Consider the following 72,089-nt stretch of genomic DNA (forward strand, 5'->3'; position numbering starts at 1 on the left):
AGCTCTACTTTGACAATTCTCTAGTCACAAGGTTCATTACGCTCTTACCATAAATGGAATCATGCCAAGAAAAGAAGGAACATCCTTAACATACCTCGTTTCTTACTTAACCAATCAACATCTATCCTTCCGAGCTTGCAAATATACATTCAAGATGATTCACACTAAGGTTAAGTCGTTGAAATGCTTATAAGATCAAACTAAACTATTAGGTGAGCTAACGAAATTTGGGCAACACTTCCCCTATATAATCTACTTCCTCAAAATTCCAAAACAACTCCCAAACATCATTGATAACATTAACAATACCATAATCAGGAGATTACATTCAAACTAGACTCAAATCCATTCAAGACTTCCTTTCAAGTTCCATTCATAATCAACAACTACAACCCAATACTTTATGATCTGTCCTCCACGACTTTTTTCACTTATAAGACTTGTTTAACCTTCAAATTATCTCAACATAAGTATTAGAGTGAAGAACATACCTTATTCTTGAAAAACTCTAGCCACACACAACTTATTCAAAAGCTTATTCACCACCACTCCAACTGGAAGCAAGAACACACACTTCTATGAACTAGTTGCGGCTTTAGAGCTTGATCTTCTCTTAAAATAAAATAGTTTAGAAGTGTTTAGGGTGTTTGAGAGAGCTCATAGGGTTACTAGGGATCTGATTTTGTGAACATATGAGCCCCAAGTCGTGCACCTCTTATTTATAACCAAGAAACAAGTCTCCACCGCCTCAATTCGACGGCAAAGATCGATGCACCGTCAACATGTCGACGGTTCGTCAATGTGTAACCATCGAATTACAAGAGAAATCGTATATTTTGTACAGGCCATATTTTTCACTATACATCTCGAATTTGCGATCTGTCAGTTGCATTGGAAAGAAAACTCTCTGAACTTCAATTTCATAGGTTATGGATTCCATAACTCCTCATATTCTAGGAGATATGCCTCTCTCAAGTTGGACCCAAATTTCCATCCAAAATTACCGCAAGTTTTTCCAAAATTTCAACAAACTTAATTTCTTCGATTCGCTTGATCCCGGAACTTTTAGACACTTTCTTGGCACTTTTTAAAAGTCTTCCTTAACTTTATAAGGGTTCCATGACCTCTCTGAGCTTACGTTAGTTTACTCACAATTCAAACGACGCGAAAATTTTTGAGGTGTAACACAAAACTACCTCCGCCTGGCGAGTTTTGCCTTATATTCGAATGCAAAACTGCTGCGGGCGAGTTTTGCATGTGAGGTAGAGTTTTGCAAACTATATTCAAAATTCTGCCTGAGGCAGAGTTTTGCATGCAAAACTCATGCAAAACTCTGCCTTGCGAATCCAAACCTCTGCCTTGCCAAATTCCTTCTTTTTTTTACTGAGCTGGGGTTCGAACCAAGAACCTTGGGGTATTAGACGAAGGGCAAAAATTAAAGACCACCAATTTGAGGGATAAAAATTAAAGACCAAAGGCTTTTGAAGGGCAATCCACACAAAAAAATGAAAAAAATGGACATTCTCCCTTATATATATAACTAGTTTTGTGCGGCCCGTGCTAAGCCTGGGGCCAAACTAAAGATATAAAGTAGATATTTTAATTAAAGAAATATAATTTATGTTAGTAATAATTAAATTTCATATAAGTATATTTTTTCAATATATAAAAGAAAAACTTTCATTTCACTCCTTTAATATTTTAACTTTCATTTTGATGAAATTATTTACTACAAATTAAATGCGGAGCCATAATTTGACGTTTATGAGTTTTAATTGGATCCTAATTTTTAAAAGTTATTTAGTACTAAATTAATAATCTATACATATGAACTTTTAAGATAAATACAGAATTTGTGCAGAGGATGGGGCTGCTCCCCCTTAATCAGGGGTCACGGGTTCGAGCCTGGATATGAAAATTTTTTAGAGGGAGTGCTTCCCCCGAATGGGCGCTACATAATGCGAATTATCTGGATTAATCGGGCTCAAATGCAGCTATCGGAAACCGGATAGAAAACCAAAAACAGGAAAAATGAGGTAGGAGGTTCGACAACTTTTGAAAAGTAGACCTTAAGAACAAAAAGTAAATTTGACTTTAAAAAATAAGATTAGGACCTAGAAGTAATTAATTGAAAAATTTGACATCTTATTGGAAAGTTTTGTGAGGACTACAAAAGCCCGTAGTGTCCCTTATATATAGTAGTAACTAGTCTCACGAAGCCCGTGTCATGTCCGAGCCCAACTCCAAATATAAAAAGTAATATTTTAGTTAATATAATTTATGTTGGTAATAATTAAACTTTAAATTAGTATATGTTCAATATATAAAAGCAAAACTTTCATTTCACTCCTTTAATATCTTAACTTTCATTTTGATGAAATTATTTACTTCAAATTAAATGCGGAGCCATAATTTGAAATATATGAGCTTTGAATCCTAATTTTTTAAGTTATTTAGTTCTAAATTAATAATTTATACATATGTAATGAACTTTTAGACAAATACAGATTTTGAAGCAAAGTGCTACCGAATCCTATCAAATCGGTAGCTGACACTCTAATTCCGCCCTACTTCAAACTCATTTTGTGTTTAAAAGATTAACTTTAGTTAACCAAACAAGAGATTTTAAAGATAACCCGATCTTGACTGATAATACTGTCTTCATTTTCAACATTATATCGCATCATTTAATAATTTTTAAAACTATCTGAAAATCATTTTTGTACTAATCTTGGTAAACACATATGAGCTCATTAAAGTATAAATATAAAATAAAAGAAATGCCTACATATGAGTAAAAGAATTTTCGAAATTCTCGTATTTCATAATACAAATATAAAGTAAAAGAAATGCTTACATGTAAAAATCTATAATAAGCAACAAATGAAAAAGAAGAAAACAAAGAGCAACAAGAAGCAAGAATATCTAGCGAAGCAATGACTATTTTTTAGGTTAATAGATAAGATCAATAGAAGAAAGCAACAGGAAAAATAAAGTGCAGCAAATGGGGCTGTTCCTCTCTTAATCAGGGGTCTCGGGTTCAAGCCTGGGTATGAGAAAATCCTTGGTAGGTAGCGCTTCCCCCGATTGGGCCCTATGCGACGCGAATCTGGATTAGGCGAGCTCCAATGCGGGTACCGGATACCGGATAGAAAGCAGGCAAATATGGCAGAATGTACGACAGCTTTTAAAAAGTAAACCATCAGAACAAAAAATAAATTTGCCTTTAAAAAATAAGATCAGGATATAGAAATAATTAATTGAAAAGTTTGATATTTTTTGGGAAAGTTTTGTGAGGACTACAAAAGCCCTTTTGTAGTCCCTTATATATAATAGTAATATAGTAATATTAAGCTTGTATTGCTACTTCATTTTTTATAGTATATAGATGTAAAATAATTTAAAATATAACATATTTCCTACATAAAAAGATAAAAATACGCATTTCAATCAATTAACAACTTAATGTGCTTAGTTAGATATCACAAGTATTAAAATCGAGATTCACCAATAACTGGAGGACCAAAATTAATATTAACCCTTGAGGAAATATTAAGGAAATCCTTTTCACTATTCCTTATATTGCGAAAGCAGATTAACGAAATTTTCATGTTGATTCCGCATAGTTCATACTTCTCCGTTTTAATTTAAGTGTGTTAGTTTGATTAGGCACGAAGTTTAAGAAATAAAGAGAGACTTATAAATCTTGTGGTTCTAAACTAAAAATGTGTATAATATACTAAAGTGTCATTTGAATCTTGTGGTTATAAACTTACCATGTAGAATGTTTGAATTGTCAATATAGAATACGCTAGGACCGCGCGCTCTTTCATCTAGTTAGTATTAATTAATTAATAATAAGTATTAGGTACTACTAATTTTATGAGTATTTAATTAATATTAATAGTTGTCACACTCCCAGCGAGGAGTATGACGGGCACCGACTCATAAAGTAGGAACCACCTCGACTTAACGGGACTTTGAACATTATATCTGCGTATGACTTAAGAACACACTTGCACGCAGAAAAGGCCCAACATAGAAATATCCGATAATCCAACACATATATACATATGCGAACCGACAAGGTCGCTACAACATCCCGAGTATCATAAAGCCGGCAAGGCTAACAGGAAAGTATCACAGACCAAAACAAGGCCAACATGACCATACACAAAATTTACATACCCCACTATGTCTATGAGCCTCTAAGAGTGAACGTATGAACATATATTACACTAGTAGAAAAGTACCAAAGATAGCAAGTCCGGAGTAGTGACACTTGCTGACACCGCAAGCTCGGGAAGTCCCCGTTGCGTTGCTCTCCAATAACTCTGTCGAGCAGACGAAATCACGGCATCCGTCAATGAGACGTGACGGTAAAAGTACTGAGTATGTAAGGCTGGAGTCAATAACATAAGTGGGACAGAGATATAAAGAGAATAGAGGTAACCTGTTATCTGAGAACGTACAATATATAATGCATGAGCTCAAAAATCATATGCAACGCGCACACACACACACACACACATATATATAAGTGTTAGTGCTGCGGAACGTGCAGCCCGATCCATATATGTTAGTGCCGAGGAACGTACGGCCTGATCCATAAATATCATATGTTAGTGCCGAGGAACGTACGGCCCGATCCATAACTATAATATGTTAGTGCCGAAGAACGTACGACCCGATCCATAAATATAATATGTTAGTGCCGAGGAACATACGGCCCAATCCATAAATATAATATACATATACATGATGTAAATAGTATGCATGAAAACTCATATGAAAGCTACAACTTTATCGGAGTGACGTAAGGTCGGTAACCTCCGATTTATATTATGGAATTCATGTCGAGTCCAAGAAATAACTTGACGATGATAAACATGATAATATATCAAGAATCAATCAGATAACTAAGACACTAAGATTTGAGCTACAAGACAAGGAATGGAGTGATTTTATTATGGAACGTTCATATTCATGCTCTAGTTGGATTTGTGCCTAGGAAAAAGAGAGAACGAACACCTTACATACCTTATTCGTCAAGCTACCTCTTAAGGGATCCTTTACTTTGGTGCCTGCCCTTCACCCGAACCGATATATAACGAGAAATACATCTTTAATCATACTTTTTCATCAACTTATTCGTACTAGTTGTCAAAGACTAATTTGGGTTACGAAAATTTGGACAGCATCTCCCCTATATTATCTACTTCCTCCAAATACCAAAACAACTCCCAAACAATACCAACAACATCAACAACAATATCATCAAGATTCTACAAGATAAATATGTGCAATTCCATCCAAAACTTTCTTCAAACCTCAATCCACAAGCCAACAATACCAACACCACAATCTATAACTCTTATTCTCGTAATTATCTTTAAATCAATATTAATAAAGAGAGATTCATACCTTACCTTTAATAAAATAGGAAAATCTTCAATATTCACTTTGAAACCAAGCCAACTCCAACGCAAGACAAAGTTGTAATCACGGCTATACGTTACCCGGACCTCGATTAATACTCCGCTACTCGAAATTATTCAAAAACCTCACGTTTGTGTTGTATATGAGCTCCCATATGTTGCTGAGCTTTCTAGATTATTTTAGGAGATTATGATGGAGAAAAATGGGGTTTCTAACCCTTTTATAGTGGATTAGAGTCGGTTGGCACCGACTCTAAAATCCTTCTACGCGTTCGCGCTGCCCTTAGGCACGTTCGCGCAGAGTTGGCCAGTGCTACTCCACGCGTTCGCGCCACCTTTTGGCGCGATCGCGCAGGGTTAGGCCCTGCACTGGCAGTCCGTCTTAAAATGCTCATAATTCTCTATTCCGATGTCGGATCGACACACAGTCTGTTGCGTTGGAAACTAGACTTCCCGAAATTCAATTTAGGCTTTTGTTTCACTCCAAAACTCCTCATATACTAAAAGATATCCTTTTCTCAAGTAGGGCCAAAATTGCCCCTCAAACTTTCTTTAAGGTTCAATAAACTTAATTTCCTTGATTCACTTACTCTCTGATCCTTCCGTAGCTTCTTATATGAACTTAAACCCTCATAAACATAAGATAAGCTCATCTAATCTCATGTATCCTTGGAGATGACTCCAATGTCCATACTTAAAACAGCCAACACCTATGAACTTCAACGTACAAAACTACGGGGTGTAACAATAGTATTATATTGAATAATATTGACATCATTTTTGAAAGGCCAAACCAGTACCTTTCTCAAATAATAAAAACGACATATAGGATTTATGGACCCCTAAAAAATGTCTAAAAATATAACTGTCACGCCCCAAAACCCACCCTAGACGTGACCGGCATCCGACGTCATGAACAACATCGAAAGAACTTAAAAGATGCAACAACAATATTTGAACCCTCCAGGTTCAATATTCACCTCTAACAGTTTATAAATAAATGTAACAAATCATGAATATATGAGTTAAATCAGCGGAAGTCTTTATAATTTAAATAATTCAACCAAAACATGATAGTGTGCCCGAAAGAGTTAAACAACAACTCTTCTTCTACTCATATTCGAATGTATACTAAGGAGCTTCTAAGAATAAGGAATAAATGTCTAACTCATCGGGAACGCAGCCCGGAAACTAATATAAATGAATGAAATTGAATAAATAGGGTGTCCCACGAATGAATGTGTGGGCTCACCAAATCAGTAGCAACCGCAAGTCCTTCTTAAACGCCCGGAGTATCAAGAACCTGCTCTTCACCGTTACCTAACATACTATCAAAAACAACAATGGTATGTCTGAGTACTTCGTACTCAGTGAGTGCCTCGGGGACAACAAGTAATATGAAAATAAGGTATAATAATACATAAAGAAGTCAGTTCTGAAAACCGTATGAAGTCAGTGCAAAAATAGTTATTCAATTGGTGTATCTCAATAAGCATTATCAAAACCGATTAGGAAGTCTTTTGTCAATTACAACTTTCAAATATGCCTTTTACAATTGATCAAGATTGTCAACAACAGTGCCATGAAAGAATAAGAATATCACACATGCCAATACAGGCCCAAGAATCAAGCACATCGAAGGGGTGACCGTAGAGGTTCCCTTGTCACAGCGCACCACACCGGAATATGGAATTCTCGGTGGCTATCCTTCCTCCCGAATAGCTAGGCATTAACCGCACTCCGGGTAGCGAACCCGGTAGTGGCCACTCTTCCTCCCGAATGGCTAGGCAATTGCCACACTAGGATCCATAGTGACTACCCTTCCACCCGAGTAGCTAGGCAAAAATATACCGGAATATGGAATCCTCGGTGACCACTCATCCTCCCGAATGGCTAGGCATAAACACACCAAAATATGAAATCCTCGGTGACCACTCATCCTCCCGAATGACTAGGCATAAACACACCAAAATATTAAATCCTCGGTGACCACTCATCCTCCCGAATGGCTAGGAAAAATCACATCAACAGAGTTCATAGCATAAAAGCCGAATTACAATTCATCTCAAGTTAGCCACATCACCATTTACCATTAAGGTTCATTATGCCATATCATAAAGATAAATCATTTCAAAGAATGTCTTGAAAACGTTTACATTTCTTTAACCAAGATTTCAATATCATAATTCATCATGAAAACATTAATACCAATCCTTAGCCATCATTATTGATTATCTCTTATAGAGGCAAAACGTTTATAACTTATATATGTACGTAGAGCATGATACAAACTAGGTTTAATATGGGCTTGTCCCCTCACGCACATTAACCATAATTAAAGCAAGAAATAGAGTTTCAATTCATGAAAAGTTCACCTTTTTATTCAATGAAGAGCCTTAAAAGAGACATACAAATCACAACCAAAGAGTTCATAAAAATCGATCGAAAGAGTATGTTCAAAAGAGACATACCTTAATTCCCGCTCAAGCGTACTTCCCACAATCCAACAATTATTCTACAATATTTTTAGATAGGAGAGGTTAGAACTCTAACCTATTTCCACCCATAAACCCTTCTTACCAATGAAAGCTAGGGTTTTCATGACTAGAGCGTGTTCTTGAACACCTCATGAATCAATCATGGATTCTAATCCCATAGGATAACCTATACTAGTCTAAACCCTTTCAATAACATCATAAAAGTCAAGGATCATACCTTATTGAAGGAATACTAAAGTCTCCAAACGTCTCTATCTTCTTCTCTTTCTTGGGTTTCAAGAATCTAGGGTTTTTGGAAGATGAACTAGTGTTAATTTGATGTTAGATTGATGTTGAAATGATAGAAATTGATCAAGAACATACCTTATATATTTTGGGGATGTTTTAGGGTTGTTTCCTCTCAGGAAGTCGGCCAAAACGAAGTGGGAGTGAATATAACGAAGTTAGGCTTTTATAAAATTCGGGAAGAATCACTTCAGGCATAAAATGGCCTGGTGCGTCGGCTGGGGCGTCACCCAGGGTGGTGCACACAGTGTATCCATTTCGATGGCGTTAAAATTTTGAGTTTCCTGGAAATTTGTCCTAGGGCGCCGCGCACGCCTAATTTTCGCACTGCACAATGATGCTCAGTAAAATGGGCATAACTCCTAGCACAGAGCTCTGTTAGAGCTGGGCAACCTACCGTTGGAAAGGTATTTCAAAGACCTACAACTTTGATTGAGGAAGTTTTCCCAAATTCCCAACCTATTTTCACCAAACTGGCTTAGAAGTCAGACCTACTGAAATTTAGACGAGTTTGAGAACTCTTACGAAATTCACTGTTTGGGTTGACTTCAAAACGACTTCTTATCACCCAAATTCATCCCGAATGGATTAATATAGCTAAAATATCAACTTAATACTGGTTTTCATACATTCACACCTAACTCGGATTTACGGGATGTTACAATAACCAAACCAAATAAAATAATAACCACCGGTTTGGTTATTGTCGGTTTGGTTCGATTATTCGATTTATGACCAGCACCCATGAGACTTATCAAGAAACATTAAAAAGTTGAAAAAGACATGTCTTTTTTTGGGTTCAAACGATAACTTTTATTTATAGTTTAAGGTGGAACATACATCATAGAAACATTTTCACTATTAGTGATAGTGTAGCACTTAAGTTACCCAAAGTTGCAAAACTATTACATATAGAGCTAAAAACTAACTTAGTAGTTGCTGCACCATTTTTTTCTTAATACATATACCTGGAAATAAAGTAGAGCATAAGAGCTTTTAGTTGTTGTTACAAACATACATATTAATTAAACATAAAGACTACCTAAAATTAAAATGAAAATATATGAAATAAAAAAACTTCATGTAATGATCCCAAACTTTGGGGTAGTACTTGAATTTTGCCCTCAATTCTCCCATTTTATTAAAAAAAAACTCTGTGAAATGATCTCAAACTTCAGATGTTTTGCTATCATTATCCCGCCAGGCTGGTCTCGACTACAAAGCGAGTTGTTCTTTTCGCTTTTTAGGAGGAATACCCACGAAAGAAGTATTAAGGCATTACTATGGGCTTGAATTGCAAAGAAATGTTGATATTCAAGATGTTCTATAGGAACTCAAATCTACAACCTCTCGTCCTTTTCATATGAAAAATATTAAAAGTTTAGGACCCATTCAGACAAGAAAAAAGAAAGGTATAAATTTGAAAAAGAAGAAGAAGAAACAACTTAAAATCAAATGGCTGACAAAGAAGGCTAAAAATTTAAGTTAAAGACATTAGACTCTAACGTGAGCTTTTGTTAGTAGGTTTACACTTAACACTTAAAAGAGTTAAAAGACTTAAAGACTTAAAGACATGGGCTTGGACATATTCTTAAAAACATGGGCCTTAAACAATCATGTGAAATAAGTAGACCAAAAAATCAAATTAATGATAAAAGGTATAAAATATTTATAATTATTTACAAAAAACTAATATTATACATATAACTAATTATAAAATTTATGTATATAATTTATCGGTTTGGTTCGGTTATTTATTCGGTTATTTTTTAATAGAACCATAACCAAACCAAATATTATCGGTTTTTTAAAATTTAAAACTAAGTCAAACCAAATATAGATTTTTTTATTCGATTTGGTTAAATTCTCGGTTTGGTTTTGGTTAAAACCAAAACCGTGAACAACCCTACTTACTATGTAAAATGTTTGAATTATCAATATAGAACTCACTAGGCCCGCGCGCTCTTTCATCTAGTTAGTATTAATTAATTAATAATAAGTATTAGGTACTACTCATTTTATGAGTATTTAATTAATATTAATAGTATTATATTGACTAATATTGACATCATTTTCGAAAGGCCAAACCGGTACCTTTCTCAAATAATAATAAAAACGGCATATAGGATTGATGGACCCCTAAATCTAATAATCCATGGTCGACTTGTAAAAAGCCCTAAAAACAAAAACGAGATAGAAGTAGAACTAATCCAAATACACTCATTCTCTAGTCTAGTGTTGATAAAAAGGAAAACCCTGGGTTTTGGTTGATCTCCTATTCTCTTGAATTCAATTGCCATGGGAGCGAGTAGAAAGTTACAGGGCGAAATAGATCGAGTTTTGAAGAAAGTTCAAGAAGGCGTTGATGTCTTCGATAGCATTTGGAACAAGGCGAGTCCCTCTTCTTCTTTTCTTTGATACTTCCCACATTTGATTTGAAGATTACTCTTTAACTTTTCATTGATTGTTTATTCAGGTTTATGACACGGATAATGCCAACCAGAAGGAGAAATTTGAAGCCGATTTGAAAAAGGAAATAAAAAAGCTTCAGCGGTATAGAGACCAAATCAAAACATGGATTCAATCCAGCGAAATCAAAGATAAAAAGGTACAAGCATTCACTTTCGTTCTGTTTTTCCTACTCGAAAGTAGTTAATTCAATTCTTTCTTGCTTGCTATTTAATTGTCCTTCACTATACTACCAATGCTGCGTATTCACCGGGTTATAAAGACCTACTTTATTACTCTCTCCGTCTTATATGAGGGTGTTTGTCTGGGGACGATGTTTAAGAAATAAAGGAAGACTCTTGAAATTTGTGATCCAAAATAAGCCATAGATATTTGTGTGGCTAGAAAGCATTTCATTAAGGGTAAAATGGGAAGTTTAAAATAAGTTTTACTAATTATAGAAATGTGTTATTCTGTTTGGGATGGACTAAAAAGTAAAGAGTGTCACATAAAATGGGACGGAGGGAGTTAATAGAATCGCGAGTCAGGGATTCATGTTTTCTCAATTTTCACATAGCATGACATTCATAGTATTTTGGCTGGAAATGTTTGAATCACTGTCATGCATTAAAGACCAAATTTCTCCATGTGTAGTGTCAAGCATTTAACCCATCATCGATAAGAGTACTTTAGTAACAACGCACACGAGGATGTGTCCTAGAGGTCAATGAACTAGGCTGAGAACCTTGAGGTTTCATCTTCAAATCCAACGGAGACAAAAATATTAGGTGATTTTTTCCCATTTGTCCAAGCTTTGGTGGACAGAGTTACCCAGTACTTGTGCTGGTAGAGTTAGCAGGTACTTGTGAGATTAGTTGAGGTGCGCGCAAGCTGACCCGTACACCACAGATATAGAAAAAAGATTACTTAGTAACAACCAGTTGGGGTTTGCAAGTATTTTGTCTAAAAGAACTCTGAATATCACAAATTCCTCAGTTTAAGTTGATTGACATCAAAATATTAGAATGATCCGGACTTAATTATTGTTCTAAGGAAAAAGAAAATACATGAACTACAAATGAAATTAAAAAATGTATAAAAATCTCCAGATAAGATTACAAAAGTCTAGGAGAACCAAGTTAAAGCTATTTGTTCAGCAAGTATAAACTACTTCAGAAACATAGACTGTTTCTCTTTTGATAATCATGGTGTCTGGGCCAGCTTGCGCGCACCTCGACTAACTCCAGCGGATAACTGCCGCCTCCCACCAACAACAGGTACCAGATAATCCTGCCCACCAAGGCTATGACAGATGGGAAGAAAGCACCTAGTGTTTTTGTCTCTCCTGGGATTTGAACCTAAGACGTCATGGTTTTCAACCCACTTCATTGACCACTGGGCCACACCCTTGGGTGTAAAAACCAAGATTTTTGTGATCATTCAATTTTGTTGGTCTTGATCTTAACTTAAAGAATAAGGTCTGACCTTTTGTGATAAGGTGCTGTCCATGGGACATCGTGTGTGTGGAAAAGTTTGGACCATAGCCACTTCTTTATATTGTGTCAACTATGCTAGAAATAATGACGATTTCGATCCACCTGTCAACCTTTAGTTTCTACCTTGGTCCTGTTAGACTTGAGGTGTTCATTTCTGTTTTATTATCATACTTGAGCGAGACGTGAGTTCCCTATGTTGGTGATAGAGATGGTTTTAGAGAGAGAGTGTCCTATGTGGTTGTTGATTATTTTGCAGACATTTGTTTAATCAAATTTCATTAGAGGCGGATCCAGGATTTAAATTTAATGGGTTCAGCTATTAAGATTTTTAGCATGGAGTTCGTTACAATGTTAAATTTTTTGGTTCAGGTTTAATATTTGTTGAGATTTTAGTAGGTTCTTGCATTTATATTTGTACTTGAATTTCATATTATTTTAAGACATTGCATGGACAAAATAAATCTACCTATTATGCTGCTTTTTTAGAAGGAGAGGGGAAGTGGTGCAGTTTTCTGGGTGGGAAGCAAGTGGCGAGAGGTGTGTGGTAGGGAGAATTGATGGAGAAAGGGAAAGATAAGAAGAGAAAATGGTACCATCGAGAAAATGTTACCACCAAAGGGAACTAGGGATTTGTCTTGGGAGAAAGCAAGAAAGTGAAAATGTTCAGTCCTTGTCGCAACTAAAGCTTGGTATTTAAGTGGAGAAAGGTAGAGTGTGAGACAAGTTTCAAACCGTGCGGCACAGGCCCTCGTAGATTTTTCGGTTTTTAAAAAAAGTGAAAATGTTCTGTATAGGCAATTGAAATAGAACTATTACTAATTTGCTAAGACATATTGGTGTAGTTATTTTGTGAATGACTCTTTGTGAAGTTTTAGCTGGTGTTTATTTTTCAATTTGTACTTCGTCTTCTCCATATTAAGTGCCTTAGGTGATGAGCATGGTTCTTAAGATTCGAGTTAAAATATTGTATATGTATATGATGAAGATGTTTTTGTAATTGTGAACAAAGTTTTTTATGATGATATGAATTTTTACTGATACACTCTTTTACAGTATATAGTTATGCTTTTTTCTTTCTTTTTGTTGGTTAGTAATGTCTTATCAGCATTAGTTTGAAAAATGTAATGGCTTTCTGCCGGACAATAGAAGGTGGTTGACCACACTGGGTATGTTGTTGTTGTTGTTGTTTAAATAGAAGGTGGTTGAATTTTCTTAGTTCTGACTTTGAGGTTGTGGCTGCCTTTTTTGCATCAATGCAGTCATTTACCTTCTATGTGATCATATATACTACTTTTTGTTTTGTCATCAACAAAACCATGCAATTTCATTTTACCTCTTCTGGTTTTGCTTATTGACATAGGTAAGTGCGTCATATGAGCAAGCGTTGATGGATGCTCGTAAGCTTATTGAGCGTGAAATGGAACGATTCAAAGTCTGTGAGAAAGAAACTAAGACCAAAGCATTTTCAAAAGAAGGCTTGGGCCAACAACCTAAGACGGTAGGCATTGATCTGCAACTTTGAGGTCACCAGTTTCTGGCTCTGGATGTTTTGTTTTGGTTCGTATTTTTTCGTTTCCACTTTCCATGCTAGAAGTTAATACGTACCATTTGAAAGAAATTCATAGAAAGTGACTAACTGTTTCAAGTATTTTCCACATTCCAAGTGTGCACATTTAAAAGCCCAATACTAATTTTTTCTTAGGAAAAGATCTTTAAAATGGTATTTCTTAGACAAAAGAATTAAGCATTAGAGAGGAAATTTAAGGACTAAAACTTCCACCTAACAAAGTTGCTTTTCAGAACTAGGATTGTACTACAACAGTTAATCAAATTTTGTATTATTCTTGACAACAGTTAATAAATTTTTCCATCTACCATCCGTAGATGCTTCGTTGAGTGCTGGCTATACATTAAAGAAATAGTGATGTCTTTTATCAGCCATTAATAAAGGCTTAGTGGATGGGAGGTCAAACTGATGCTTCTTTTGTTAATTTTAGTTCTAGCTTTTGCTTTATTCCATTATAATTTAGTCCCTGAATAAGTTCAGTGTCAACTTTGCATTTGATGATGTTGTACCATTTTCGTTCTAAATGTATTAGTTCTGACTTTGTGTTTCATTTTGTTCTTCCAAATTTGTCAGGACCCAAAGGAGAAGGCTAAGTCAGAGACAAGAGATTGGTTGAATAATGTGGTATGAACTTGAGAATCTACCTCCTTTACGTCTTCAAATGAATTACTTTTTTCAAAGGTTTTATTGGTTCAAAAATTTCGGTTACATTTATCGTTGTGAGATATCTACACCTAGTTGGGTCTCTTTCCATCTGTTTATCTTCCAAAGGTAGAACAACTTCTCTTTCCATCTTCTTGTCTTCCAAGGGTAAAAACTCATAATTTAATTTTCAAGGAAGCAATTTCTATTTAAGGATAGCACTCGGAGGGTACAATGGATGAGTAGTACAACCCCAACTATATGCCTCTTTGCATAGTAGCTACATGTGAAAAGAATTGAGGAAATTAACCATTCTATCTACTTCCTGTATATTTTCATTTTATACTAAAAGGCTAACTGGCTAGAGAGTTAAATCATCTATGCTGTAAGCTACAAAAAATTTTCCTTTTTGCCTTCTAAGTATCTCTGAGTTCTTCCACTCAGTCAACGATATAGCCGCTAGTATATAGTACCGCATCCACTATCTGTCTTCGTTTGATGAATGCCATCTGGTTCATATCCACTAGCTTGTCGATAACTTGTTTCAGCCTTTCTGCCAACATCTTTGCTATGATAATTTTGTAAATGCTCCCAATTAGATTAATTGGCCTTAAATCTTTCAACTCCTTTGCTACGTACTTATTGGCAACCAATGCAATATAAGTGGCAGTTATACATTTAGCAAAATATTCACTCTCGTGAAAGTGATTTAACACTTTCATTACATAGCCCTTGGTTATTGTTGTACAGGATGTAGATGCTTTTGTTAGACATGATTAGGGAATTGCACAATTTGTAACTTTACTTTTGCACTTGCTTAGTGCTGATCCTTATTCTAATAAAATCCTTATCACTCATAAAAGAGGTATCCCTTGATTATTGTCCAGCATTTTTGATAAAAAACCATTATCTGGACCTAGTGCCTCATCCCCTGGTTTTTTTTTTTGTCAAACTGGAAAATTTTATTTAACCAAACTGAGCTTTGTACACCAATGAGCTATTTGGACTTTAAGCTAATTCCTATCTACATTAGAACTATCTGCAGTGGACTAAAAAGAACGCTACGAACTATACAATTTAACTAGGAAAACTGTCGAACTGTTTTTTTTTTTGAACAGTTAACATTTCTATTTTCTATTATGAACAGAAAAAATACACCAATAGTGTACTTCAGTAGTAATTACAAGTAGTAGTCACAAAAGCAAAACCTACCACCTATTCCTTCATAAGCTATCTAAAATCTTAGCTATGTCCTCTGCCTCCGGAGGGAGTTCATGAATACACCAAAAATAGAAAAACACTAGACAGTTCATTTTTTAACTTCTGGAAAGTGATACTTTTATTTTCAAAACATCTTTGATTCCTCTCCTTCCATATTGTCCACCAGATGTAGGCCGGGACAATCTTCCATCTCTCCCTGTGTCCTGGCAGATTCCCATCGCTGTTCCAGCAAGCTAGAACTTCAACTGTACTCCTTGGCATTGTCCATTTTAGACCCTTCAAATTAAGAAAAATCTGCCAAAGTTGTTCTGCCACTTTACAGTGTAAGAAAAGATGATTAATCTTCTCTGCTTCAGTTTCAACAAAAAAACATCTGGAACATAGTTGACGACCCCTCTTCATCACATTATCTTGAGTTAAAACAGCCTGTCTAGCCACTAACCAAGTGAAACATGCCACCTTGTAAGGAATCTTAACTTTCCAAATCAACTTCCAAGGCCAGAATCCCAGTTGAGTATATCTGTTATGAATGCATTTGTAGGCTGATTTGACAGAGAATATCCCCTTCTTTTCCTTCAACCAAACTAGACTGTCCACATTAGTGGAAAAATCTTTGAACTGCTCAATAGTGTTGTAAAATTCTGTCAACCTTTCCACCTCCCAGTCATTGAGCAATCTCCTAGAACTGAGATTCCAACCAAAATTATCCCTAACTTCCAAAATAGTTGCCATCTTCTGTTGGTTCAAATTGTAAATCTCAGGGAACAAATGCTTCAAAGATTATTGACCAACCCAAACATCATGCAAGAAATGTGTTTTCCCTCCATTTCCTACTCTAATCTTGGAGTTCTGCCATATTTTGGGCCACAAATTCCTGATGGATCTCCACAAGCCAACACCATAAGGACTCTTCACTTCCTTGGTAATCCATTGATCTTCCATCCCATAGCTAGATAGAATAGTTTCTTTCCACAAAGACTGTTCCTCTGATGCAAATCTCCAGAGCCATTTCACTAAAAGTCTCTGGTTGTGAATTTTCAGGTTCTTAACTCCCATTCCACCTCTTTGCTTGCTGGAGATGAATTGGTGCAAGTCTATCCACTGTAGCAAGTCTTCTTTGTATTGCCAACCAAAGTATGAATTGGTGCTTTGGGATTACCCCCTGGCTCATGCTCAAGCTCTTCCATGCTACCTTCTGGTACTGGGGTGTAAAGAAAAGATAAGCACCCTTGATGCTAAATTTCCCTCTTGTGACCATTTTACACAAGTCAGTGATGCAGTTATTATGAGGAAACCAGGATCTAGCATCAAATATCTTCCTGACATGCCAACAAGCTTGTGCAGGAGTCTTCATCGTTGTGATATCTTGTCTCTTTATGTAGAAGCTATGGAGCTATTGAATCCAAAGAGTGTCTTTCTTGAGTGCCACTGCCCATAGCATTTTGCAGATTGCAGCCTTATTCCACACATAGAGATCAATTAAGTTCAAACCACCTGCACTCTTTGGTTTGCACATAGTTTCCAATGCGACAAGTGTCTTTCTTGAGCTGTTAGTACTCCTGTCCATAGAAAAGTTCTGCAGACAGTAGTAGCCATTTTAATCACCTTCTTAGGAAGTAGGAAGATCTGTCCCCAGCGAGTTTGCATCTCAAAGAGAACACTTTTAATCAATTGTACTCTACCACTATAGGACAGAAATTTGTTTGACCAACACCTGATTCTGGCCACCATTCTTTCCACCAGAGGCATGCATTGTTGTATTGTAATCTTCCTGGAGGACGGTGGAACTCCCAGATATTTGAAAGGCATCTCACCAGAAGCAAACTTCGTATCTGCATATCCCCTGGTTGCTTCCACTAGTTCTTTCTTTTATGTGGAGCCATTCACTTTCATCTCCATCTAGACTGACAGTTCCTCGTCTCCTCAATCTGATCCCTAATTCTTGGATTTTGAGTATAAGGTCTTGTAACCAAAGGCACCTGATTTTTTGTGTATAAAAGACTTACTCATAGTTTGCTATCTTTTCGATTTCCATTATCAGGTCTGCTTTCTGCACCAACTCTGAGTTTGAGAGTGGTCTAGTTTCTGCCTGTCCATCCATTTCAAATAATTTCTGTAGCACTTTTGATTTCCTCCTCTTCTTGTTGCAAAATACATCTAGTCCTGTCAGTCAACTCTTTTAATATATTCATTTTGTTGGCGAGTTTGAGTTCAGGTCTTCCGGCACTTCAAAACCATCCTACCAACTTCTTTTCATGTCCATAAAGCTCGTCTTCCAACCACATTTAAAGTATGCCCTCCTTTCGTGTGCACAATATAACATTAGAGGGCTATGATCTGACACTACTTTTGGAAGCAACAATTGTTTTATGTATTTGAAATTTTATATCGACTTAGTCAAGAATAAAAAGCTATTTATTCTTCATGCTATGTGTGATTTGCCTCTTGACCACGTAAGTTCTCCCCCATCTCGATGAGGATTAACCAGCTCCAATTCTTGAAAGAAGTCTGAAAAGTCTGCCATAATCCTTGAGAATTTCTTATTGTTGCTTCTTTCATTTGTATAGCTTGCCATGTTGAAGTTGCCACATATAACCCAAGGTGTCCTTCCCAGAGTTCCGTACCTCCTTTCCTTTCATGTAATGTGGTGCATAAATTCATGTTAGTTGCCAATTTTATCCAGTAATATTTTTGAACTTGGATGAAACAGAATATTGTCCCTTAAGACAATCCAGCCTGTTCCAATTCCTTTTGTTCCATACTATTATCCCACCTTACTACCGCATACTATTATACCCATCTACTTGCCCAGATTTGTCTCGCCAGTCACCTCTCTATTTGACCATCCGGCCTTCGTAGTTTCTTGTATACAATAGAAATCAGCCTTCTATTTTAACATCGGCAACTTAACAGTCCTATGTTTAGAAAAGTCATTTAAACCTCTTGTGTTCCAGCTTGATATTTTTGTCTTCATTGCAAAATTCTACAACTCTTTTTCCTGCTCTCTTTGCTGCCTGTCCTACTTCCAAAGTTGACGTGGGACTCCAATTTCTCTAATTTCTTCCTCCCTTGTTGAGCTTTTTGTTTATTCGGTAGTGGAATTGAATTTCTCCTGGTTTCAACCTTTTTGATCTATTCTCAGTAAGAGGTCTAGGATGGATTTCTTTCTCGAAATTCATCATATAAGCAGTTACTTGTTTCTAAAACAGTTTTGTGATGCAGGTCATAGTATAGCAATCTGAATGCACTTCCTGGTGGTCTCTATCTATTTTTGGCATTTGATATGCTCTTATATATATGAGCCCCATGTCCTTAAAATAGATGTCGCTCGTTCTTTGTTTTTATCCTTGTATTTGTGCTTTCACTAAGAGGAATATCTCTCCATATCATTAGCGGCGACCTTACATTTTCTGAGAACACTGTTTTTTCCTACTTCAATCCTAAGAAACCAGAAAGTAACCGGTGCCCACAAATAACAGATGATCATATTCCAATTCTTACCTTTATACTCGTCAATCTCGAAAAGGGGATTTCTATCTGTGACAAAAGGTGTATGCGTTTCTGATAGTTCTATCTTGGTGCTCTAATAATTTTCGAAATTGTTTTGGGGCAGGTTGGGGAGCTCGAAAATCAAATTGACAATTTCGAGGCTGAATTAGAAGGACTCTCAGTTAAAAAAGGGAAGCAAAGGCCCCCAAGATTGGTAAGAGGATGTAATTAAGTATGTGTATCTTGCATTTGGCTTACCGCGATTGATTAAAAGCGACTCCTTTTATGTTTTCTATAGGTACATTTGGAAACATCCATTGTTCGGCACAAGGCTCATATAATGAAGTTAGAGTTAATTTTAAGATTACTGGATAATGATGAATTGAGTCCTGAGCAAGTAAATGATGTCAAGGATTTCCTCGATGATTATGTGGAACGTAATCAGGTTTACTACTTCATACAATTTATTCCTCGTGTGTGGTGTAGGTTATTATGAGGAAATCAAATATAATTATCACTCTAACCTGTTAATTAAAATGGAATTCTGATGTGTACTTAGGGTTTCTTTTGAAGTATTGACCTCTTTTTGGCATATGATATTACTATTGGTTTGGACTGTATTTTACAGGAGGATTTTGATGAATTCAGTGATGTTGATGAGCTTTATAGCACTTTACCGCTGGATAAGGTGGAGTCTCTTGAAGATCTGGTTACCGTCGGTCCACCTGGTCTTGTCAAGGTAATATACATCCAGATTGTCATTTCTACTTTTAATTTCTTTCTCTACCTAAGTTATTTATTTGTTATCTTTGATGTTTTGACTGATATATTTGTCTCTTTCTCTATACCAAAATAATACGAAAGTCTCTCTCTTTCGTTTTTATTAGATTTCAAAGGAATTGAGGATCATTTTCTTAATTTTAATGTATAGGGGTAGGATCGTTTTGATCCTTATTATATGCCATCCCTGAACACAACTTGTTCTTAATGTTAGGCCAAAACCCTAAAACTAAAGGAAAACGCAAAAGTCTTGTTACCTTTTACAGTGAAAAATCAAAACAAATGTAAGAAGCGCTCAAATTAGCCTGATATAGAGAAGTGAGAAACAGAGAACCCTGTATCATTTCTAGTCTTTTAGCCCCAAAATCAGTCCAAAGTCAGACGATTTGCTATTATTGTGCTTGGTTATCAACGACGTTGATCAGCTCTGCATGTCCTGCTCTGGTGAGTTTTCTTGATCTGCTGGATTTTGGTTCCAAAGCTCGGGTGTTTACTTCTAGGGTGAGCATGAGATTTTTAATCTGCTAAATTCTGGGTAGCACGGAATTTTAATTGATATGTATAAGAAGCGGATATGATGTGATCCGTTACTCATGAGTTGCTTTGATTATGTTAACCTGAAGTTTTTTGCTGGCTTATCATGAGTTCCCACTTGAATTAGGCATTGATGGGTGAATGTGGCCTGTCGCCCCTTCTATGTATATTTATTATTTGCTTCTATAATCTTCGACACTAGACAGTGGGTTTTAGATGCATATTGGGAATTTCAACGGGCTCAAGTGAAGATTTTGCAGGTTACGGGTTTTACGTCGTGATTTGTAGATCTCGATGGGCTGCGGGTTTTGTGGTTGATAGCAAGCAACAGTTGGATAATGTTTTTTGTTTCGGACGTGATCAATATTGGTCAAGCTTAGCAAGACTTCAATATTTTCTGCCTTATTTATAGACTTGGACTAAAATTGTCCACTTCTAATAAATATTACAGACCGTTTGTGTTCATGGTATGCATCAAGGACCAAAATACTCCTACCCTTATATGTCAGGGACCATTTGGAATTTTTCTTTATAGCCTATAAATTTCCTTATCAAAAAAGACTAAACCTATAAATCCTCACCTTTTATTCCGGGAAAGACTTTTGTCATTCTGGATCAGAAAAACACATTCAGGTCAATAATGTATGTTGTACTTTGGAATGCTCGTCATGCCAATAACATTCCACTTTATCCACGGAATCTGGGGGGTGACATTATCTGTTTGTTATGGATAGTGGCAAAGGATGATATGGGCAATATACTTGACAGGGGTGTGTAGAATTGGGGGTGGAGGTCCAAGAACTTCATGCTAGAATAGTGTTCAAATGAGATGATGCATGTTGTGGCTGGCCTATTAAAAAAAAAAAAAACAATGCTCATTTTGGTGGCTGAATTGATGTCTATGCAACAATATATGTAGCTTCTGGTTGTGATTGAGTGTTGTGTTCATTCTAGCAAATGGAAAAAGTTAGAATAAAGAATGATTACAAAGAATATAAGAAGTTAGGTGGGTCTAACAGTAAGGGATGGTATGAAACATAGTACTTACAACATTAACTTTGAAACATGAACTCCACATTACATTTAGTATATACCTATGTAGTACAACATCTGGGCTTGGGGATTAAACTTTGCATTACTAAAGCAACATTTGGTTGCTGGTATTACACTGTGCATTACGATTGCTGTCATAATTATTGTGGGGATTTATGTGTTTTTTATGGGGATTTTCTTTTTAACCGAAAATTTATCGAGGATTAATGATGCACGGTTCGAAACTCGGGGGATAATGGCGCTACCCCTCTAGCCTTCTCAACTTATATACCAGGATTTTGTCGAACTCGTGCTGCACACCTAACTCACACATCGCGAGGTCCGCTCTTACCACTAGACCAAAGCCCTGGGGGCTATTTTATGCAGACGTGACGTGGAATAAGAATACATAGATTAACAATACGCGGATAAGAGTAGCTAAAGCTAAAAATGCCTTTGAAGTAGGTAATCCCTGCATAACAATCTATTGCTATTCATAGTTAACAATTCTTATAATTTTTTTTGATTGGTCGTTAACAATTCTTGTATTATTGTTTTCCCATGATTTTGCGGGATTAAAGCCCTATGTATAATCCATTTCGTTCCAATCTTTTCAAACTAAGCTTGAGTGTCACCATGGCTTGTGCTCCCAGTTCTATGCAACTTTGCTCAATCTCACTACATTTCTCATCATCCATCTTGAAACGTCTTCCTTTATTTTTGCTTCTTGTAGTGCATATTAAACATTGTCTATGTGTCACAGTAACATCATAATATCCACAACGTTTACTAATATGCCTATGTTCCTAATGTTCGAGTGGGTCCTCATTGCTGTTGAATCTCCTCTATCATTGTTCTATGCTATTTCCATCTATTGATTCATTGGTAGGTCGTGAACACAATTTATCCGCATATAGTTATCATCTTTGAACACTATCAGATCGAACCGGCCGGGGGCGAGCTCCTGTGGAGTGAGTCTAGTGCTTCCATCATCATCTTGGTCTCGACCTTGTTGAGCTCTCCCTCATCGAAAGTTCCTATTTTGCTGCCTCTTCAATCGTCTCCGACTCCTCCTACTCTTTCTAGTTGCTAGATTTCTTGATTTATAACACTAAAAAGCTATCGGCTTGGTCAGGCATAGAATTAATTTTAGGGTCGATGATGGTTTGCAACATTTGCTCCGTTTGTGCTGGGTCCCCTATTTCTTTTTTTGTCTTTGGGTTCTGATTTATGGGCCATGTTTAAGAATACTCCATGGTCGGATGGCCCTTTATTATCTCTTAAATTCTTAGTAGATTTGAATTTTGAATTAAGACCGTTCGATCTCTGTCGTGTGTCTGTTATCTCGGAAGTGAAGAAGAACGAAGCTGCCCTTCTATCACCTTTAACATCTTTTTTCTCCATCCCCTCAATGACATTAAGATTTCAATGAGTATCCCAATTCCAATCATGTTGTATTGCCAATAGCCTAGGTGGGTAGTCTGTATTTCAGTTGGCCTACTTCCATCACTATTTTAGTTCATAGGTTTTTCAGCCCTGTGCTCTCTTCCTTGCGAGGAATCGGCCACATGTATCGTCCTGTTCACAAAATAGTGAGTCTGACCATCTGGATCTTGGTTCAACCTAACATCAGGATCTTGTATTTAGCAGCTTAATCAGTACAAAGAGCATCAAAACCTATGTTGCTCGGATACGAGTACAGGTATCTGATACAGGTGTGGATCAAAAGGTCGAATTCGTCATAGTGTGAATTTTGAGACTTGGGGGTATGGATCTGAGTGCGGATAAGGGTGAGAGGATACTACTACCCAATATTTAAGAATAATATATATGACCAATTAGTTATTTACTATTGTTGAAAAATTAACTTATTATTCGATTGAAAGGTTATTTAAATCCATTACTACTAATTAAGTTAAATGAAAAATTTCTACGTAATTACAAATTGCTAATAGAGTATTTTATAAATATAGCAATATAATATATACATAATAGTTTAAACGGAGAATGGCATTGGTTATTGTTATCTATTTATGCTTCTTGATTTTTGTTATACCTAAAAAGCAAAAAGTATTTGTGGTAAAATTTAAATTCGTTATGAACACTTAATATTTTATTTATAAGTTATCTTGTATAAAAGTAAATTGTTCTAGTATTTTATGTGAACATATATGAGATAAACCAAAATCAAACCAAATACATAATTAATCTATATTTCTTGGCAATAGTAGTCAAAAGCACCCAAGACAGGTTGATTAAATCTAGTGTGGAATCGTGTTGGATGACACAAGGTCGGCAAAGATTTTAAAGGATCTGCCGACATAGATCAAAACTCTTTGACTTAGTTGGAGCTGTAAAGCACTAAAGCTTACCTTATCTATCACTATAAGGGAAGAGACAAGGTACGCCTTAATTACATGGATGGAAGTTTTCTCCTATAATCTCTTGAAATCAATAGGAACTTAACTAAGAGCACTGCACACTATAAGCAAAGGTTCTATAAAAGCTATACAGACTACTAGGGATTAAGACTTTCTTGTTGTCATTAGGTCTGAGTATAGATAAGTGTAAGATTTAGATAGCCTTCAGTTTTAGAGAAACTTTAAGTTCCTTAAAAGACGAACGTTTTACCACTATTGGAACGAGTTGAGTCCAAATAGAGTGAATTGATAGATAGAGGTGATTCGCCTTGGCAGCCACGACTTATTTGGGTAGAGATAGTTGTAGTTTATGCAAGTAACAGTTTCTTTCTCTAGTATCTTTTGGTTTTCACGTGCAATACTATGTGCGCCTTGACTAATTCAATTTGTATTTCAAAAGAGTAGAGGAAAGAAACTCTTGGCCCATCTATGTAGGGATGGGCCATACAGCCTCTACAGAAGCTGTAACTTTTTTTTGGTTTTCCAGGGTGTCACTGTTGCCAGTGCGGTTTTGAGTGTGAAAAGTTCTCTGGCCTCTTCACCTGCTCAAACATCGGTATGGTTTACTTTTCTTTCCTTTTCTCTATCCTCTTTTTCCCGTGGGCTTTTGGATGGGAAGATTTGACCGTAGTCTGTTACACATCTTTCTTCCGATGCTAATAAGGCAGGCAGTGTTTATTTGGAAGGCTAGAAATATGGTTCTGACTTGTAACTATTCCCTCAAAGCTTGATACAATAATTTTGGTCATATAGAGTAGTTCACTTGGTACTCTTTGTTTTGTTTTTGTATGCATTTTCGAATTGATTTTCCTCTTATGTATTTGTTCCGATTTTGTCTCTCACTACTTAGAAGTTTTATTGCGTTTTTAAGGCAATGGATATCCTTAGGAAATTTTTCCAGCAGAGTTGGGATTATAAGCAACTCTTCTATTAATCTCTGAATCTAAGTGGAAAATATATTTACAGAAATAATTCGTATTATATCTGTCTTTGTCCATTTAATTAAAAATATGATAAATAATTTGATTTGCCATAAGATTGGGTTGGAAACTGTTTAGCATTGTCAAAAAAAAAAAAAGGGAAAAAAAATGGGTTGCAAAGAAAATGATGCATCTGTTAAAGAACTTATTTCAAAGTTCGATTTATTTTACAGTTACCAGTTTCAAAAAAAAAAAATAAAAAAAAAATGAAAGTTTGATCTATTTCATCTAAAGGAGGATCTTTCTTAGGAAGTAATAATTTTATTGATTAGAATTCCATCTACAAGTAGTGTAAAATTAACTAAAAATAGACAGCTATTCCCCAAATGTATGGAATATGTTCCACCCTTTCAAAAGCTTTTCTATTCCTCACCAGAGAAATAGGTCCTGTTCCTCTCCTTCCAAAGGACCCACATGAGAACTAATGTATCTACATTCCATGTCCTGCGTATCTTCTCCTACTTCCAGAGGCACAGCTATTTAGCATGTTCTTCCTGACATCCGCATTGTCCACACTGTATGCTAAATCGGCTCAAACCGTTACACAACTGGGTGGCAACTTGACAATGTAGTATGAAATGGTCGATGTCTTCTCTCAAATGTCTCAACATGATCTTCATCTCCTTCTGCTAGGTTGTTCTTTAGTTTCGGTTTCTTTTCAAGTTCATCATAGAAACCCATGATCTCTAAATTATGTGATATAAATATTATTACTTTTATACCCTGAGAAGGTCGCAAACATTTTCAAAGAAGTGACTCCTTTGTCGTCCTTCTTATATTGTGTCTTCTAATATTGTGATGATATCATTCCAATTTTTCAAAGTTGAAGACGAACTGAAGCCTAAAGACAGATTCTGACGTAGGTGGCAACGAATGTCTTCTGTCATTCTTAGTGGACTATATCATTTTACTATTCGTGGTTGACATTTGACAACAATCTCAAGTCTAAAAACAAATATTTTCCCTTTTGTGCCCCAAGAACAACACAAACATTTCAAGGGAAGATGTCTGTTCTCTTATCTTGTTTTACACTATTGCAGTTAGTGATTTGCATCCTACTGCCTTAAAAGAGAATAATATGCATCCTACATCTTACTATTAATGGTTGAGACAGTCTCAAGTCTAACAGCAAATATCTTTCCCTTTTGTACTTTTGAGAACAGACAAACATTTCAGGGACATAGAGCGCCTTTGTCATCTTTTTATATTGTGAAGATGTGTTTCCTACAATTCATGGCTGAAGACACTGAAACCTAAAGTAAAAGATGCTTTTTGGGAAATGGATATGTTTTAAGTATGGGAATGTATTAAGAGGCACAATTTCCCCCGAAGCAGGCAGAATTGGAAGGAGCAGGGAGCAGCGTCTACTTCTCAAAGTCTTGCGAGGAGGTGTAGCATGTGTGTATTAGTTCTTATGATGCCAGTTCCTCAAAGTGACCATCCAAAACCCCAATACACAAAATATTTTAGCTCTAGGATCTCTCGCCTTCTTTCTCTTTCTCACCATAGCTCTTTGACGCAACTGTTGAATTGTCTTTGAAGGCACTATTATTCACCTTATCCAACATTTCTAATGTAAGCGCAATACACTTTATTTTCTTGTTTCATTGGCAGACAGTAGAGTTCGAGACCCATTCTTTCCAAGTTTATAGGTTTCCTTTGCTTCCTTGCATTACCGATATAGAGAACTAATTGATGGTTTGCTTTCCAGGTGTCTGTAACATCTTCAACACAGCAAGCTGCTAGTGTTCAGGATCAGGCTGATGAAGCAGCATCACAGGACAGTAGCTCTGAAACAGTTGTAAGGACGCCACCTCCTAAAAGTAGTGCAGTTGCTGCTTCTGCTCCCACAACGCCTGTTGGGAGTCATGCAACTCAGGGTAATAACCATGCTTCAACTCGAAAGCTCTCTGATACAAAAACTTGTTTGTTTATTTTTCTGCTGAACGTCTGGATGTGGTTCCTTGGAACATGCAGGTGCTGCTGCTGCTGCTGCTTTATCTCCAACTAGCATGTCAAATGCAATAAAAGAAGATGATTTGACGAGCTTCCCAGGTCGAAAGCCTTCCCCTGTCCTTAGCGAAACTCCTTTAAGGGGTGTAAGTAGAGGTGCTCTATCTAACCAACCCGTGGCTAGTATGGCACTTGGTTCTGCTGGTTCAGTTACTGGCAATGGAGGTGTAGGAGCTATTCCTTCTGCTTCTGAAGTCACAAAGAGAAATATCTTAGTTTCGGAGGAGAGGCTTGGAAGTAGTGGCATGGGACAGCCTTTGGTATCCCCTCTGGCTAACAGAATGATGATGTCACAAGCAGCTAAGGCTACAGATGGAACTGGTGTTGCTGATGGGGCAAATCTCGGCGATGCTACTGTCATGACTGGTAGAGTTTTCTCTCCTGTTGGTCCTGGTATGCAGTGGAGGCCTGGTAGTTCCTTTCAGAATCAAAATGAAGCGGTATATTTTCCTTTTTATCTTTTATGCGAGCTCTGTGATCACCACTTAAATTTAGACCTGCTTATTCATTTATCTGCTGCAAGGTTTAAAAATAATAATTAGGCTCTCAAAAAAAATATCCTTAGGCTCTCAAAAAAAACTGTTACATTCTTTAAAAAAAAAAAAAAAAAAAAAAACAAGGCTCTCAAATATGTCATTAAATGTGACATATCCTTAAAAGCTATTCTTGACCTTGGAATCTGTTTTACTAGTTGAAAAATGCTTTAATTCATTGTATCTTTGTTTCTTCTGTAACTGGAGAGTTATATTTTAAAACTACGAGCACCTCATCCATGTTGAACTAGAATTCTTTTTGCCTAAATTGATGAGGGATTCTGTCATGAAGAAAATCTGTCTTTCAATATTTATGGACTGCTTTAAGAATTTCTAAGGCTATGTCATGGCATGGTCTCAAGTATGTTTAAAGTTATTGTTTCTCTTTTATTCTGATAACATACTTTGGGGTGTGTGCTCCTACTGTGATTTAATCTTTTCCATAGGTTCTACCTTTTTTTCCTAGACTATTATGTATTCAACTGCTTCAATAGGTATCGTTCGATTTCAATATGTTTCTTGGGCTTTCAGGGCCAATTCCGTGGAAGAACTGAAATTGCCCCTGACCAGAGGGAGAAGTTTTTGCAACGATTTCAGCAAGTACAGCAGCAAGGTCAGAATAATCTTCTTGGCGTACCTCCATTTAGTGGAGGAAACCTTAAGCAGTTCTCGTCCCAGCAACAGAATCCACTTTTGCCACAGGTGTTGTCTAATGTTTGTTCATGATAATATTTTCTTTTGAGTTGGTTGAATTACTTGTTTCCCTTCATTACATGATTTTTTGTTACTTCCATGCCATATTTTCCTTTATCTTTTTAACACACCCTTTTTCACTATGCACCTCCTTTGTTGTCGACCCCCTTGTCTTTCTTGTGAACATTTCCTTTGATAAGGGCCGTTTGTTTTTATTAAGATTAAGACGTCTGAATCTAAATGCATATTAGCAAGATTGAATATGGAATGATTAAGATTGTTTGTTTTTTAATGTCTAAATGCTTATAATTATTTTTATTTAGCGATAAGAAATATAGAATTTAAATAAAATAATTTATATAGAGCCCGTTTGGATTGGCTTATAAGTTGGCTTATAAGCTGTTTTCAGCTTTTTTGAGTGTTTGGCTGGCCAGCTTAAAGTCATTTTGTGCTTAAAATAAGCTCAAAAAAATAATTGGACCCATTTAACTTAGTTTATCTAAAGCGACATAAGTCACAATGTTAACAGCTTATAAGCCAAAAAAAAAAATAAGTTGGACTACCCCAACTTATTTTTTTCAGCTTATAAGCTGCAAACAGCTTTAAGCTATAAGCCAATCCAAACGGGCTCATATTATATTTAGAATCATTAATTTATTATGTAGTAAGGTAATGGTTGTACGGTCGAGTGGTGGTGATGGGTGACAGTGGTATTGGTGGTGGTGGTTGACAATGGTATTGGTGGTGGTGGTTGGCAAAGGTGGTGGTGGTTGGCAGTGGAGGTGGTGGGTGGTGATGGTTGGTGGTAGTGGTGTTGGCAATGTTTGTAGGTGATAATTGTAATGGTGGAGGTGGGTGGTGTGGTAGTGATCAGTATGGTTGGCGGCGGCGGTTGGAAATGATGGTGGAAGTGTTTGCTACTGGTGGCTGGCGGGTGGTGGTTGGCAGTGGATAGAGTGGTGGTGAAAACTCATCAAATCTTTAAATAACCTCTTAATAATGTTAAGATAGTTCAAAATTTGAATGATTCAGATCTATTCAAACCCATAAAGTGGTTAAATCTTAATAAAAACAAATGCACTTAACTGAACCAGTTAGAGTCAGACCACAATTAAGTGCAAACAAATGAGGCGTAAGTATTAGCCTCTGTAGTAGTTGGAAGCCATCTTGTTTCCAATCTACTCACTCTTGTAAAATAATCTTGTGTAATAGAAATGTCTTCTTCTAGCTGAGTCTTCTATAGTTTCTTCCTTCAAAATATGGGAACATGGCTGGTCGTTATAGATCCAGTTGACTTGTTAATATATGACGAAAAATCTTTAATGTTGAAAACAGAAGTACTGTTACTATCAAGCCCTTGTATACATCAATAAGGAATCATCTTGAGTTCATTCCATAGTTCTACATCCGTTGAGAATATCAACTTTATTGTTAATACCATAAGAATTTGCTAATCTGATACCTTAAGAGGAGGAGAATAGTGAGTTCATTTTGAGAATGAACGGAAATATAGTGAGAGTTAGGATAAGAACTCAAGAATCTGCTGCCGTCTTTCCTTATCAATTAAAAAAAAAATAAAAAAATCTGCTGCCGTCTTTGGGCTTGTCGCACTTTATTTCATGTTGCATTGGTTTCCTCCATACATGTATGCTGAACACTTGGTCTTATTATGTGCTCTTATCTGATTCTATTATTTCAGTTCAATTCTCAAAGCTCCTCCGTCTCTCCTCAACTTGGATTGGGAGTTGGTGCCCAAGCAGTTGGTAGTAACAGCATTGCCTCATCTACATCTTTGCAGCAGCAGCCAGGTGTGTATGCACAACTTTTGGTGTCAATTTCTGTCATATGATTGCTTCTGTATTGAGCCCGTTTGGGGCTGGGCTGGGTTGAAATAGAATTTAATTTGCGAGGCTTGATCTGATTTATTTTCTTTTGTTTCCTGTTTCTTTTAAAAAACCAAGTGGATTTCCTTTTTTTGCCTATAAATTTGGATCAATCTTTTTATTATACTTTAGATAAGTAATCTTTGTAAATATTTTTTGGTTTATCTCATAGTTGATGCAAAATCATGAAGAAGGTCCATCTTTGTACCTGCTGTTTCTTTTCTCTGCCTTTACCATTTTGAAATTCTTTATTTTGTTTTTTCCCTTCCAGTTTGCTATTTGCTGTTATCTGTTCGTTTCTTCTTGATAATAAGAAACACACTAGTATTAGTTAATCAAGTAACCATATTTCTTTTGTTTAAGCCTCTTAATTATGTTCCTCGGAAAAAGGGAAGTAAGCTGATGAAAATAATGTGGAAAATACGTGTGAAGACTGCTTCTACTTCGATTTTCTCTGAAGGTTCTTATGTATAGGAATTTGTCAAGTGGTGTTTGGATTTTCATTATATTGGAAATGGCCAAGAGCGGATATATTAATATTAGTAGTTGTGTCATTACTCATTATCAATACTAGAAATTCTATCGAAGTCGATGCATGGGCATATTCTTATGTTAAATGTTCACATTGAATAAATTGCTGAAATTTATTTTAAAGTGAATGACGGTTTAACGAACTAAGATCGTAATTTTTTTCGTATGCTCTTGTCTTGTATATCTTTTGTCTTAAACTATTAGATTTGTCACCCTTGTTCAATTTTTTTGCTTATCCTATTAGCAGAATAGAATCATTGTTAATTCTGGATGAAGTAGGAGAGGCTGCCTGTATCTTCTTCACCATCGACTGATTCACAGTTGCGAAGTCCTAGGAATGGGACTGCGCGGAGGGAGGAGATGATCGAAGTGGTCTATTGTCTAGAAAATTATAGTTGGGAAATAGATCGACTTGTAATAGTGGTCTTCTGCACCTAATGGACAACTGAATGAATTTAAAAAAAAAAAACTACGGTTGTATCTTCTGTAGCATATAGAAGCAAAAGATTGTTGGTAACACTCTTTAATTACATGAATGCTTAAAATGCTTTTATGAATACAATGGTTGCAGATGCGGGTCACTCAAAAGCTGATGAGTTGCAGCAACAACAGATTTTGCCTGAAGATTCTTCTGCAGATTCTGCTGCAAATGCTGGGCTCGGGAAAAATCTTTTGAATGAGGATGATATGAAAGCTTCATACGGATTAGATACCCCAGTGAGTTGAATGTCCTTAACTGATCTGGCTCCCAATATTAAATTGATTAACTTTCTCTCACATGATTGTCGATATAATGGAAGATTGATCTTCAATTTTTGTTGATGACATGTTGATTCCTAACTTTACCGTATTTTTAGTGTCGCTTCAAATTATTTGTTATTAGTGATGTTAAGAGTCCCACATCGGATATGGGATGGTCAATTGTTCTCCTTATATGGACTTGGGCAATTCTCCCCTCATGAGCTAGCTTTTGAGGTTGAGTTAGGCCCACGATCCATTTCTTTACATGGTATCAGAGCCAGACCCATCCAATTCTCTGTTCACCAATGTTGGGCCCCCATATTATATGGTCCACGCTCCAGTTAACGAGGTCTGGGCGTGCAGGGGAGTGTTTAGAGTCCCACATAGGATATGGGATGGGTAATTGGTCTCCTTGTATGGACTTGGGCAATCCTCCCCTCACGAGCTAGCTTTTGGGGTTGAGTTAGGCCCATGATCCATTTCTTTACCAGTGATTTGCAATAACATATCTTATAGGCATATTATCCACTTTACATGAGAGCATGTGGTTGTGTAATAAATTAATTGGCTACTACTCAAGTTTGATTGAGTAGCTTGAATAAACTTTGAAGTTCTGGAGGAGGTATGCTTGGAATCAATAGGCAAAAATAGTTGGGTGCTGAATGATCTAGTAGAACTGGTTTGGCTCCATAGGTCCGTCATCTTTTAAATGGATGGTTGTGAAGGGATATTTCAAGGTGCAAAGGTCATTGTTATGATTGATAAGCAATTAGGATTGCTAAGATGAAGTATGTCTCGAATTCGATGCTAATGAAGTTTTAAGGAGCACCAACTCAACTGATCTCTGTTTAAATTAGATTGTGTGAGAAAAGGAGAATCACTCATATACAAGAAGGGTGTGTTTGGTATGACGGAAAATGTTTTCCTATTTTCTCTTGTTTGGCTGCGCTTAATATCTTGGAAAATGCTTTCCTATGGAAAAAGTTTTCCATCAAAATTTGACGGAAAACATTTTCCGGATTAATAAAAACACACCAAAGCATTCCCCAACCAACCCCCGTACGCCCCTCCTCCACCCCCACCACCACCCCCAACTCACCCCCCACACCCACAAACCCATCCCCACCTCACCCCGTACCCCACCCACCCTGCCTCGCCCCCTCCAAATTTTCTTTTTCGTATATTTTATTTAACTTTTAATTTTTCTTATAAAAAATGGAAAAAAATTCTTATCTCCCACACCCGTGGCCCTACCACCCTCCAATTTTTTTTATTTTAAAATAGTTGTTACAAGTTACTTTTTTTTTTTTTTTTTTTGATTCTTTTACACAAACACAACCGTGCCCCGCCCCCGGAGCCCTCCCTGGCGAGCCCTGCCTCCCAACCCGTACTCCCCACCACCAAAAGTCCGAATTCTAAAACTTCATAGTGGTTTTGCTTTGAGTATATGCAAATGCTCTTAAAATGACATTTTCCAAACACAAGAAAATGAGTAGAAAATGTTACCTTCTCAAAAAAAGATGAGTAGCAAAACCACTTATTTTCTTAGAAAATATATTCTTGGAAAACATTTTTCGTCATACCAAACACACCTGAAGCATCCAACTTTGTTCTTCATAATGATTGGCTAATGTTCAATACAAGTTCAAAGGGCGAAAAAATTATGTAGGAGTAGAATTTTTTTATCTGCTCAATCAAATCCTTATCTCAGTTAGAGGCCCATGCCTGAATGGTCAATCTGATGCATCCATTTCCGCCTGCTAAGACCTGATGCTTGCATTAGGGTAGGCCGTCTACATTACACCCCTTGGGGTGCGGCCCTTCCCCGGACGCTGCGTGAATGCGGGATGCTTTGTACACCGGGCTGCCCTTTTTACCCTTTTCCTGCTTTCTGTAGGTCAAATTAGTAGTGTTTTAGTCACTTGTAAAACATTTCTAGATGCAGGGAGGAGTCACTGGCTCTGTTACTGAAGCATCCCCTAAACCAAGGGATACAGATCTATCTCCTGGGCAACCCTTGCAATCCAGTCAGCCATCTGGAAGCCTTGGGGTTATTGGTCGAAGGAGTGTTGCTGACCTTGGAGCAATTGGTGATAACCTGAGTGCATCGACTGCAAATTCTGGAGGAATGCATGACCAATTATACAGCTTGCAGATGCTTGAATCTGCCTTTTACAAACTTCCTCAACCCAAAGATTCTGAACGTGCAAAGAGCTATACACCAGTAAGCTTAAATACTTCATCCACTGTGCTACTTGGAAAATAAATTAGTATGAACTTATCTTTTGCTGTTGCTACAGAGGCACCCTGCAGTTAGCCCTCCAAGCTATCCCCAAGTACAAGCTCCCATTGTCAATAATCCTGCCTTCTGGGAAAGACTTGGAGCTGATAACTATGGCACTGACACTCTGTTCTTTGCATTTTATTACCAACAGGTGCACTGTAATTGCTGTTGGTTCAGATGGCCTTTTTCAATCTTAGATATCATATTTATCTTGTTCTTTTGTACCTTCTGCAGAACACTTATCAGCAGTATCTGGCTGCTAAGGAGTTAAAGAAACAGTCTTGGAGGTACCACAGAAAATATAACACATGGTTTCAGCGGCATGAGGAGCCTACTGTTGCCACTGATGACTTTGAACAGGGCACATATGTGTACTTTGATTTCCACATCGCCAATGATGAACAACATGGATGGTACGCTACCAGATCAGAATTTCTTCGATTTGATTACTGTATTCCAAGATGCTTCTGTTTTGATATTCAAATGACTCGACTTTCATGGGAATTGAAAATAACAAGCCCATGCTACTGTCTACATTTGGTTTGGTGGTTTTGACGGATGTAAGGTGTTAAATTATCTGTTTGATTTACATAAGGAAAAGAAATGGAGGGAAGGACACTTTATTTAAAAGAACCAGATGAGCTTTTGCTCACTTGATTCTTGAAAGGGAATAGATGGAAATAAAATGAACCCTGGAGTCTTTCAAGCATGGATACAATGTGCCATCTTAGGCTTAAGAGTGTGCTTTTTTAGCACCCAAGGGTGTGACCTAGTGGTCAATGAAGTGGGTTGAGCATCATGAGGTCTCAGGTTCAAATCCCAGCAGAGGCAAAACACTAGGTGATTTCTTCCCATCTATTCTAGCCTTGGTGGGCAGAGTTACCTGTTACCTGTTGCTGGTGGGAGGTGACAGGTATCCCGTGGAATTAGTCGAGGTGCAGGCAAGCTGCCTTAGACACCACGGCTATCAAAAAAAAAAGTGTTTTTTATTCCATTTATTTCTCAAGCCTGATGCTTATTCCTGCCTAATGGTTGATCTTCTTTTTCTTCTTCCACACGCTTTTTTCCATATATTTGGGGCCTCCCTCTTCTTAGTGGCAAACAATCCACAGATGATCTTTTAACCAGGATTTTATTAGTTTCTGGTGTCTGGTTTTGTTATATCTTTGATGCATTCTTTTCTTTTACCTTGGGACGTCCATTAAAAGACAAGGCTGTATGATCTGTCTAATAAGAGCATGTTTTGGACTCCCATTGTAAAGACATTCCTGATTCATGGAGCTTTGTTAAGGCTTACAGTTTTTCTCCTTTTTGGTTTAACCATCATTCCTTTTTGCTCCTAGTCACTCGCATCCATCAACTCTTCTAGAAAAGTGTGCTTGTTTTATCCTTTTCATTTTTCTCAAAATATATCTCCTGTTTCTTCATCGTACCTCGTGTAGTTGTTTTACCTGTTGTCTGTTACCGAGCTACTTTAAAATCTTTTGGATTGAAGGGCAGAAAAAAGGACACGTGAATCTAATATTTTGCTTTTGGATTAATCTTTTGAGTAGTAAAGCAAGGACAAGGAGAGATGGAGGTTTTTTTCTTACTTTGATAAAATTGTCATCATCAGGGCATAAAGCCTTGATGTTAGGGTCTGGCATGACCATAAGAAAATGTCCGACAGAGGGATATTGTCTTTGTAATATCTTTATCCCAAAAGAAAATGTCCATATATTCCAGAGATCAATGCTATGCATCTCTCAGCTCAAGTATATCTGGCTTGCCCTGCAAATGTCCTTTATCTTCGAATGCTGCTGTGGTTTGAAGATTAAATCCCTTCCCCAACCCCGGCCTACTTCCACCCTGATGAAGGAAAAAAAAAAAATAAACGAAAGAGATTAGCAGTATTTATCAGACCGGGCGATTTGGTTTACTTGATATTCCTCTATTTATTGAACTTAACATACGTGACTGTGTTTTCAACTGATTTCATGACTTTGAATCTTTGTACTATTGCTCAGGTGTCAGAGGATCAAGCAGGAGTTCACATTTGAATACAATTATCTTGAAGATGAGCTCATTGTATAGAATATGTTTATACCTAAAACATTTAGTGTCTATGTGCCCTATTTTCTTCCTTTCCTTCTTTAGTCTGTCTAAATATCATGGCTTTATACTGTAGTTTATGTCTTTTCAAGGTGTGTTTAGTTTAACGTTTTAGATGCCTTCTTTTAAGAAACCTGTAGAGATGTCAGGATCCAAGTTTCAATTAGTATCAGATTCACATACCTCCCTCTTCATGATGTTGGTATAAATCCATTCGAGAATAAAAAGCATTCCATCAGCTGACATTCTTTTGTTAGCATATTTTGGTTTATGTGGAGGTGTTTGATTAAGGACAACTTTTGAAACTTGTGGTTTTGGACATGTCATGAGATTCTTGTGGCTATAAAAGCATCTTTAAGGGGTAAAATGAAAAGTTTAAAGTTAAATTATTGCAAATATAGGAAGGTGCATAACATAGTGCCACATAAAATGGAGCATAGTGCCACAATCAAGTCTCAATACAGAGTCTTTGCATGAGCAAATGATTGTTCAAATTATACGTTGTGTTGTCCACGATAGAAATTTTGATTTACGTTGCGAATTGCCCTTCTTTTGGGGTGGTATTTAAATTTTGCCCCTCATATTGAAATTTTTAAATTTTGCCCTTTGGCTAAAATCCATGGGGGTTGATTCTAAATTTTCATTCGGATAAAAATTTTAAAAAAAATTCGCATTGAGTTAGTTTAAATTTATATCCTCAGCTGAGCATATACTTGTTAAGGCAATTACTGTTATACATAAACCTTGAGATACTTATGCCTTATGGGCAGACTTGGCATAAGTATGTTGGGTCCGACATAATTTTGGTAATTCCTTTACAAGTTTATGCCTGGTCCGGCATAAACTTTTCCTTAAGACATAGACTTTATCTTATAAGGAAATTTTTTGCATTCTTTTTAGGAAATCTTTACTTGTAACTTGTGTGTATATATATATATATATATATATATATATATATATACTTTTGGAGTTGTGCCTTAACTAAAAAATTGCTCCATAAGACATATATATACTAGGAAAAGATTTTTAGTTAAGGCTTAACTAAGAAAAAGATTTTAGTTGAAACTTAACTAAAAGTTTGTCCATTAAAAGTTTTATGGTATCTCGGACCTAAACTTATTAAGGAATTACCATTTCTTCTTTTAATCACATTTGTTATTAGAATTAATCTCAAAAATCATATTGAACATGTTTTTCCGGATCCGACATAACTTTGGAATTCAAATTTAATAAATAGTAATCGCGATCAAACCTTGCCTTCAATTTTTTTTTTTTTAATTTATCATTTTATTAGTAACCTCATGATTTACGCGTGAACGCTCATATTAACGCCCCTCCTCAAAAATTAAAGAGCAAAGAATATGATGGGCATAATTTAAAGATCACAAATATAAGGCAGAAATTTAAAGACCACCCCAAAAAAAGGGCAATCCGCGCAAAAAAATGGAAGTTTTCTAGCAACTCGGAGGATATATTAATAATGTGGGATTTAATTACAATGAAGATACTGTCACTTGGGCGGGCCACGTTTGAACCCCAGTGTTTGAATGGAAGTTTGGACGAGAATTTTGTCAACAAGTAGATAATGACTAATAGGAGGAGAAGAGGGTAAAAAGGCAGAAAGCATGGACTTCTCGTTACCTAAACCTTTAGCAATAGAAAAGGAATGATCGAGTTTGATTGTTACTTAGAGCCCGTTTTGGATTGTTATAAATTTGCAGTTTCGTTTTAGCCAACTTTAATTTAGAAAAAATAAGTAAGGAATAACTTTTTTTTTAACATCAATTTTTTGAAATGGAAAAGGAAGTTTGGTTAAACCTAAGTTAAATGGGTCGTTAATTATTTTTGTCGAGGAATTTTAAGCCAAAATGACTTTGCTCCGCAACCAAACACTCAAAAAGTTCAATGAACGTCTTTATTGGATGATAATTAATTAAACTTAATCCATAACTCGACCCTTTTTTACACTTTATTTTAAAAGTTGATAGTTTGGAGTTGTTTTGGTTTTAAAACAACGTGGGCAACAACAAACCACCCGGTCATAATCCCGCTGAGTGAGGGTAGTGTGTAATATTCACCCCTACCTTGTGGGGGTAAAAAGGATATTTTTGATAAATCCTCGTTTCAATTAAAAAAAAATAAAAATAAAGAAAAGGAAACTATTTCAAAGTTTTGGACATATAAAATACGAAAAGTGAAGTAGACATGACAAATAATAAGGAAAGCATTACATAGCATTTTGATTGGAACAGTAACACAACTAAATAATATGATACTGAAGTACACGAAACAACAAATAGTAACAAATATCGAATAACAAAAGTGTATACGGTAAAAACCGGGTAAAGTTTGTCCGGTGCAACTCGGGATCGGTAAAAGGAAGAGAACGAACGGTAGTGTACGATCCGGCTAGCTTTGCATGAATTCGTTGAGGAGATAACTCCTTATCGTGGTTGGTCCGGTCCGATCCTTATATGGCCGAGTTGGTTGTGGCCGTTTGCGGTTCGAATATAGCGAAATCAATCGTGGCCGTTAGTCCGGTTTCTTCGTGACCATTCGATCGTGGCCGTTGGTCCGGATAATCGGTTTTCGCCCGCCACGTGTGGGAATCGCCACACAACCGCTCGACAACCGTACGGTGTCGACACACGACCTAACCTTATCCATATTAGGTTTTCTTTATCCTAAAGGGGCCCGTGATGTATAGAAGGCCCATGAGGAAAACTATAAATAAATAGATTCTCTCATTTTTGAGGGTTGGCTTTTTAGATCCAAGAAAGAGCTTTGTACTTTGAATATATATATATAATATCTCTCTCTCTTTGGTTTCCCGAGACTTTGGTCCGGTTTTTCGGCTTTTTTAACATATTCATTGAATCACCTCATTCAAACATTGCTTGGAATATACATAAGATCTTAACTTAAACATATAATCCCTAATATCATTATTCAGCTTTTTTAGCACACCAACTCATATTTATATATTTCATAAGCGAAATATACATATACATCTCTGTTCACCAAAAAATAGATTAAAGTGCCACATATTCTATACCTCATTTACAAATTCAACTTATTATCCGATTTCGGGGTAAAACAGTTTGGCGCCCACCGTGGGGCTAGGATTATTGTGGTCTTTGATCTCGCTCTACTCGCTCATACAAAGATTTCGCAAAATCTTTTTGTTCATCTTTGCGAAAACGGACGAAATGGCTAACAACGGAGAATCCGGTCACGTCAACAACGAAATTGTGGCCGAAAATGATAACATCGGGTCACAGGGGTTGCCAAAGTGATCCCGGTCGCTCCGAAATTCCGTCGATTCGAGGGAGGGCCTCGACCGACAGAATACCGTGAACCAGGAGAACGCCGCCCATCCGACCACTGATCCTTTAAATACTTTTAATTCTGTCACTTTGACCCGGGCACATGGCCAGAAAGCGCCGGATGCCCCAGATGATATTAATTTGCGTCTTATTTTTGAAATGTTGCAGGAACAAAGAGCAGCTATTGCTGAGCAAGGAGTGGCGATAGCCCAATTGCAGAGCAAGAAGGATGAAACAACTCCGAAGAAGTAAGGGTGCCGCCGAACCCCGAGAGAAGAAGCTCAAATGTCGAAAGCAATGGGTCCTGTGAGTCGGTTCATCTACCGAGGTATTGAGGATGCTCGAGACGTTGGCAAAGCGGGTGGACTCAACCGAGAAAAGGGTCGAGACCTATAATTCTCGGGTGGACCGTATCCGGGGGCTCCTCCCATTCTAAAGGGGCCGGATTCGAAGAGGTATATTCGTAGGCCCTTTCCTCCGAGCGCGGCCCGAAGTTAATCCCAAAGAGGTTCAAGATGCCGGGATATCCGAAAATATGATGGCACGACGGACCCTCGGGAACACGTGACCTCATACACACAGTGCGATAAAGGGCAATGATGTTGAAGAAGACGAGATTGAGTCTTTGAAAAAGTTCGGGGGAAACGCCTTGTCAAAAGGGGCACTAACTTGGTATGACCATCTTCGCCCGAGCATTCAATCACTTCTTTGAGATGCTCGCGGATGTGTTCATAAAGGCTCATATCGGTGCCAAAAAAGGTCCAGCCCGTAAGGCGGATATTTTTCGGATGCCCAAAGGGACAATGAGTTACTATGGGAGTTCGTCAATCGTTTCCAAAGGGAACGGATGGAACTCCCTCAGGCGTCGGAAGAATGGGCTGCGCGTATTCACCAAAGGGCTTAATCCCCAGAGTTCGACGGCCTCGTTCAAACTGAAGGAAAATTTACTGGAATACGAGGCTGTGACCTGGGCAGACGTACACAACAGATACGAGTCCAAGATTCGGGTGGAGGATGATCAGCTCGAACTTTCGCCGGGCCCGGTAAACCTAAGTAAAGGATCCGAGAGGGTTAGAAAAAATTACGACCCGGAGACACGGCCATCGAGGGAAAGATACCGGCCATATCCTCAATCAGAGAAAACAAGCTTCAGACCGGAAAAGTCGAGGTCTGGCCCCAGTCAATTCTCCAGCAGAGGAGATAGAAGAACAGAGCGTCCATCGAATAGCCGAGGGTTGTCGTTCAGAAGTGATGCTGGAAGTTCGGTAACTAACAGGGACCCACCGAGAATATCAGAATATAATTTTAGCGTCAACACCTCGGACCTTGTCTCGGCCATAGGCCGCATTCCGGAAGCAAGGTGGCCGAGGCCATTGAGGTCGGACCAAACGGATCCGAACTGGTTTGTGAATACCATGGAACTACCATGTCACGAAGCGAGGACCCAGCCAACTAAGAGAAGAAGGTGGCTCGCTTCGAAAAATGGGCACCTTCGTGAGTTCTTAAGTGAGCGGGCAAAAACCCACTACAAGGAGAGGGAGTCGAGTAAACGGATTGAACCGGTAGAGCCTCAACATATAATCAACATGATAATCGGGGGGTACAGATGCTCCCAGAGGGCCGGTAATGAAACGCGCCAAGATTTTCACTGTTCGTGAAAAGCGCAGCCGGGATTGTATACCCGAGGGCTCCATCACTTTCAGCAACGAGGATGCAGAAGGCATCATTCAACCACACAATGATGCACTGGTAATTTCTATTCTTGTTTTTAAATCTCAGATTAAACGTATTCTAATTGACCCAGGTAGCTCGACCAACATCATCCGGTGGAGAGTGGTTGAACAGTTAAGGCTACTCGACCAGATCGTACCGGTGGCCCGGGTGCTTAGCGGATTCAATATGGCAAGTGAAACTACGAAGGGTGAGATCTCCCTGCCGGTCAACATTGACGGCACCATCCAGCAGACCGTGTTCTATGTAATCGAGGGGGACATGAAATACAACGCGTTGCTTTGGGTAGACCATGGATACACGCACGAGAGCCGTGCCCGTACGTTACATCGAGGGCGCTGAAATTCCCAACGCCGGAAGGGGTGAAAACCATCCGGGGAGAACAACCTGCGGCAAGAGAAATGTTCGCGCGATCGAAGAATCGTCACCCCTACTTCAAAGGCCGGATCAAAAGGAAGGATCAACCGGGGACAAGGATTCCAAATAGCAATTACCGTTAACGGGTCCAAAGAACGGAGCAAGAAAGATTGGACCCGGGGCACGAAGAAGACGACTTCAACATACCTAGATCATTCGTCTTACCGGATGAATCAGACGCGACAAAGTCTACAATAGAGGAGCTGGAGTAAGTCATCTTGTTCGAATATCTACCGGACGAAGGTATACACAGGCACGGGGTTAACCTCGGAGCTCGGGGAACAAGTTAATTAAATTTCTTCAAGCTAATGCCGATTGTTTTGCATGGTCGCATATAGATATGACAGTGTGTCACCGGAAGTAACAACTCATAAGCTTAGTCTCGACGGGAGATTTCCCCGTGGGTGAAGCAGAAACGGAGGCCTATGGCAGAGTCAAAGCATGCCTTCGTGAAGGATGAGGTAACAAAGCTTTTAAAAATAGGCTCCATTCGGGAAGTAAAATACCCGGATTGGCTGGCTAACGTAGTGGTGGTGCCGAAAAAAGGTAATAAATTTCGAATGTGCGTTGATTATAAGGATCTAAACAAAGCATGCCCGAAGGATTCGTTTCCGTTGCCCCACATCGATAGAATGATCGATGCGACGGCGTGGCATGAGATGTTAAGTTTTCTCGATGCTTACTCCGGGTACAACCAAATTCGGATGCACCCGGAAGATCAAGAGAAAACATCTTTCGTTACCCGATACGGGACTTATTGCTACAATGTAATGCCATTCGGATTAAAAAATACCGGGGCAACCTACCAACGCCTAGTTAACGGAATGTTCGAAGAACAAATAGGAAAAACGATGGAAGTTTATATTGATGACATGGTTGTTAAGTCCCTGGAAACGAGAGGACCATTTAAAACATTTGCGGGGAAACCTTTGACGTACTCCGAAGATATAATATGAAGCTCAATCCGGAGAAGTGTGCTTTCGGTGTCGGTCGGGTAAATTCCTCGGTTTCATGGGTGTCAAATCGGGGAATCGAGATTAACCCGACAAGATCAAGGCAATCGAGGATATCGAGGTGGTAAATAACGTCAAAGGAGTGCGAGAGACTTACCGGGAGGATAGCGCGCACCGGCGGTTTATATCAAGATCTTCAGACAAGAGCCACCGTTTCTTCTCCTTACTCAGGAAGAAGAACGACTTCACGTGGACACCGGAATGCCAGAAAGCCTTGCAAGAACTAAAAGAGTACTTATCCAGCCCTCCTTTGTTGCATACGCCGAAAGCGGACGAACAACTTTTTCTCTACCTTGCCGTATCCGAGGTAGCGGTAAGTGGAGTTTTGGTCCGAGAAGAATCAGGTACACAATTTCCCGTTTATTATGTGAGTAGAACCTTGGGGGATGCGGAGACCCGTTATCCCCACCTTGAAAAATTGGCATTAGCACTGGTAAGCGCTTCTAGAAAACTCAAGCCTTACTTTCAATGCCACCCGATATGTGTAGTGACCACTTATCCTTTAAAGAACATCTTGCATAAACCGGAATTATCGGACAGGCTAACTAAATGGGTCGTAGAGATAAGCGGGTATGACATTGAATATAGGCCTCGGACGACCATCAAGTCACAAGTCTTAGCCGACTTTGTGGCAGATTTCACCTCGGCCATGATCCTCGAGGTTGAGAAGGAACTCCTGATAACCCCGGAGAAAGCCTCGGGTACTTGGTCATTACACACGGACGGAGCCTCGAACCTTAGAGGTTCCAGGCTTGGAATCGTCCTTAAAACCCCCGTCGGGGATGCGATCCGGCAATCCATTAGGACAGTTAAATTAACTAACAATGAAACCGAGTATGAGGCTATGATTGCAGGACTGGAATTAGCTCGAAGCATGGGGGCCGAAGTAATCGAGGCAAAATGCGATTCACTCCTGGTCGTTAACCAGGTGAATGGCGTCTTCGAAGTCAAGGACGAACGGATGCAAAGGTACCTTGAAAGGGTCCAGGTCATACTTCACCGATTCAAAGAATTGACCATACAGCATGTACTAAGGGAGCAGAACTGCGAGGCTGATGCATTGGCCAGTTTGGGATCTTCGGTCGAAGGGGAAGAAATTAACCCCGGGACTGTGGTGCACTTGAAGAACTCGGCGATAGATAATGGTCATGCTGAGGTAAACACGATGGGTTTAACTTGGGATTGGCGCAACAAATACATCGACTATTTGCAAGATGGAAAGCTCCCCAACGATCCTAAGGAATCGCGGTCGCTGAGGGTTAAAGCGGACGCACCTGGTAGATGGTCAGTTGTACCGACGGTCTTTCTTCGGTCCCTTGGCCAAATGTTTAGGCCCCGGTGAAACCGAGTACGTGATGAGAGAAGTACACGAGGGGACCTGTGGCAATCACTCCGGTGCGGAAGCCTTAGTCCGGAAAATCATTAGAGCCGGTTACTACTGGAATCGAATGGAGGAAGATACGAAGAATTTTGTCCTAGGTGTGTGACGGATGTCAAAGACATGCCCCGATGATTCACCAACCGGGGAACTACCGCGCTCGGTGATATCACCCCGGCCCCCATGAAATGGGGAATGGACATTGTTGGTCCGTTGCCATAGGCACCAAAAAGCCCGCTTTATTTTGTTTATGACCGACTATTTTTCAAATGGGTTGAAGCGCGAGCCTTCGAGAAAATACGAGAGAAGGAAGTTATTGACTTCATTTGGGACCACATTATTTGCCGGTTCGGCATTCCGCCGAGATCACTTGTGACAACGGCCCCCAATTCGTTGGTGGCAAAGTCAATGATTTCCTTGAAGGATTGAAGATCAAGAAAATTGTGTCAACTCCGTATCATCCGTGTGCGAACGGACAAGCGGAATCTACGAACAAAACTATAATTCAGAATCTGAGAAAGAGTTGAAACGTCAAAGCATCAATGGAGGGAAATATTACCGGAGGTACCGTGGGCTTATAGAACCACATCAAAATCAAGCACGGGGAAACACCTTTCTCGTTGGTCTACGGGACCGAAAGCTCTCATTCCCGTAGAAGTCGGAGCCCGGTCTCGGCTCAATTATACCACCGAGGAATCAAACGAGGAGGCCATGGCCATAAAGCTCGATCTCGCGGATGAGCTACGCGAGAACGCGTTAATCCGTATGCGCTCGGAAACGAGAGGACGGAAAGGTACTATAAGCTGGAGAGCTAACTTCCGACATTTTCAAATTGGGGACTTGGTGCTCCGAAAAGTTACCTTGAACACCAAAACCCCAACGAGGGAAAACTTGGCCCGAACTGGGAAGGTCCATACAAGGTGACCGAGATAACGGGCAAAGGGTCCTATCAGCTGGAATCCATGGACGGGCGACGGTTACGCAACAACTGGAATGTGGCTCATTTGAAGAAATACTACTGTTGAGGTATAGACCTTTTTATTTTATTCACTTACCTTTTCTTTTTGCAGGGAGCCGAGTGCCCGACGTAGTTAGCTTATTAGGTCTGAAAACACGTGTTGCACTCTTTTTCTTAGCTCGATTTTGTCCCAAATGGGTTTTCCGACAAGGTTTTTAATGAGGCGACAAGTGCAACGTGTTACTAAATACCGGATTTTCGGGGGTAACACCCTACGACCGGGGGGTTGGATAGTGCTTACCCGACTTTACAGTTCGAATAAGCACTAGGGGCTATGACAATACATTCCGATGTAAGGACCAAACGATCAAAAGTGAATCGTGTCCCTCTAATATTCACTATGGCGAGGAACCAATGCCGGACCTTCCGTATTAGGTTTTGATGTAAGGACCAAACGATCGGGAGCGAATCGTGTCCACTTAGAATTTGCCACGGCAAAAAATAGAAGGAAACGGATAAAGTCCTCATATGATGTACAAGTACTTGAAGTTTATTGAAAAATCAAATTATTACATTTCGGATTTATCTTCCTTATAAAGCACTTTGCTCCGAAAATCGGGCACCAATTTATCTGTATATTCGATTCCGGACATTACAGCCGAAATACGACAAAGGCCACAGGGTTATAGCAAACCGAGCCTAAATCTTAATACACCCAAATGGGGACTGCTACACCAGAATGTGTTTAAGCAGAGATTCAGGTGCTCGAGCCTAATCAAAAATAAAGGAATAGCCACAAAATATCGGCCCTAAAAATGCCTAACGTGATTCGGAGACGTCTGAATTCACAAAGCATAAATAAGTCCCGCGGGCAAACTTCTCTACTCGACTCCCGGATAAGTCATGCCGGATAAGATGAAAACTCTAATCGAACAAGTTTGAAAAATCGGCAGTTGGACAAAAATCATAACAAACATTCAAACAAAAGAATGGTCAGCAGAAAGGATACGCTTTTTATATATACAAATTTTTTACACTTGAAATTTGGGAAAATTCAAAGTGCTATAAAGACAAAACAAAAGGGAGTACAAGCCCTAGCCTATCCGGTATGACTGGAACCAGAATGCTCGGACTCTGTCCGTTCAGAATCATCGGAGTCGGAGTCAAGAGCTCTCTTTGCTTCTTCCTCGGTTCTTCTAGCCTCCCGAATAAGAGCTGGGAGATCGGTAAAGCCACGCTCGGCTTCCTCAAGGGTGATTCTCCGAGATCTCCACCGTTCGTGTTCCACTGCAACCGTGGAATAGGCTTCGACAGATTTCCACACTCTTTAAGGCTTCGCAAATTGGCTTCGGCCCCGGCCGGCCAACCAAGAGCTCATTCCTCTCTACGTCGAGGACACTCCGATATTGATTGGCAAGTCAAGCTCGTTTTGAGTATGTCATTTGCCTTGGTCATCTCCCCGAGTTTGGTTCTTAGCTCATCGCATATTCTAGCCCGGTCCTCAGCTTTCTGCTCAAAAACCCTCATTCTCTCAGCATAGTTAGCACTCTCGGATTCGAGCTGTCGGTGCCTCTCGGCCATGTTGATGGCATCCGATTTAACCGAATCTAGCTCCCCTCGGAGTTGAGATATCGAGGTTTCGAGCTCGCTAAGTCTGGAAGAAAGCCGAGCGTTATCTTGGCTAAGGCCGATTTTTTCTTCTTCCAGAAGCCGGTTCCTATCCACAAATCCGGCTAGCTCACCCTTTAATCGAAGGTTCTCAGCCTTCGTAGCATCCAGCTCGGGTCGAAGGTTTGTGAGGGCCATTGCTCGGCTTAGCTCCTCTTCCTTTACTTGCAAAAGATGCTGGAACTTCTCCGTTTCCCGACCTTGGGCGTCCAGCTGGCCCTTAAGGTCGTCAACCTCTTGTTGGGCCCGGATAAAGGCTTCGTTAACAAGCACCACACTCTGCAAAAGAAGCAAAGATGTTAGACAAGAAACCAAAAACTCACATCAAATTATACAAGGCATGGGCTGAAAGGCTTACCCGGTTGCCCGCATGCATGCCTTCGTTAATCAGGCTCTGCCAAGGGATTCCGGCCATTTTCCTTTTGTCCGAATCCGATACGAGGGGCCTTAAGTAGCTTGCTACTCCCACCGGACGAGATAGGAAACTGCAATCTTCAGGAACAGTAAACAACCGACCACGGTTCTCTGGGTTCCACGCGGGAGCGGAAAGATGCTCACTGGGCTTTCCCTCGCACCGGTTTCGGTAGATCGATTAGTCGCCCTCGTGACCCGAGGATGGGAAGATGACCAAAACTAGCAGCCTCCCGGTCGCCCAGGAGGGTGTCCAAAAACATTTCATCCGGACTGTCCGACCTCGGAGCCGGTGGGTGTAGTCGGAACGACACGGCCGGCCACCTCGGTCGGTAGAAGTAGAGGCTTCAAGCCCGATAGTCGGATCCTCGGTAGGCAATGAGCCGGTTTCCGCTGGTCCCTCCGTGCCCGGTGCAGCCTCAGTTCTTGTCCCGGTTTCAGCAGTGGACTCAGGACCGGATCTCCGTGGTCTTTGCAGGGGAATCTCCTCGGAAGAGGCTTCACCTGTAATATCAATAAACTCAATAGACCTAAGAGGTGTTGGATAAAGTATTTCTTCCCCACCTGGTAGCTGAGTCGAAGCAGAGGGTGCTTCCTCGGTTGAAGGGGGTGGAACTGCAACTTCCTCCTCCGGGACCGACTCGAAGGTAGGGGCCACGCCGACCCTACGAATGATCACGTCGGACTCTTCTTCATCTCTCAGAGACCGGACAACGCGCCTTGCCCTTTTTCTTGGTTTGTCTCCTTTATCGGAGGGTTTCCTTCGTTTTTGGGCGGCAGTAATAATTCTAGATGACCCGATCGAATCGAATGCGGTGTTGGCACGGCTTGCTCGGTCGTCCCCGGTGGGTTGCACCGAACCTTTCGGTAAACCTAAAATCGAAGAGTTAGGAATAATGTTCAAAGTGAAAAAAGACAGTACATAATACCCGAACTCAAGGTGGCGTTACCGTGATTTTGAGCAACCCATCGGCCCCGAGCCAAGATTCCCCATGTCAACTCTTCGTGTGTATGCCGGTCAAGGAGCGCCTCGACCCACTCGTTCATATGCGGGATGACCGGAGGTATCCATGCCATGGCTATTGAGAAGGAAAGGGGGAATGTAAGCGCAAGGGACTAAATGAAGGAATATAAGCATAAACTAATGAAGTTGGGATTGAGACACTTACGATTGTCATTCCATTTTTCCGGGAAAGGCATGTATTCCTCCGGGATAATATCCGAGGTCCTCACTCGAACGAAGCGTTCTAACCAGCCCCGGTCTCTATCTTCGTCCATTTTTGAGAAGATCGGATTCCGGCCTCTCTTGGCTAATTTTATTACGCCTCCCCCCCCCCCTAATCGTCTTGGGAATAAAGGCGGATCAAATGTGCCATCGTGAATGATTTCTTGGCGTTGTTGGCCAACAACCGGAGGCAAGCTACCGTCCTCCAGATTATCGGTCCAATTTGTGCGAGGGTGACATTGTAGGTCCGGCACATCTCCAGTACGATCGGATCAATTGTAGGTTTCAGCTTCAGCGTGAAAGGGTAAGTGTAAACATATAAGAATCCCGGTGGCCGGTAATAGATTCATCCGGGCCAGGAGCAAATACTTGCACCGGACGGTTATCCCATCCACAGTCAGTCTGGACCTGGTCAAGCTTATCCTCGGTGATGGAAGAGGGATATTGCCTTACGTCATACCCTCTATCCGAAACTAGTGAAGGCTTCTCTGCTTCAAACTCTTTGTTGAAGTTGGGTTTGATCGGCACGATATCCAATGCCGTAGGCTCGGCGACATTCTTTCCCTTCGGTTGAGACACCGGCTCAGCTCCTTGGGAGGAAACCGAGGGAATATCCTGGGAGGTGGTTTCAGTATTGGCAGACATTTGTGATGGGTGGAGAGTTTGAAAATTTGATAAAGGGATGAAGGTAAGAGGATGGAAACTGTGAAGTAAAGAAAACGAAAGCACAAATGGAAAAAACGATCAGCAAAGCGACACTAGAGTGGAACGGGTTCCTTGCAAGCAAATTTAATTGGCAAATATGGGTGGTAAGATGACAGAATCAACGATGAAAAAGAAGATGGTAAAATAAAATGAAGAACAGAAGTGAAGTGAAGAAGTTTGAAGTGAAGATGGTGAAAATGGAGAAAGTAAAATGAAGAAGGAAGCACATGGAAGGTTATATATACACGCATGGGACTGGGCGGTTAAAAATCCCGACCAATCGGCGAGCGCCACGTGTCCCGTAATAAATGAGGACGTGATTTGAAGGGACGTGCGTAACGGCGGTTGCAGAGCTTGGACCAGTCGGGGTACGACACGTGGCAGATGGCAGAAGAAGGTGACAACTGTTCCCGCCAAAACGAGAAGATAAGAACGAGCCAATGTGATCCCTGGTTGCACTATTCATCCACTTCCCGTTACTCCGATATGATCTCGGTCCGAAAAGTGTGGGGACTATCTGTATACGGTAAAAATCGGGTAAAGTTTGTCCGGTGCAACTCGGGATCGGTAAAAGGAAGAGAACGAACGGTAGTGTCTGATCCGAAGAAGCTTTGCATGAATTCGTTGTATCCGGAGATAACTCCTTATCGTGGTTGGTCCGGTGTCCGATCCTTATATGGCCGAGTTGGTTGTGGCCGTTTTCCCGGTTCGAATATAGCGAAATCAGTCGTGGCCGTTAGCCCGGTTTCTTCGTGACCATTCTGATCGTGGCCGTTGGTCCGGATAATCGGTTATTCGCCCGCCACGTGTGGGAATCTGCCACCTGCTTCTGACAGTCGTACGGGTGTCAGACCGTACGACCTAACCTTATCCATATTAGGTTTTCTTTATCCTAAAAGGGGCCCATGATGTATAGAAGGCCCATAGAGGAAAACTATAAATAGGGGGCATTCTCTCATTTTTGAGGGTTGGCTTTTTAGATCCAAGAGCTTTGTACTTTGAATATATATAAAAATCTCTCTCTCTTTGGTTTCCTGAGACTTTGGTCCGGTTTTTCAGCTTAAACAATTCATTGAATCACCTCATTCAAACATTGCTTGGAATATACATAAGATCTTAACTTAAACATATAATCCCTAATATCATTATTCAGTTTTTTAGCACACCAACTCATATTTAGGCCATTTCATAAGCGAAATATACATATACATCTTTGTTCACCAAAAAATAGATTAAAGTGCCACATATTCTATACCTCATTTACAAATTCAACTTATTATCCGATTTCGGGGTAAAACAAAAAGACTGTGAATAATACTAATACTACTGATACGAAAGGAGAAGCAAATATGGTGCTTCAAATTATTACCAAGCTTATCCCACCAAAAAAGCGAGACATCGGTTCAACTATTAACTGACAATCTACCTTAATCGCGACATCCATATCTCCCTATCTAAGGTCATGTCCTCGGTAAGCTAAAAATGCGCAATGTCCTGTCTAAACACATCTCCCCAATACTTTTTCGGCCTCCCTCTACCCTTCCACCCACTATTGCCAGCCTCTCACACCTCCTCATTGAGGCATCTGTACATCTCTTCACATGCCCCAATCCCAATGACCTTAGTCTCGCTTTCCTCATTTTATCCCCACGGGATCCACTCCCACCTCTTCTCCCACAGCTTCATTCCTAATCCTCTCTCTCCCAGTATGTCTACACATCCATCTCAACATTGTCATTTCCGCAACTTTCATCTTCTGCACATAAGAGTTCTTGATTGGTCAACACTCTGCCCCATACAACATTGTCGGTCTAACCATCATTTTGTTGAAGTTACCTTTAAGTTTTGATTATGCATTCTTATCACACAATACTCTAAATGCGCGTCTCTATTTCATCAATCCTGCACTAGCAGTTTAGCAAATGCATGTTAGGAGCCAATACATTGGGTTTTCTCGGTCCAATTGTAGTGCTGTTTGAGAATAATATTACTAACTAAAAGCACATATGTTATATTATTTTTTCCTTTTGAAGATTTAGAAAAAGAAATGGTGGAAAAGACTGTTAAAACTATCTGTTATGCTTCTTCCCTCCGCCAGCCCCACCCGTTTTGCTAAATGAGTTATTGGACCGACCCTTGGTGTCACAGAAGCACGGTTTTGGTCAAAAAGCAATGGAGAAACGAGACACGGTCATGGTTAAGAGCAAGGGGGCCTGCATGAACACTGCTAAAAAAAAACTCTTTTTCCCGACGTCATGAGATCGGTCGGTTTTGGCCAAAACCCGATGCGGATCAATAAATATCTTCTAATTTGTGTTAATAATTGTTATTATTTGTACTAACATAACTATAACTATAACTATAACTATAACTAACTATAACTATATCTATCTATCTATCTATCTATATTATAGAAGCACGAATAATTTAGGCTAAATGTTGAACGACCAAAATTTTAATAATTAAAATTTATAAAAAGCATGAACTCCCTAACTTAAAAGTTAAATTACTAAAATACTCTTCTAAATAGCCTACATATCCTACTTATTCTATAAAATAGTTATAATACTGTTTAAATAAAAAAATTATTCTGAAGGGATGTGTATCTTAAATGCTTCGGATAGATAATGAATATAACCATGTCTCAACCGCGGCCTTTTGGAAAAAGTTCAACTGTTGGCTTTGTAAATCCTATTTATTTTAATCTTATCTTATCCTTATGATTGTTTGTCTATTTGCTCTGTTTCGTCTTCAGCAAAGCCACTGGAAAAGCATCGACACTGATTGAAAGGAAACAAAGTGATACCGGCAAAGGATCGAACAGTAGAGAGAGTGGGAGGGAGGGATGCTGAAATGTAGGGAAATTATGTCTGGTTGTGCCCAAATATTTTCTTGGTGAAAATATTGTCCGATTATCCCCATATATTTTTCATGGTATTATTGTGATTTAATTACAATCTTTTACTTACTGTTTATGATATGTATTTTAAATAATATTTTATATGGATACTTCTATCATGAGAACATGAAAATGCCATATCAAATACCACTAAAGGATGTGGTGCAGTGGATGGGGTTGTTGTTGCTCCTCTCGGGTTCGAACCCTGAGTATGGAAAAATCCTTAGTAGGGAGGGTTTTCCTCGAATGGGCCCTACGCGACGCGAATCTAGATATAATCGGGCTCCAACGCAGATACTAAACACTGAGTGAGAAACAAAAAAAAGGCCATATCAAATTATATTAGCACCACTTTTGCTTCAGGTGACATATTCAAGTTTTCAACATATCAAATACCAATGAAATTGTGTTTAAATTATAAAATTTGGAGACTGCAACAATACTGTTAACATGAACATGCAGTAATAAAGAGCCTGTAAAAATAATCTCAAATAAGACATTTTGAATTAAAAATAAGAATTTTTGAATTAAAAATAAGATATTTTGAATTAAAAATAATTATTTTGTTTATTCATGAGCTTACAAAATTTCTTGGCATGTGCATTGCACGTGTACGTGGAGTCATATAGTATACGATTTTACTAATAGTAATATTATTAAAACTACATTTTGAATAAATTTCTGCGAATTATCAATGTGAATAGTCATATGATTGACTTATTTGTTGTGGTTAAGATGATTGGATGTTAATTAAATGTACGAAAAGGAATAAAAATTACAGTTTAAGTAGATACACATGATTTTTTTATTTTAATTTTATGAGGTACAAACATGTAATAAAACTTGTCTCACCTAGTACTATCTTATAAATGATACTCCTAGTGTATGTTCCTTTAGTCCCTTTCGAGTGCTCTATCGTCACCGAAACTCTTGTTCTCGACATTGATAAATTTGCCATGTGAAAAAACATATTATGATAGATGCAATCCAACATTGATCAGGATTTATGCTTTATTAGCGTCACTACAAACAATAGACGTATAAGGATATTCTTTTATTTTTAAGGTGAGACGTGAAATTCCTGGTGGAACACATATTAATAAATCAGTTAAAATTTCTGCATATATGACGCATTATTAAATGAATATAAGATTTATACAATTAGTGAATTCTAATATTTGAAGTAATGATGGTAATATTTTGCATCAACCCTGTGCTCTCCATATAATCACAGAGGAGACCATAGGTATATACCATACCTTCAGCATAAATTAAACACTAAATCGTCCTATAAAATAGAACTTGAAAGATAAGAAGTAATAAATATTTAAAATATTTATATTTTGAGTGAATAATAATAGCTCAAATATTCCTCCTTTGTTCCTCTTCATAAATAGAAAGAGGCATTTCTCAATTTTAAGGATGACCATCTTTTGGCCAAATTCACTCTGATACTCATTTAGGGACTCAAGATTTAAATTGAGTAGGACCAAGACAGAATACTTGGAGTGCAGGTTCAGTGGCGTACCGCATGAGGCTGACGAGGAAGTGAGGCTTGGTACCCAGGCCATTCAAAAGAAAGGAAGTTTCAAGTATCTTGGGTCTATTATACAGGGAGATGGGGATATCGACGATGATGTTTCACATCGTATTGGTGCAGGGTGGATGAAATGGAGGCTCGCTTCCGGAGTGCCGTGTGACAAGAAAGTGCCATCGAAACTTAAAGGCAAGATCTACAAAGTGGTGGTTAGACCGACTTTATTGTACGGGGCGGAGTGTTGGCCAGTCAAGAACTCTCACGTTCAGAAGATAAAAGTCGCGGAAATGCGAATGCTGCGATGGATGTATGGGCACACTAGGAGGGATAGAATTAGGAATGAAGATATCCGGGACAAGGTGGGTGTGGCATTGGTGGAGAACAAGATGCGGGAAGCGAGGCTGAGATGGTTTGGGCATGTGAAGAGGAGAGACACAGATGCTTCAGTGCGGAGGTTTGAGAGGTTGGCTATGGACGGTTTCAGGAGAGGTAAAGGGAGGCCGAAGAAGTATTGGGGAGAGGTGATTAGACAGGACATGGCACAGTTTCAGCTTATCGAGGACATGACCTTAGATAGGAGGTTGTGGAGGACTCAAATTAGGATAGAAGGCTAAGTTGCTTGCTTATCCTTTCATCCTAGTAGTTGTAGTTTTGCTCATTCGTTTATTGCCATTTGATTTCTGCTTATATTTGTTGGGCATTGTACTTTGATATTCTTATTTATCTATGATAGCTAATGCTCCTTTCTTTTCAGACTGTTCTATCATGACTTTCTCGCTTTTGTTATTCCTCGTTTTCATATTGTTTTTGATATGCTTGTCCGTATCTGACTCTTTGTCTTGTTTTCTCTCTTGACCCGAGGGTCTTTCGGAAACAATTGCCCTATCTTTCAAGGTGGGGGTTAGGTCTGCGTACACTCTACCCTCCCCAAACCCCACATTATGGGATTCTACTGGGCATGTTGTTGTTGTACTCATTTAGGGACCCAATTGGTCATAGATTTTGAATCAAATATTTAAAATAATATTAAGTATTTTCTTATCAACAAAATAAGATACTTTGAATAATTATTAAATTGCCGGCCTAATACTTTTTATCTGATACATTTATATAATATAAGCAATGATGTTGAGCTTATGATTCGCCTATTTAGCCGCTACATCACATTCATAAATTATATTGTTTTGGCTTTAAGTTAATCTATGATTGCATATTCTGGTGTTTTTAGTGAATATATATATGCAATGTAAATTTGTTTGTACAATTCTAAGAGTTTATGTGGATTACTCTGTCACACAATTTGTAATTCTTTTACTTTTGACTAATTGAAGTTATTGTAATCTACTAATTAAAATACTAACAATAACTATTGTCAGCGCAAAATGTTCATTTTAAAAAAAAAAATCTTAAATTATTCTCTATTTCTAACAAAAATGTTATTCATAGTAGAGAGTACCTAACATATCTTATTTTGTTACTTAATACAGTACAGATTTTGTTATTCACATACATTAATCATTTACAGAAACTTGTACTATATTCTTTCATGTTAAATTATTTATTCAAAACTTTATTTTATAAAATCATGTATTACATGAATCGATATACATGTCCAACGCACGTGGCGAGAAACTAGTATGTATATATATATATATATATATATATATATTATATATATATATATATATATATATATATATATATATTTGTACAAACATGTAATTTTTGTTCTTTGTACTAGCATAATTCTTTGATTTTCGCTAACATAATTATTTATTGCCTCCCTTTTAACGTTTTACTTTGTTTTCAAGTGGTGGTAATTCTTTATATCCCATAATATATTTTCACACCCTTTATCTATTTATCATTTAATTACACATACTTTTGTATACATATACCGATATCTATACTTTGTTACTATATAAATATTCATTTTAAATCTTTTTTTTTTTTTTAATTTTTTAATTTTTTATTTTGTAAATAAGTTACACTATTTGTTTTAGCCACAAAATGTCTAAACCTAGTGGTAACCGCTTTTGCGGATTTCTTGGGGGTGCCTTACACCTTCCCGAGAAATCATCAGAACCCTTACCCTTTCTCTAATTTACAAAATAAGGTTTCACAATACCTTTTCAAAATGATTTCCTAATTCCATAAAGTTAGATGGCGACTCGGTTTTCAAAAATAGCTAAGTTATGCGACTTCTTACCGCAAGGTCAAAAACGAATCGTAACAGTGGTAAGCTCCAATTCTATCTGGAGCCAAGTAGAGTCTAGTCCTCTTATTGATATATATAGATTACGGGTAGGTCGGTGTCACGGCCCAAACCGGAGGGCCATTATGGGCACCCGGCCCCTACATTCCGAGCACTGCTAAAACATGCTTTCGTATCGTAATCGTACACAAGGGCGGACCACGAGGGTCATCAGTTGGCAACCTGCTAGATCATAAGAGAGCATTATACTGAAAAGAGACGAGCCCGAAAGGACATTCGTATATAACCATGCTGGACATAACTGTACGAGCCGACAAGACCATCATAGACACCTATACAATGTCTAACTAAAGCACAACTGTCTACAAGCCTCTACTAGAGTAAATGACGTAATAACGTCGGGAAAAGGCCCCGCTATACACATATGTACAACAAAAATATATCGTACCAAGACGCGACAACAACTCCGAGATAAGTGGAGTGCTCTAATATCAGCTGAACAACAACCTACTGAGGCGGATCGTCACTCTGTCTACTGGAACCTGCGGCCATGAAACGTAGTGTCCCCCAGGCAAAAGGGGTGTCAGTACGAACAAAGTACTGAGTATGTAAGACATGAAAGTAACATAAAGGAGACATAAAAGTACGTAGGATAAAAGGAATGCAACCTGTATATCTGAACTGCCTCTAAGGGTCAATGATATGCATAAGTACTGTATATATATGCGTATATAACGCCTGCTCATACATGTATAGATATATACGTATATAATGCCTGTCAAGCCTTTGTGGGCATCCTATCGTATCTCATCGGCCTCTGTGGACATAATCATCATATGACCAGCTGATCAGGTGGTAGTGCGTATATAATGCCGTAACCTTCCCCATAACCCATATAGATATCATAGAAGTATACGCGTATATAACGTTTGTGTGTGATCATGGTATATATATATGTGTGTGTGTGTGTACATATATATATATACACATATATATACATATATATATGTATATATATGTAATGCATGAGTATGATAAGAGTACATCCTGAATCTGTCGGAGTGACGTAAGGTTGTTACACCTCCGAACATCGTTATGAGATAGTATTTTCATGAAGAAATGACTCTATGAAGCGTACAAAATCTGGAGAAGGACTTGCTAAAAACAATATTAATAGCACATGAATCAACATAGAATATCTCTAGCTGCTAAGAATAGAATCATTATGGAGTAGCGTTATGTTTACGTTTCGTTCATATAGATCATGCCAAAAGAAGGAATGTTAGCCTTAACATACCTTAAGTTGTCAACACAATCCCACGACGAATCTGTCGAACTAGTACTCCAATTCTATAACAAAGGAAGGCATTTACAAGCTTAGATGGTACTAGTATATCACGTTTATCAAATGATAAATCGATTCTAAAAAAAAACGGGCAGCATTTCCCCTATTTCTTAATCACCACATACATCCAACAACCAACAATCAACAATCAACACAACAATCTCATATGATCCTCTTTTAAACTCATATCAACCATATTTAGAGATGTACAATAAAACAGCTCGATATACGTTTCGTATACGACAACTACACACCTCCTTCTTCCAAATACACCAAGTAACAACCTCAACACAATCTCAACATAAACTACTATCCATATAACAAAATTTTAGCTCAAAAACACATTAACAATCATGACTCCAAATAGATTACAACTCAACATAAACTCAAGTTCATATTTGAACCTTCTCTCTAACTTCCTTCCCTCCAAACCTAGTATAACCATCACATAACCTCATAAACATGGAAATAAGATGAATTCTTACCTCAAGGACTCAAGAACACAACAATTCCAATAATACTTCACCTTGAAGTATCCTCCAAAGCTACTACAAGAAGGAGAAACAAGCTTCAATCAACACTTGGGAACCTTTGACACTTGATTCTCACTTTAATTTCTTAACTTCATTTAGGGGTTGATTACATAAGTTGGAGAGGGTTTCTAGAAGTGTTAGGGGCCTAAGAAAATGAGGAAAATAAGATAAAAAAGAGGAGAGTATGAATTATATATATAAAAAAGCTCCCACTGACTTAAATTTACGGTCCCATTATACGGTCCGTATAATTGGACCGTAAAATGCCAGTAGTGGCTAACCCCCACTGTTATCAAAATATAGTGGGGGTCAACCAGATATATGGTCCGTATTATTTATACAGTCTGTAAATCCAACCGTAAAACCTAACTTTTGCCAAAACGCATCTCGTCGATTCGTTCAACCTCTAATACTTCTAACACATACTCAAGATGAACACGTCTAATCTCATAAAATCTCGAAGATACTTTCGCTCTCTACATCTATAACAACCAACTCACGAAGATACTTAACGTATAAAAGTACAGGGTGTAACATCCTCCCCCCTAGAAACATTCGTCCTCGAATGTTAAACCTTCAGGAGTCTACAGAAATTTTTTCAGTCTCCTATGTAATTATACTACTACCAATTTGCCACACAGCCCTCCAACATAGTGCAATGCCACATAGAGATATAATAGATACTGGAACACCATGAAGTTGCACTATCTCTTTAATATATAACTTCGCATAATCCTCAGCAGAATAAGTAGTTCTGACAGGTAGAAAATGTGCTGAATTTGTAAGTCTATCAACAATAACCCATATCGAATTTGTCACGACCCAACTGGAGGGCCATGACGGGCAGCCGGAGCTAACCTACCGAGCATCACAAAACATACATACATAACATAATCATACCTGAGTGGGCCATCATAATCATACCTGAGTGGGCCATCATGCTAACTCATAAATATCATAAACTGTATGGGAAACAAGCCCAAAAGATAATTTACATACATCATCAGGCTAATCTCAAGTACATATGCCGGCAAGGCTATCCATGGTAATGATACAACATAATATAGATCGAGCTGACCATAGTACATCTAACTGTGCATATCTGTCTACGAGCCTCTACTGGAGTACATGAAATAATATGGCCGGGACAGGGCCCCCCCATACCCATGCAAATGCACATACAACCATACCGACTCACAGAGCAACTCTAAAGCAAGTGGAGTGCCACGATATTACATGCTGAGCTGATATCCTACTGGGAGATCCGTCAACCTGTATCTCAAGACCTGCGGGTATGAAACGCAGCCCCCCAGCAAAAGGACATCAGTACGAATGATGTACCGAGTATGTAAGGTAGAAATATAACATAATAAACATAGACTGTAAAGAAGAAGGATAAGAATCAACCTGGCACTTCTGAGCTACCGATGTAAATCTAGCATACACATATATACTTCTTCATATTCTTGCAATCTCCACTATGTCTATATACCCTACCATGACCCTGGATAGCTTATTATCATAATGTTATCCGAACATATGTTGCGGCGTGCAACCCGATCCATGTATAATGCATGTCCCTCTATACTCTCATATGCTTAACTACATCTATGTACAATATTGTGGCTCTGACCTACTTATTATCCTGGTACTATTTGCCCAACTGATCAGTGGTAACTGCCCGACCGGCCGTAGCACGGTGGTAACTGCCCATCCGATTATCGCCCGATGGTAGAGCGCAACTGCCCGACTGATCAGTGGTAACTGCCCAACCGGCCGTTAGTCGGTGGTAATAACTTCCTAACCAGCCGTAGCATGGTGGTAAATACATAACTGCCCAACTGGCCGTAGACCAGTGGTAAATATAAATGCATTTTGTTGCGGAACGTGCAACCCGATCCAAATATGAATGCATATGCTGCGGAACGTGCAACCCGATCCAAATATGAATGCATGTGTTGCGGAACGTGCGTACCCTATTCAAATATGAATGCATGTGCTGCGGAATGTGCAGCCAGATCCAAATATCCCCTATAGGTACTCTTTATATACTTCTAGTGTTCGTTCTTTATCTATTAGCTTCTATGCACTTCTCATGATCATTACTTATCCATTAATGCCTACATGATTACATAAGATCCATAAGCACATTTCTAGGCCATTAAGACTTCTTCCTAATTAGCTAAACCTTAGTCAATTCCTGTCTGCATCATAAGCCTATCTTCTAGCATTAAATAACTCGTTAGGGATCTTAACTAGCATACTATTCATGTCTTACAAAACATTCCTTAAGAACACATTTCTAAATTTATCGGAGTGACGTAAGGTCGTTATACCTCCGATTTCCATTATGGAGCCAACATCATTGGCATATCTCACCTTGAAGGAACAATAATCATAAGGTGAGACTAACATCAATAATATCATAAGAACATCAAGAATGTAAGCTTCTAGCATTTCTGTGAGAGGAATCATTGTGGACATCATTTGTGAAAGTTCATGACAATAGGATCATGCCTTAAGAAAGAAAGGGACAACCTTAACATACCTTACTGCTTACTTAGCCACTCAAAGTCTACCTTGTGAGCCTACAAATCTACATCCAAGATGATTCATACAACAATCAGGCCATAGGAACACTTACACACTCAAACTTAGCTAGTTAATAAGTTAACGAAATCCGGACAGCATTTCCCCCATATTATCCACTCCAACCAATTCCAAAACAGCTCCCAAACATCAATAACAACATCAAAAATAATATAATTAAGATACTACATGACAAACATATACAAATCCGTCCGAAACTTCCTTCGAAAATCAGCCCATAAGCCAACAACATCAACATATCAAACTACGACCTTTATACTATGTTTTCCTTCACTTTAAACCATTAAAATCCTCCAAAAACAACTCAATATCAAAGTCAAGATGAAGAACATACCTTATACTTGGAAGAAATTTAGCCACACCAACTTTCTTCAAGACCAAACTCACCACAACATCAAGTAGAAGCAAGAACAATCACTTTTCATGAATTAGTTTAGTGTAATCTTGATGAATTTTTGATCTAAAGGGCTATAAGTGGTTAAGAAATGTTTATGGAGGTTTCTACAGCTCAAGAGAGTGTAGAATGATGATAAAATGAGGGGAATGGGGGTATTTATACCCCTTGAAGGTCGATTCCACCGACTTTCCAAATGGGTCCCGCGAAGAAGCCATCTGGCAGCCTATCTTGAAACGCTCATACCTTTCTACTTCGATGTCATATCAACGAACGGTTTGTTGCATTGAAAACTAGACTCAATGAACTTTAATTTACATAGCTATGCATTACATAAATCCTCATATTCTAGGAGATACACCTCCCTCAAGTTAGACCAGAATTTCCTGTCTAAAATTCTGCCAAGTTTTTTAAAATTTCGACAAACTTAATTTCTTCGATTCGCTTGATCCCGAAACCTTTAGACACTTGCTTAGCACTTGTTAAAAGTATTCCTTAACCTTATAAGGGTTTTATGACTTCTCCAAGCTATGTTAGTTTACTTGCGACGCAAACGACGTGAAATTTTTTGTGGTGTAACAGAATAAAACCTGCGGTGGGAAAGAGGTAAGCTTGTAATGAAATCCATATTAATTGCCTCCCATTTAAAAGTTGGAATATCTATATCCTGCAACAATCCATCAAGCTTCTGATGCTCAACCTTTACCTACTGGCAATAAGGGCATTGGGCCACAAACTCTACTATATCCTTTTTCATACCATTCCACCAGTAAATCTCTCTGATATCATATTACATCTTCGTCGATCCTGGGTGAATAGAGTAGCGGGAATAATGAGCTTCTGCCATAATCTGCTGACGTAACCCTGCAACATCCAGAACGTACAGTCTCCGCATATCTCGAAGGGCGACTTCTTTTTCTGTGGGGCTGTCTCCCTATACTGAATCAAAGAAGGATCCTCATACTGGTGTTCCTTAACCTCAGCCACTATGGATGATGTTGTTGTATCCTGAACTGTAACTGCTGCATCACCAGAGTCCAATAGGCGAACTCCTAGGCTAGCTAACTGATGAAGCTCGTGAGCTAACTCCTTTTTCTCTACTCGCAAGTAAGACAAACTACCCATAGATCTGTGGCTAAGGGCATCGGTTACTACATTCGCCTTCCCTGGATGGTATAGAATATCGACATCGTAATCCTTCAACAGCTCCAACCATCGCCTCTGACGTAAATTCAACTCTTTCTGCTTAAAGATATACTGAAGGCTCTTATGATATGTGTAAACATCAATGTGGACACCATATAAATAATGTCTCCAAATCTTAAGTGCATGAATCACTGCAGCTAACTCCAAATCATGGATCGGATAGTTCTTCTCATGCTTCCTCAGCTGCCTCGAAGCATAAGCAATAACCTTACCGTGCTGCATCAACACACAACCCAATCCGACGCCAGAGGCATCACAATAGATAGCATAACCCTCTGAACCCTCTGGAAGTGCCAGAACTGGAGCTGAAGTCAGTCTATTTTCAACTCCTAAAAACTCCGCTCACAAGCGTCTGCTCACTGGAACTTGGCTGCCTTCTGAGTCAGCTTTGTTAGTGGTACTAAAAGAGAGGAGAAGACTTCTACAAATCTCTTGCAATATCCTGCCAACCCCAGAAAACTACGAACCTCCGTCGGTGTCGTGGGTCTAAGCGTCGTGGGTCTAGGCTAAGTCTTCATGGCCTCTATCTTCTGAGTGTCAATCCTGATGCCTTCATCTGATACAATATGTTCGAGGAAAGCCACGGAGTTCAACCAGAACTCACATTTAGAGAACTTTGTGTACAACTTCTGGTCCCGAAGAACTCTGAGTACAACACGCAAATGATCCGCATGCTCAGTCCCTGATCGAAAGTAGACTAGAATATCATCGATAAACACTATCACGAACAGATCTAAGAAGAGTCTAAATACGCTAACTATACCACAACTGTCTACAAGCCTTTACTAAAGTACATGACATAATAAGGTCGGGACAGGGCCTCGCCATACTCATATGTACAACAAAAATATACCGTACTAAGACGCAACAACAACTTCGAGACAAGTAGAGTGCTCCAAGATCAGTTGAATAGCAACCTGCTGAGGCGGATAGTCACTCTGTCTACCTGAACCTGCGGGCATGACACGCAGCGTCCCCCAGGCGAAAGGGGCATCAGTACGAACAAAGTACTGAGTATGTAAGGCATGAAAGTAACATAAAGAAGACATAAAAGTACGTAAGATAAAAGGAGTACAACTTGTATATCTGAACTGCCTTTGAGGGTCAATGGTATGCATAAGTATTGTATATATATGCGTATATATATATGCGTATTTATATATATATATATATATATATATATATGTATGATAAGAGTATATCCTGAATTTGTCGGAGTGATGTAAGGTCGTTACACCTCCGAACATCATTATGTGATAGTATTTTCATAAAAAAATGACTCTCTAAAGCGTACGAAATCTGGAGAAGGACTTGCTAAGAATAATATTACTAGAACATGAATCAACATAGAACATCTCTACCTGCTAAGAATGGAATCATTATGGAGTTGCATTACGTTTACGTTTTGTTCATATGGATCATGCCAAAAGAAGGAAAGTTAGCCTTAACATACCTCAAGTTGTCAACACAATCCCACGATGAATCTGTCGAACTAGTACTCCAATCCTATAACAAAGAAAGGCATTTACAAGCTTAGATGATACTAGCATATCACGTATATCAAATGATAAATCGATTCTAAAATGAAGTGGGCAGCATTTCCCCTATTTTTTAATCATCACACACATCCAACAACCAACAATCAACACAAAAATCTCATATGATCCTCTTTTAAACTCATATCAACCTCATTTAGAGATGTATAATAAAACAGCTTGATATACGCTTCACATACGACAACTACACACCTCCTTCTTCCACATACACCAAGTAACGACCTCAACACAATCTCAACATCTACTACTATTTATTCAACAAGATGTTAACTCAAAAACACATTAACAATCATGGCTCCAAATAGATTACAACTCAACATAAACTCAAGTTCATATTTGAACCTTCTCTTTAACTTTCTTCCCTCCAAACCTAGTATAACTATCACATAATCTCATAAATATGGAAATAAGATGAATTCTTACCTCAAGGACTCAAGAACACAAAGAATTCCAAGACTACTTCACTATAACACTCCGTAAATTGGGGTTAGGTGTGAATATGTAAAAATCCAGTGTTAAGATGATATTATATCTATATGAATCCATTCTTGATGAATTCGGGTGGAAGATGGTCGTTTTGAAGTCAAACCAACAGTTGAAGTTCTTAAGGGCTCTTAAATTCGCCTATGTTTTGGTAGGTCTATCTTTTGGGCGATTTTCATGAAAATGTGTTGCTAATTTGGGAAAATGTCCTTGATGAAAGCTGTGTATCTTTGAAATATATTTCCAATGGTAGGTCGCCCAGCCCGAGCAAAGTTATGTACAAAAAGTTATGTCCATTTTACTGAAGGGCGCAAAAGCTGAAGATTTCGCCCAAAGTACGCCCGGAAAGTACGGGATGTCCTTTTAGGACGTACTTCTTCCTTTTCTGGCAGCAAATGGGGTTTAAAATGGGTATGGTCTTATTTTGTTCCCATTTTTTTTTTCATTCTTCCAAACCCTAAGGACGAAAATCATCCCTCCAAGTCTTCAAATCAAAGGTAAGAACACCCTTAACATTACTAATCTATTCTAACATCAAACCCATGATTCTTGTAACCAAAACCTAGGGTTTACAGCATAATTCTTTTCAAAGTGATTCAAGCTAGGGTTTGGGTGTTCTTCATTACAAAAGTGAATTGTTAAACTTTGTTTAACGTATTAAGGTATGTCTCTTTTAAAAATCATTTTTGACTATAAAGGTGATTTGTATGTTTCTCTTTTGAAAACTTATTCTGAATAAAAATCACTTTAACTATTGTTGGAAGTATAAATTTTATTCAAGATTCTTTAATGAATGAAAGGAAAAGTAATCTTTTCATGTTTCTTGAACTCTAATTCAGGTCTAAATGATGGTTAATGTGTGTGAGGGGGCAAACCCACATTAAACTTAGATTGTTACAAACCCTATATATGTATAAGATATTATGAATGTTTTCCTCTATGAGAGATGCTTAATAATGATGGTTAAGAGTTGGTAATGACATTTTCATTGATGAATTGGGATATGGAAATCTTTTGTAAAGAAGTTATACATTTTCAAAACATTGATTGGAATGATTTATTCTTTCGATATGGCATAATGACCTTTAATGTTATTGATGGTGTGACTACTTTGAGACAAATTGTGAATCGGCTTCTATGCCATGGACTTTGTTGTTGTGTTTGCCTTGCTATTTGGGAGGAAGAGTAGCCACTATGGATCCCAGTGTATTATTTGCCTTGCCATTCGGGGCGAAGAGTGGCCACTTCCGGGTTCGCTACCTGGGGTGTATTAATGGCCTTGCTGTTCGGGAGGAAGAGTAGCCACCGTGAATCCATATTCTGGTGTATTGTGCAGTGTTATTGATGTTGAGTTGGGCCTATATGGGCGATTGTGATATCCATCTTTATTATGGAACTGGTATTTATGCCTGATTGATTTAAAGCATAATTGAAACTGGGATTTTGAAATGGCTTTGTAAACTGTTTAACAAATGATATAAAGAATCACAAAGTGGAATAACTATTTTTATACTATCTTTTCAGAACTGATTTCTTTATGTATTATTATATTTTATTTTTATATTACTTGTTGTCCCCGAGGCACTCACTGAGTACGAAAGTACTCAGGCATACTATTGTTGTTTTTGATGGTATGTTAGGTAACAGAGAAGAGCAGGTTCGTGATACTCTCGACGCTTAGGAGAACTTGCTGCTGCTGTTGATTTGGTGAGCTCACATTCATGTTCATGGGACACTTCCTATTTCATTTATTATTCTAGATTTTTGGGCTGCGTCCCGAAGTTAGATGATTGCTGTGTCTCTTAGAAGCTCCATAGATAGTCGTCAGAATTGTGGGTAGATTGTCAAAGTCTCGTACGACTTAATGGGTGTTTGCCACGTTTATGACTGTTTACTTACATTAGACTTCCGCTGATCTTATTTCATAATTGTGATCCTGATATATGTAGTTACTTATAACTTTGTTTAATTTAATAAGGAAAGATTATTAAAAAGGAACTTGATGTTATATTAATTTTATAAACTGTTGGAGGCGAATATTGAACCTGGCGGGTTCAAGTGTTATTATTGTGTCGTTTAGGTTCTTCCGATATTGTTCATGATGTCGGATGCCGGTAACATCTAGGGTGGGTTTTGAGGCGTGACATTCACCTTGAAGCATCCTCTAAAGCTACTACAAGAAGGAGAAACAAGCTTCAATCAACACTTGGAAACCTTTGGCACTTGATTCTCACTTTAATTCCTTAACTTCTCTTGGGGGTTGATTACATATTTTGGTGAGAGGGTTTCTAGAAGTGTTAGGGGTCTGAGGAAATGAGGAAATAAGGAAAATGAGATAAAAAAGAGGAGAGTACGAATTATATATAAATAAAGCTGCCACCGAATTAAATTTTACGATCCCCTTATACGGTCCGTAAAAATGATACGGTCCTTATAATTGAACCGTAAAATGCCAACAGTGGCTCACCCCTACTGTTATCAAAATACGGTGGGGGTCAACCCGATATGTGGTCCGTATTATTTATACGGTTCTTAAATCCAACCATAAAACCCAACTTTTGCCGAAACGCATTCTCATCGATTCGTTCAATCTCTAATCCTTCTTAACACATACTAAGCATGAACTTAAACCCTCGTATACTCAAGATGAACACCTCTAATCTCATAAAATCTCGAAGATAATTTCACTCTCCACATCTATAACAACCAAATCACGAAGTTACTTAACGTACAAAAGTACGGGGTATAACAGTCGGGGCCTTGTCCTGCGATGATACTTGTACAATTCCAATCATCATAAAGGCTTCATAGACATACATTGTGGGTCACATATGTACATTCGTAGAGTAGTCATATGTTTTCAGGTCCGATGATCATTAGTATATATACAAATGTCTGTGGCATCGTTCATGTGTTCATAAGAGTTTGTTATACCTCTTAATTCATGTTTGTGAGTATTTTCATAAGTTCTCATATAGAGTGTTCGCTCGATCAGGTTAAGGCACCGGGTGCCGATCCGCCTCACTAGGATTTTGGGGTGTGACAATGATTCGGTTATGAGACTAAGTATCTAGTAAGGTAAAAAGGGGACTTTTCTATTTTACTTTGTCATTACTTCTTTGGTTGCCGGTTTAGGAGATATACTCAGTGCACATGCTTCCCTTACTCAAACTACACGTGCTTATTTCGATGATCGTGGTGCGCTTCTTGTTTGTTCCGCAACATCCCTCCTCCTTCTATTTTTTTTTTTAGAATTATGTCTTTCCTTTAGTATTCGGACAGCGTATTCATAGTTTCAGACTGTTAGCACTAGCACACTTGAGTTTTGATGATTGACAAAATGAACAAAAGCCCGTGAACCAAGTTAGAGACAGATGGGAAAAACAAGAAGCACAGGATGGTTAGAACTTGTCTATAGACATGTTTCATTGCAAAGGAGCTACAAAAAAAAAAGCATACATATGAACCCAGATTGCAAACATGTGTGCCAATGCAAAGACAAGTGCAATGATCAACTCAGAGAGAGAATGAACCATCCACATACATGATCTATCATAAAGACAGATGCAGAGCAAAGGAGATGAAGGTGACTCGGTGATAGAGCCGTTCATTAAAGAATAGAATAAGCATGAAAAACATGTTCTATCACAAGGAGTCATCATGTGCTGTTGATGAATGAATCGGAAGAAAAGAGATCATGGGGAGTAAAGGTGAATATGACTCAGAAGTATTTTGTTCGAATAAAGAGAGTTACAGACAAAACACATGAACCAGGTCTGCTAACATGTTTCAACACAGAGCAAGAACATAATCAGAGTCGCAGAGCTGATACAAGGCTAAAGACATGATTTATTCCATCAATGAATAAATCTAAGTGAAGAAATACAGACACAGAGCAAAGAGCATGATGCTATGAAATAAGTGTGTCAACATGTTCCGTCATTCATACAAAAGTAGGCTCAAGATAGAGTCGGAGAAATGAACGAGAAGGGGCTGATGAAATAGGTTCCGGAACATGTTCCATCTCAGATAGTAGAGAGATTCAGAGGCGGACGAACAAGGTGGATGAAACAGGTTTGTGAACATGTTCCAGTGCAAGTCCTACAACAACTAGGATTTGCAGATTTATGGTAAAGACGTGGCGGTTAATTTTATAGGATTCCTTGCTATAATTGAAAAAGGTTCTTCAGACTCCTACAAGGACAATGAAGTCGATCCAAAAGGCAAAAATTCCAATTCAACACAAACCCTAATATATATCATGGGCCTACTCGAAGAGGGTTATGTATCTTCCGACCTACTGTGCAGTCAATGCTATATATATTTAAATCTTACCATGAAGAAGGTTTGCACACCCACTAAGAGAGAATTCATAATATCGAACTATCAAAAGATTTATTAAGAATATTCAGAATCTAGGCGTGCGTCCCTAGTACAAGAAGATGATTGAAGAAGCTGTAGAATAGGGTTATGTTTTACAGTTCTTGAGCCTAGAAAACTTGTATTAAGTTGTTTATTGAGTTGTACTTTATCCGATTCCATAGAAGCATATAGTATAGTACAAAAATGTTATAAATTCAAGTTCAAGTTGGGGATCAACCTGAAGGTTGCTTACTAGTCTATGGAGATTAGTAAGATAGGGATTAGAGGTTAGTTCCTAGGTTATAGAGTCTGTAACTTGAACCTACAGAGGCACACCATTGTAGTTGAGTTTTGAGGAAAATCCTACAGAGATATAGGTCATAGTTTTTATTTCCCTTCTGAGCCGGGTGATTTCCATGTAAAAATTACTGTGTTCTTTACTTACCTACTGTTTATATTCTGCAAGACGCTAGCATAGAACAGGTAAAGTAATGTGTTCAATCCTTTGGTGAAAATTGGATATTGCATAGGATATGAAGTAGGTCTTGCAACCTAACAAGTGGTATCAGAGCAGGTTCTGCTCAAGGAGGCTAACACCTCAGGAGAAGATCATGATGAGTGTTTCACCACCATAAAGGACGCAGTAAGTAGAACTCAGGCTCCTCAATCAAACTCTCAAGATGAAGGTCAAACCCAAAAAGGGAAAGAGTATTGACAAACCACATAATGAAGGATGCTTCAAGTGCAAGAAGACTGATCACAGAATCAAAGATTGCCCACTATGGGAAATCGAATGGAAGAGAGAAAGAACATAAAAGGAAAGGTTGAAGGAGCTGCTTAATGATCAGAAGAGCAATGACAGTGTTGAAGATAAAGAAAATCTCTTAACACTCATGGCTTACGAGAAGTCATACTCAGAAAAGAACTCAAGGTTAAATATTCTTGATCTAAAAGACAAGTTAGATCCCTTCTCTAAGGAGAAACTCATATCCCTAATGATCACTCTCCTAGATGAACATTATGACATGAGCACAAATAGAGTTAAATCATTTAATGCCCTCTCCGGACTGAAAAATGAGTTCATGACAAGTGCAGCCAGCAGGGAAAAGGCAAAAAGGGAAAATTACTCCCTAAAAGAACAAGTTACTTAGCTAAGTTCATCCATCATAACTCTCCAATCTGAAGTCCTAGAGCTAACCATCAAGACTGAATCCATGAAATTAGTGACAACCAAGTCGAAGCTAAAGCCGAATTGAAAAAGACGAGAAGGGAACTGCACGAAGAAAGGGAGAGCTCTAGAAAGATCAACATGATATTAGTAAAATTAGAAGCTGATCTAGAAAGAGCAAATCACTGGACAAAATCATCTCCACTATTCTCAAATCCCACCAGCCGGATGCATAAAAATCCACTCAAGTAGGGTATGATAAAGTCCTAAATCAGGAAATCACAAGGAGTAATACCAAGACTGTCCACAGGGCTGAAGAAAAAGTCTTTAAAAGAAGTTCCAGGAGGAGAAATGAGAGATCAACTAGCTTCAATGTTCGGACAAAAGGGCCCGAGTCTGCATTGGTTCTTATAACTAACTCTTGAATGTTTTTACAGGTAAGAGGAGCAGAAGGGGCTTTGCTAAATCAACACATGAATAAAGCCTTCTAATAAATAAAAAAAATAAAAGAATACAAACTCTGCTCACTCAAGTTTAGGAAAGAATTCGCCAATAAAGAAGACTAGAAGGGCATGATAATAGAGGGAACTAGTACGAAAAAGGAAATAATCATCATTGCATAAGTATTTCAGAAGTTGGGTAGAATAAATACTATAGATCATGTTATGCCTAAATTGAAGAAAAATATTCTACTCAGTCTTGTATATACACTTGTATGTCCTATACCATGTCAGATATCTATATCATAAGATATAATTAATCGTGAATATACAAAAATCAGTCTGGATGCTGAAATTGCTGAGAATCCATCAAAGGAAGGTATTTTCACAGACCTTGTCTGTTAGATAACCGTACAGACCAAAAAAAATATGTCTTCTATTTTTGAATTGAAGTGTGCAAACGTCTTTTAAAAAAAAAAGGTATCAAGCACTTTATAACAAGCGACCCATCCGCATCCAAAAGATCATTACCTTCTTAGCAAAAACCATTTGCTACTTTGTCTTTCCTCTCAAATTATTTCTCTACTTCCATGGACCAACAAGCTTCTACCTGCGCTTCTCCTCAATAGCCCCAAACCTCTGTTCAGTTCGTTCACAACCCTAGTCCTTCCCTACTTAGACAATGTCAAGTCCAAATATCACCGAGTCATCATTCACAGAAAAGCCTGAACATGCCGTTCAAACCTCTAACCCTCAAGTTCGAAACCCTAGGAGAATCAAGGAAAGAGCGTGTCTTACTGATGAACGAATTCATTCTGATGACTCTGAATTTGATCTATCTTTTGTATCTTTCTCTAATCATTATGATGTTCTGGAAACATCCAAAGGTTTATTTGAAATTGAAGGAGAAGAACGCAAGAGGCTTGTGCTCAAAATGTCATAATTACAAGGAATATACTATACATGCCCTTTTGAACAAATATCCCCAGTTTTTATCCCAAAAGTTGTGATAGTAGAACAGACAGGAGTAGCTCATATAGTAACGCCCATTGAGGAATTAGGATTTGAAGTGGACAAGCTTGTGAAAGAGCCAGATGAGGAACGCAGTCCGGGGAAAGTACTCAAAAGCCTCTAGCAGAAGTAGATTCACCTGCGAGTAAATGAGGCTGAAGATAGATTAAGTTTTAGTGGTGTTGGTGACAACACATAGGAAATGGAGGAAGTAGTGAAAATCGCAAATCAGTCAAAGAAGTAGTGTAAGAGGTACTAGAAAGTTTGGGTGAAGGTGAGCCTGTTCTAAAGCCAGATAATGAAAGAGTTGAGGAAAGATAAGGAATTAACCAGTCTATACCCAGAATAATATCAAAATCTACCATATCAAGGATAACTAAATCCACCCAAATGTCGTATCCTAAGATTGTTACCACACAAGATCGATAAAATCGATCCATTACTATAGAATCCCCAACAGGAATAGAGACACAAATAGGTATATCAAGCAAATCACATAACATGTCCATACCTGAAGAGAAATAAGTAGACACATAGGAGAAAGTAGAGCATGGATAAAATAAGACTAAAGCAGACCGATGCTAGTTCGAAATAATACCTGTGATAACCGCGTTAGAAGCCTCGACCTCTGATCTGGCAGGAAAAGCATAGAAATGGGAATATCCATCCTCGAACTATGTAGAACTATGACAACCATGGCCTCTGTGAGCCTCACCTCTAACTGACTGAGAAACGCCTCTACCAGGTTGAAGACTACCTCTGCCAATCGGTGAACCACCTCTACCAAAATATCTGCCTCCTCTAGCTGGCGGTGTTGGAGGCCTAAGTTCCTGAATTCGGGTACCCTGCTGGCCCTTGCTCTATCTAAACCTGGGATAGTCCCTCCTGATATGCCTTGTCCCGCCACACACAAAGCACGCCCTAATAGCTGTGGGTTGCTGAACTTTCATACCGGTGTGCTCTTCACGGTCTGAGTGTCGGGAATAAGAACCTCGAGATGTCTGTCCTGAACTGAAACCATTGTGCCCTGCACTTTGTCCATTATGCCCAGAACAACCACCTATTGAAATATGTAGTGTTGATTGAATGGGACGACTGGAATGGTAATGAGGGGCTCTGTCATAGTGTCCCCAACCTTTAGAAGAAGAACCACTGAAATTACCAAACTTACGAACCCTCTTGTCGCCACTACTCTCTAGAGCGTGACTTTGCACCGACTCAACATCCCTAGCATGATCTACTACTACCTGAAACGTATCTCAAAAGCTACCAGATGCAATGTCACCAGCTGAAGTGGAAGGGTTAACCCCTTCACAAATCGCCTCACCCTTTATGCCTCAGTGGAAAGTAATAATACAACACAACGGAAAAAAGCGTGAAATCGGGACTAATACTCTGCAACGGATAACCCTCTCTGCTCCAAGGTGGAGAACTCCTCCCTCCTCTTGTCTCTCAAGCTACGAGGGACATACTTTTCCAGAATGACCTCATAGAACTAAGTCCATGTCAAAGGAGGTGACCCGACTAGTCGACAATAAATATAGGACCTCTACCACTACTTGGTGTCCCCAATCAACTTAAAAGAAACATAGTCCACTCCACGTGACTCCACTACCCCCCAACTTATGAAGCCTCTCTTGACAACTAATGATGAACTTATTCGCATCCTCCTCGGAAGTACCATAGAATCAAGAAGGACTCATCTTGGTTAAATGATCAAACATCTTTTGCTCATATTGGATCATAACTGGCCAAGTACTAGTCGAGGAGTAAAATTAGGTGCTGGAATCTCATCAATGCGGAGCCACGTCGCAAGAACGTCGTCCCCGTGAGTCCGAAATTGCTCGGGAGTCCGACCTTCGGCTACGCGCGTGACCCATATTGTGTAGTCTAAAATGC

At 38.7% G+C, this 72,089-nt stretch overlaps 1 protein-coding gene across 2 annotated transcripts; it reads left to right on the top strand.

The window, feature by feature from the left end:
- Positions 1-10,374: 10,374 nt before the first annotated feature.
- On the top strand, positions 10,375-35,844 carry LOC132053641 (general negative regulator of transcription subunit 3). 2 transcript variants are annotated; one of them, XM_059445739.1, is made up of 17 exons: positions 10,375-10,612; positions 10,698-10,829; positions 13,526-13,663; positions 14,306-14,356; positions 19,209-19,298; positions 19,383-19,529; positions 19,713-19,823; positions 24,338-24,406; positions 26,542-26,709; positions 26,816-27,283; positions 27,908-28,078; positions 29,769-29,876; positions 31,048-31,200; positions 33,164-33,448; positions 33,525-33,659; positions 33,743-33,921; positions 35,515-35,844. In XM_059445739.1, the coding sequence occupies exons 1-17, from the start codon at positions 10,520-10,522 to the stop codon at positions 35,579-35,581; spliced, it is 2,565 nt and encodes an 854-aa protein (XP_059301722.1). In that variant the 5' UTR covers positions 10,375-10,519; the 3' UTR covers positions 35,582-35,844. The 2 variants fall into 2 exon arrangements, with proteins under 2 accessions (XP_059301722.1, XP_059301723.1); XM_059445740.1 differs by lacking the exon at positions 24,338-24,406.
- The last annotated feature ends 36,245 nt before the right edge of the window (positions 35,845-72,089 follow it).

This window comes from Lycium ferocissimum, chromosome 4, assembly GCF_029784015.1.
Source record: "Lycium ferocissimum isolate CSIRO_LF1 chromosome 4, AGI_CSIRO_Lferr_CH_V1, whole genome shotgun sequence".
NCBI classification, from domain to species: domain Eukaryota; kingdom Viridiplantae; phylum Streptophyta; class Magnoliopsida; order Solanales; family Solanaceae; genus Lycium; species Lycium ferocissimum.

What these genes read in the sequence shown, in the direction of transcription:
- LOC132053641 (XM_059445739.1), top strand. Translation starts at nt 10,520, where the DNA reads ATGGGAGCGAGTAGAAAGTTACAGGGCGAAATAGATCGAGTTTTGAAG. An exon ending in ATTATGTGGAACGTAATCAG is followed by an intron (nt 19,530 to 19,712) that starts GTTTACTACTTC and finishes TGTATTTTACAG; the next exon opens with GAGGATTTTGATGAATTCAG. An exon ending in GTCCACCTGGTCTTGTCAAG is followed by an intron (nt 19,824 to 24,337) that starts GTAATATACATC and finishes TTGGTTTTCCAG; the next exon opens with GGTGTCACTGTTGCCAGTGC.